Raw genomic sequence first — 63,854 nt, forward strand, 5'->3', positions numbered from 1 at the left:
AAGATTAGTGTCTGAATGAAAATTATATTTTAATTGTTATAGCTATGACGCCAGATCAACAGTTAAGTACCACTGTAATTTTCTTACTGCTAACAGTAAAGAAGAGCTACAGAATCTATTTCTTTGATTTTCTTGTTTGTTTAAAGCTTGCCAGGCCTATAATTTCTATTCATTCATGTTCTGTACATTACTGCATTTTTTTAAAATACAACAAAATAAACAATACAGTTTGTATCTGGATTCCATATAGTACTATTGTTTGGTTTTGCTATTTTGTGCATAGTCTCCCCCATTGTTCCACAGCAGTTCAATACATAAATGGCATTAAGTCACTACATGAAACATCTGTAATACCACTGTTAAGTCTTATTTTAACATATATAATCAAATAATGGACAAGGTTAAAACGTAACAATCCAGAGCACCACAAAGCAGACTTTCAGTGACTAAATGACCAAATCCAACCATTTTATACCAGTTAAAATAAACAGGCTTCATAAAAAACCAGGATTTCACTTGAAAGTTTTCTAAGGGCCTATTTATACTAGCCAACACCGGAAAACTGCAACTCACTGTAATACACTGATGGAAAACCTTGCAGTATATATTAATTCCATATTTCAAGTGCCTACAATACACTAATCGTAATTACAAAATAATCCTCCAGCAACAATCCAGAGGGAAGAGGCAAAGAAATGCGACAAGAGGAACAGAACCAGGTAAGTCACAAAGGTGAGCTCAAGTCGCACAGCGGGCGTTCTGTCAGGAGAGCGCGTGAAGCCGTGACACCAGTTCCAGCACTTTCGACCTCTTGCCACTGGCGGTGCTGTGGGGCTTCTCTATGCCGTACAAGTGCTCCAGGAAGCTGTAGAGGGAGCTCAACTGCATGGGGTAGCCCAAGTTGAAGACCCGCAGGAATTTGAAGAGCTTGTCAACCGCACTGATCAAGCTGTCCTCCAGAAGGGGCACCGCCACCCGCTCGGCGGGGGCCAAGATGTAGAGCTGCCGACCGGGGGTGTCCAGGGGCCCCATGCTAAGAATGTACGGCTTGGCCTGGTCGCTCAGCGCCGGACCTTCTGGGGGACCCGGGTCACAGAACAGTGAGGACACCTTGGTGTCCACCTGCCAGGGAAAAGCAGACATAATGACAAAAGAGGTCAGCCTTCAGTTTGAACTTCATCCCTTTCAACCTTAAAGTTATGTCTGGTAATGGTGGGTCACTTTGTTTCAACAATTATTGTTATTTCTCTTTCCCTTCCCTATTGTTCTCCTCAATTTTACCTTATTCACAGTGCTTTACACTGAATGTCTACCCTTGTGTAAATCTCATGCAGACAATATTGTAAACTATAACCTTAAAATGGCAGCTATACACTTTTTACTCAGCAGTTTTCCATGGCAGGGAGCTCAAATGTCAACTAAAATGTGGTGAGTGTCAACAGCTTTAAGAGCTACTGTGTACAAACTAACAAGAACTCCACATGAAGAGCAGGAAGAGGAACTCACAGGGGCGAAATCCACCAGGTAGCGGATGGCATGCTTGATGCTGCACTTGGTGGGCAGGGAGGCTCTGCCGGTGTTGGTCGGAGGCAGCAAATGGATCAGCACTTTCAGCATGGTAAGAGTGCAGGCATCTGCAGGGACAGGCACCATCTAGTCAAGGCGTCAGTCTCACAGGCGAGTTACAACAAAGAGTCATTCTCCAAACAGCACCTGTCGTTCAGTTTTATTATCTAAATATGCTTGAAGTCAATGACACACTCATAAGAAACGGTGAAAGGTGTACATCAGCTGCGCAGGCAGTAAATAAATTAACGCTTCCATCGGTTGATGTTTTTGGTGAAGGGTGGAGAGTGCAATCAACCCTGCTGCTTTGTGCTCTAGCACCAAACTGAGACGCATGTGTTACAGAGTTATTAGCTCGTTTTTGAAACCGCCGCAAGGACTGGTCCCATCCTCACCTCCCTGCTGGGACCCGGCCTGCTGGAGAAGCGCAGCGATCTCTGGGTGCTTCTCCCGCTCAGCGATCTGGCGCACTTTTGTCAGCACACAGGAGGACCACTTGGTCAGGAAGGCATCCCCTTTCCCTGGAAACATCTTCTCAAACTCCAGGTCAATCTGGTCATGGGAACATTAATGATTCTAATCAGACATAAAGACAAGCTATTTCAGGTCATTTATAAAACTTCATTCGTAGAGTGTAAAAAAATGACACTCAAGGTCAATCCATACAAAGCCATGCTTATTTAGTGAGTGTGAGCATTGGATTATGCCTGCATGTCCCTTAGGGCCACCAGCCTTAAGTTGTGTAACTTCCTCTTTGGCCACTCTCCTGGCCAGGGAGGGTCAACCAGTTGTTCCTGTCTTGATGCATTACTTCTTGGAAAGCAGTTATGCAACACCTCCCACATATGCTGCTAGGGTGTGCTTTAACCCCAGATGGAAGTCCAGAGTTTGGGCTGAAGTAATCTTACTTGTCATCAGCGCTAGAGAAAAATATTGCTTAAGATAACCAATTGAACTTTCCCCTCAAGCTTCCCAACACTTCTTTAGAGGGGGAATCTAAAAGGCATTGCTGCTATGCACCTCGAATGTTGTAATTTCACTGCTCTTTATCCCTTTCTTCCACCACCAGACTATGACTACATACTGGGACAGCATTCACCAATACAAGTCTGAGGGTGTGACACTCCTAACACCTCGCCCCCCGAAATGAGCATAGCTTCTCGCATCAACTGAAACTACTAACAGCGCTGTTTCCACGACGACCATCCTCACCGTGGAGGGAACGTCCAGGAAGCGGGGGTACTCCGCCAGGACGGCACTGACGCTGGGCCGCTTGCTGCTCATCCACTTCCGGCGGGCAGCGAAGGTGCGCTCCATGCCGCTGCGGATGGTGGGCAGGTTCTTGCTCAGCGGGCGGGTCTTCTTCATCAGGGCCACCCACTTGCGGGTCTCCTCGCTGGCCTGCTCCTCGGACTTGGGCTTGGGGTCGGCCAGGCCCAGCTCCGCGCGCCGCCGCTTCAGCACGTACTTCTTCTTGTCGGCCTCCAGGGTGCGCCGGAAGTTGCGCAGCCGCGTCTCGATGTAGCCCGTCCGCGACATGGGGTCGTAAAGGTGCTCCTGCAAAGTTACAGCCACAGCAGACGGGCTCAGCGTTCACACTGACTGAAATGAAACTGTTACTGTGCACGGACTGGTCTGCAGTGAAAAACAGCATTTACATTACTGTATCTTACTGTCATTTAGCAGACGTTCTAATCCAGAGTGACTCACATACGTTATAATTTCACATATTATCCATTTATACAGCTGAGGCAATCCTGGGATAAGTACCTTGCCCAAGGGTACAATGGCAGTGCCCCAGCGGGGAATCAAACTGGCAACCTTTTGGTTACAAGCCCTGCAGCTTACCGCTATACTACACTGCCACCCATTTACCAACAACTGTGGTGGCTATTGAAGATCCACAGGTTTCTGGCCCTTATTCTGACTCATGACTTCATTACTTAAAGAGAGTTATTGTCTGGATTTGATTGTGGGTTACCTGTTCCTAGTTTAAACACATTTCCACACTCAGGCGATGCCACAGCTAATCAACAGATGTCTGTATCAACAAACTAAAAAGAGCATGAGGTCCCTCAAGGGCAGAAACACGTCAGCTAAGTTTTGGAGTCTTGACACAGAGTATATAAGATGAAGTTCACTCACAATGCCGTTGATCCCAGCTGAAGGCACACACAGCCTGAGGGCGGGGAAAAGCTCCACGATGTGCTCAGCCAACATGGTCTTCTGTGCAGAGGTGGGGTAGCTGCCAGAACAAGGAGAGAAGCGTCTGACAAACACAGCACAGCCTGTGCAACACCCCTTTCCTGCTGTTTTCCTGAAAAAAATGGCCTCCTGGACCATGTATGCTGCTGCCAGTTTTCCACTGCATTCTTTGCTGAGTCACTCGAGAATCAGCTGCGGAACCAAATTCTGGTGTAGGCCTGGTTACAAGCAGATCTGAGGGAGGGTTAGGCAGGCAGCTGGTGTCACAACTGCTTTGACGGAGTGTCAGTCTTTGTCAATGCTGCTGGTACACGGGAAATGTCGGATTATTTTGACAGATATTCTGTGATGCGTAGCTATCCATTTACTAGATATCAACAGGCTGCATGTCCAAACTGCTCTGTAACATTTGTTTGTGCATATCAAACACTTATCTGTGCTTACTCTTTTATTGTTGGTGAATAACAACTATACTTTAGCAATGTGAAACTTAACATTCACCACAGAAAATACTGGTAGCTGTAAACATGCTCAAACAACAGGGACGAAAACAAAATATAACAAACCTGAGCTGCTTTTTTTACATATGTTAGTGAGGCTGGTACTACAGAGCTTGAAAAAGGAAGGCTTGAAATCTTTTTTAATTAGAAATGATAAATCTTATAAATTACATTTTGTAATCTTTGTAAGTAACTGAAATATCATTCTTTCTATTCAGATGTGGGTGATGCCATGTGTTGCAGGTAGCGCAGTAAAAACTAAGCAAGCATAGTCAGCCCAGCCAAAATACGCTCCAGCAATAAGAAAGGACCATTAATCCCTCACTGCCATTAGACCCAGAGTGATCTCCAATTACTACATAAAAACCAGACAAACCTTAAATTCACCTCACCATTCATTCATTTTTTTTTTTTTTACAAAAGACTGGAGCGTAAAGCAGAGGCAGAGGATGCTCCAATAACGTGAGACGTTTAAACGAAAAGAGAAGCACGAGGCCCGTACAAGCCGAACTCATCCATGATGAAGGACACGGCGAACTTGATGAGCTTCCGGCGGGACAGCTCGCACAGGCAGCCATCCCTCTCGTACTCCCGGATCACCTCCGGGCAGAGGCGCTCCAGCCAGAGGCGCAGCTGCTCCACGTAGTTCTGCGGCCCGAACTCCACCGGCGGGCCAGCCTCCCCCGTCTCCCCGCACTGAGAATGGAAGTGGGACACACAGTCAAGGATCTGGTTCCCAACAACTTTTCTCACTATTTCTTCATGAACTAACCAGATTCTGTGAATGACTATCTGCCTTTGAACTTCATCTCAATATGATGTAGGCCGAATTTAGTTTCCTTCTTCTAAACACCATCAAATCAAATGACTGAGGAACATAACGTGCTCCATTAAGATTTAAGCCTAGGGCAGTCAGGTATTATCAGAATTAAAACCTACATGGGGAGTGGTCCCATATGACAAGCATCGAGAACTAAAGATAATCAACTTCCACTCACTAATAAGATTTCATCAGAATTTCACAAATGTACACACACCAACACAATGGTTGTAATAATGTGAACAGAGCACTGAAGTACTATGAGCTGCAGCAGCAAAAGAATCCACCCAACCAACAAAACAACCAATAAACACAGGAAGATTACTTCATTTGCTCAGCCTCCATGTGGTGTAAAGGGAAATTGTGGACATGAGTCTGATCTCCAACACGAGCCTGTTTAATCTTGTTACTATGATTTCAAAGTAAATTACTTTGAATAACACCATTTGAAAATGTTGTATTTATCAGTTTGCTTGCTTAAGAAATTATAAATAAAAGATATTTCCCTTTGGATAAAAGCAACAGAGACAAAAACGCACCCACTGGACTTTATTCAATACAAACATTAAATCAAACACTGTGAAACAAACCGTACAGAACCACACAATAAGAAATACGGCAAGTGTGTATCTAATTGCAGAGCGTTCAGACAGGTGCCACGATTATCTCTACATTTGATAACATTCTACAGAGTCCAGGATTCTGCAGATCACTGTGAAACCCTGTCTGCTCTCTTCTCTTCTCTCTCCTGTCCAGAAACAGTCAGATATAGTTCTTTACACATCCCCACATTCTGCACAGGCAGGCACATGAATGGCTTTCTGGGTAAAATGCTGGGATTTTAGTAGTCGTGTATTCTATACCTGTTGAAGACAAAAAAAGCATAAGTTATTATATTGTACATATTCTTTTAAGATATTAAATTAACATCAAAGCTGGAAAGCAAATAAAACTGGCTAATGTGGCCTCAGCTTTGATATCATGGAGATGGAAGAACTCTCATCAACTAGGCCTATGTCTTTGGGTGATCTATTGCTGCCTCTAAGTGGACAAAATGTAAAGTGTCAAACAACAATTTCTTTAGAATCAGATGGCAATCAATTCTAAATTCTAATTTACTGCCAATCCCTACTTCAAAATCAAAAAATGGCACTCAATTATAGAAGCACCTCACACAGCCATGTTAAATATAGTCTTTCATACTGAGATCATGAACAACTGATGAAAGCGATTTTTGCTTCATAATAACAAACCAAGCGTATGCCTATTTCCATCACTCAAGTGAGACTTCCCAACTTCATTTTTTCTCTCTAGAACATTTTTTTTTTTTTGCCTTGATGGGTATTACTCACTGATTATTTTCTTCTGATCTTCCCGTGACCTTCTTTCAAAAGCACTTTCAGCTTTGCTGCATGTTCCATTAACAGGCTCTTCAGTGTGCAATTCTGTATCACTCTTTTCAGGGACTGTCTCTCCGGTGTTGAGGGTTTCGGTGGTATGAACTGCCCTTCATTCATCGTGAGTGCTGGCTGCTTCATACAGTATGAGCTTGAAAGGGCGAGGGGGGAGGGGGGGGGGGGGGGTGCTGGCTAAGAGATCTTTCATGATGGAAGAACTGCAGTCTTTGGAGGATGGTGTAAAGTTCACCACCTCTTTTAATGTCCCCTTTCTTTGCTGTTTCTTTCTTCGCAGGTCCCTTCTTGTCAGGTGTCATGGTATGTATTGGGGTGTGTTAATATTTGCCTCCAAATTTCAGAGGATAACTAAAACAGAAACATTCAATTATGACGGGACCATAGTTTTGGGTCATTTTTACTTAAGGAACATCTATGAGTAAGTGTTAATATTGTACTATTGTATAATTATGTTATTTAATATAAAATTGTATTGCTTCTATAAGTAGTACATTAATAAAAAAATGGATATGGAATGGATATTCAATATGAATGAATAGTATACATGAATGCATATACAGTATGTATGTTGTTAAACAAGTAAGAAACAGGCAGTCCTGTAGGTATAGGTATTTTCAAATGAGTTAATCAGTTAGCAAAAAATTGACTTTGGACCTTGCATCTTGACATTATTCCATATGTTCAGATGTTTTATTTCCAGAGACACATCGAGAGTGTAACTGAACAGCCCATATTCTGTATTTTATTATTAATGTACACTGACTAAATTAATATAAAATTTGAGGAAAGTATGAGCAGCTTTGATGTAAAAGTATCACAATGACTCAAAACAACTGTGAAAACAATTACCTTCCTTGTCTTGTTTTGGCAAGGCAATGCACACTCACTGTTGCGCAACTTCTTCACTTAGCATCTTGGAAAGAAAAAAATTTCATTAAAATGGAAATATTATACATGAATATTAAATAAATAAATGTAAAAAAAAATGTCTGATGGCAGAAAATATATAGACACATCAAATTATATATGCATTTATCCGGTCTTTATTTAAAAGCAACTGGCCTAAATAACTAGCTTGGGAAAATATAGCTAGCTAACAGCTACATAAAATAAAAAATATCTGATGAATTTTGCACTCACCAGCTGCTCCCTCGCCGTATCCGACAGATCACAGAAAAGGAACACTGCTTCGGAGACGTTTCTTCACTCAGTTCTGGAAACGCTGAATGCTGAATAACGTGAAAGCGACCGGCTACTGCAAACATGGGAACCCCTACGTATGACGTCACTTCCTTCGTTGGGTGGTTTCTGCTGCCGCTACACCCTTCAAAAAACCCACAGCGTGTGCTGAGCTGATGCAGAAGACCCACCTCACCACCAAGGGGCAGCACGGGAGCCTCCTCTACCATAGCAGAGGTCTGCGCATCGGGGAGCTCCTTCTTGACGTCACCTGGGCTGAACGGAGGCAGGTGGTCCCGCGGCTCGGAGGCGTCCAGCTCGGACATCTCCTCCTCCAGGGGCACAGTGATGATCTTCAGGTCCCGGCCGTGTAACAGGTACTCATCGGCATCTGGGTGCAAGGAAAGAAACGACACCAATCACATCGCACCATATGCATTTCCATCTTGGATAAGCAGCTGTCCGTCATGTCACTGCTTTTGACAACTAGTACTTACAGTGTGCCGTCCCTCCCTCGTCTATGAGGGACACGCCCTCACTGTGCTCCGCCTTGTACACCCTGTTCATCAGCTCCCAGTCTGTCGGGAGCCCCATGTCCTGCCCGTCCTCAAAGTCCTCCACGGTGGGTCCAGCGGACACCATGTCGAAGGGGTCAGGAAATCCCCCGCAGTCGCCCTGCTCCACCAGCACAGGGGGCTCCGACACTCCCCCATTGTTGACGGGCTTCTGAGCGCCGCCGCCAGTCCGGCTCAGTGAGCTCTTACTGGCCTTCTTACCGAGCCCCAGCTCCGCGTCGGAGAAGCCCCCGCCGCCCACCCTCCAGTCACCCCCACTGGCCTCCAGACGCAGCTTCAGGCTCTGGGTCTCCTGGTCCCTCTCGGCGCTGGCGCCCTGCAGAGCCCCCAGCTGACCCCCCAGCAGTCGGACCGTCTCACACAGGACGGTCTCCACGGCGGTCCGTACCGCCTCCTCGATCGTCCCGCCCAGCTGCGCCCGCAGGAAGCTGACAGATAGGTGGACGTCCATCTCAAACTTGTCTGTTGCCAGCGTGCCCCTTGGTCTCTCTCCCGCAGTGACCGCAACCTAAAAACTCGCTCACTGACTCAGACAAGGGAGGGAGTCCTAAAACACAACCAGCAATGGAGAGCATGAAGGACCATTCGGGAACCAGCTCCTGCCTAGCAACAGACACACAAAATGCCCATATACAGTCACAAAGACACTTCACTCTCAGACACAGTGATCTGTATAATTATATGTTAGGCAGGTTATTTTCAATCAACACAACAGATACAAAAATATATTGGACTCACTGACATACAGCATGTCAACCTACAAATGCTTAAAAAGGAGAACTAGTACATTAATTTCAATTTCAAATTAAGGTATCCTAAGAGAGAAATTGGAAAATACTGTGCTGACTGCATATTTTGATTGCCAATAATATTACAGGCTTGCTGACTGTCTTACTAACATAATCGAGTAAAGTGATTTACCAGTGAGTTTGCAGAGACTTTAATTCATAAGACATCTGGCTTGCAAGGACTTCATCTGTAGTTCTCCAGCTAGTCTAATATGGTTAGCCCACATAAATCTAAAGAGAACCGTTAGACTATACCTATTAGCTCGCTATCTTACTAGATAAAATTTTCAGCACGCCAATGGTATGAAGCTCCAATATTAGGTGAAATTCGAAGCTATTCGAAGCGAGAGCAACCATCGACAACGAGTAGTTAACTAACATTACCAATCAAGCTAAAAGCCGACAATTCTATCAATACACCGAGACAAGCAGCTAGCGTTAGCCAAACTAGATCGCTAGCTATATCAGCCAACAATCGCTATTGACGACGGGAAACTAGCCACTAGCTACTTTGTTTACATATCAAAACACAATCGGTTTTGACGGTTATCCATACCCGGTAATCTCGAATGTGACAGAACAACGGTGAAACTCCAACTTAATGCAAGCATCAATACATTTAATGAAATAACCGGAGAGGTTTGAATGCATAAATTCGTCGCTTTTTTACACTTTACGTCCCATGAATAACGCGTCACCTGTTAAGTCATCAGAAAATGCGGAGGGTAGCTAGTGCATTGTGGAAATTGTATGCTGCGTGTGGCCCTCGCATCGCCGGCAGTCACGTATTCCCTTATCTTTCCCTTACCATCTCTAACGATGAGTTCCTCAGAGACACGATTTCCTGAAATTATTCATTTTCAGAGTGAAATACCATAATAATTTCAGAGGGGGTACTTATACTACATGGAACAATCTAGTGTTAAACTGCACCGCTGTTGTAAACCTCTTGATTAAAATCTTTTCATGAGGTAGCTTATAAAGAATACATGCAAATGTTGAGCAGCATCAGCGTAAACACTGCAAGGGGAAAACCCCGTGTCATTAAGGTCATAGGTCCTTAAGGATGGTTAAGTAATCAGGCGTTATTGTCAACAAATGTTGCATGGTTGACATTGTCGGGGTAATGCGGTTGTATGAGGCTGTGGAGTACTGTTCCTAAAAACCGAAATACCAAGGTGTCTAACTGCAGTTGATCATTGAGAGTATTTTTGGTCTGACCACAAAAACACAGCCCTTGGAACTTAATTTTCATGTTTGTTCACTCATCATCCAAAATACAGGCCATGAAATTGCTTAATAATGTTAAAAAATCCACGAAAGGATTCTGGTCATACTCACATGAATGCTGAGCCCTACTGACAACAGACTTTCAGTGTTGAATAAAAAAAAAAACAACTCCTCCTCAGCTATGGACAGGATGACGGATTAACAATAGTCATATTTTTAGCTGTAGGTGTAAGATTTTCTTGACTTCTGCCTGCTAGATTGTGAAGGCTATGAAGAAAAAAATGTACTAGACTGCAATTTGTCACAAAGGAAAAGCTTTTCTCACTCAAGGTGGAAAGACACAGCCTTGGTAACAAGAGTGCTATATTGTGAACGCAGGCTTTCAGAGCATGGCAGGAGCATTGTCCTTTCACAATCACAACGGTTAAGAACTCTCATTGAGAAAAGTGATTTACCAATAGAGATATATCAGTATTGTTGGAAGATTGTTTCAGCTACTGATGTTTTAAACTGACCATGGTCAGACTGCCAAACACACTTGGGTTGTCAAATAACTGCTTGAATGTTTCCTTTAGAACTAGGGGCAGTTAAATTCCAGAAGCTGGAACAACATCCCTACAGAGACCTCTGTATCTGAACTGAACAGCATAAAATCCTCCTGTTAAGTTTTGAATTAAATAGAGTGTGGGTGTGTTACAGCGTCCAATTCAAAGAATTGTACCTTCTGTTTACACAATGAATACTGAAACCAAAGTACATATAGCTTTACACATTGTCTCAATCCTACTAAAATGTGATTGACATGACAGAAAGGTAAATGCTGTTCTGTGTTTATTTGCAAACACAGCTATTTATTACAAATGTCACTAATCAAGTTTCAGTCTGTCTCAGAATATGCTCATGGATCATATAATTTGTCCCTTAGGAAGCATTTAGGCTAAAACCTGTTTTAAACATTTATTTAATTGCAACAGTGCTTGTTTGTCCCCCACAAAAGAGTTCTGATTACAGTAACATTGCTTTGCGATGTGTATACATTTGAAAATCGCATAAGTCCAACACCAGTAACACAGATTTGACGAGCTGTCCATACAATTCAATGCAAGGTGGTCTCCAAAAGATATGGACAGGAAAGGTTACAGGAGCAACATCCAAAGGAGACCAGGTCCACTGTAATTCCAACCAGTGCTTAATTTTACCTATCCACCTGCCGCCACCCCCCAATTTGTGAACCAAGAGCTGGAAAAGTTACCCCACATGCCCTTAAGCCCTTACTTTGGGAATTTGAAATGACACCCCCCAAATGTGGTCAAATAAGACCTCGACCTTGGCAAAGTCATGACTTTGGGGGAGGGATCTCTGGAACATAACACAACTAATGCTGAACTCATTTCTGATCAACCTCCTACACAGGAGGTGGAAACAATGCACCCACATGCCATTTTGCATTTTTATAAATCATACAAATACAAATACTGATCACACATAACACTTGCCAACAGTCTACAATTATCAACTATCAATTGAACACAAAGCAAACCAATGTGGGTAGAAGCTAGGAACTCGTATCTACTGCTAAATAAATTACGAAAAAAAACAAAAAACTACATGAACACTACACAATCACCACACAAAACTAAATGATCACCGTCTGCAAAACTACAGTACTCAAACACACAGTAATGAATTAGTCTGGAGGCGTACATAGTCACGTGCTACACTTTGGTAAAGCTGAGAGTAACACTGCCATTTGATGATTCTTAGAAGATGCATTCCAGAGTTTGCTGTTCCTTTGCCCCTCCCTCTCACAGGTCCTGGAAAGCTTTGGGGAGACCATGTCAATGGGTATGAACACTCACCGAAGGCTTAAGGGCTTCAGGGATAACTTTGGAACATAGCCACAGTATACGTGCAGCTCCACTATTTAGATTGCCAGGTGAGATGCCCAGCAATGTGTTAATCCAGCTGTCTTTCAGGCATTTTTGATTTGCTGTAACGCTAACTACAATTAAATGTGAATGGATTCTAGAATGCAGAGACCAAACCAAACCTCGCAGCACTTCTAAGCTTTTATTTTTTTACACATGACCCTGCACTTCACTTTTGCTTTTCCCCTTTAGCCTGGATGACTCCTTTATCCTCCATTTTCTTATTTTTTACAAAAAGACACTTTCAGCATGCTGTATGCTGCATTCACTGCTCAACCCCTTATACCCTCACCCACCCACCAACCACCAAATCATCCCTCTCATACTTAAGTAGCACAAATACCCACATAAAAACTCCTCCTACAACACAGCCCCCACCCCGCTCTCCTCCCTTCCCATTCCAAACCAGTGTCAACCAGTCTATTCAGGTCCAGGTCCATTTACTGGTTGAACTGGTTTGAAAACAGAACATCTGGATGGGCAATGAAATCAGTGACACAGGTGGGAAAAAAAGGGAAAAAAAAAGTTCACTCCTTCGTCCATTCAGTGAAAAAGGCCTCTGTTCCTTTTACATTCAGCCACAGACTAACACATGTGTTAATGGGAGTGGAGTGACAGAGAGCATATGGGTTAAGACCTCGTAAAGAAATGAAAGGAAAACATTTACAAAAGCCCTTGTATTGTGTCCACTTTGGATATTTATTTAATGTATTTATTTCTCTTTTTATTGTTTTGATTATTTTTTATTCTAAAACTTGCTCTGAGGAAGAGGACAGTATTTTGCAAAAGCATTTCCAACTATGGAAAAAAATGGTTTCGGCTCTTGTACAAGTGTTTGTTTCTGCTTGTGTGGTGAGTTACCCTTGTTTGTGTGTAGTGAAAGCTGTTGCGTGTGTGTGTGTGTGTGTGTGTGTGTGTGTGTGTGTGTGTGTGCGTGCATGTGGGTGGTTCAATAGTTTCAGTCTTCAGTTGCTGTTGTATGGGATGGAAAATACAATGGCTTTAGCTCCATGCGAGGGGGGTGAAGGGACTGAAGGGGGCAACCTACCCTGCCCACACCCCATCCCCCCCCCCCGGCTGACAGCAGCAGTGCAGGTCAAAGTCATAGGTCAAAATTAAAAATGGGCGGTGGGTTTCTCTTTCCTGAAGAGGAAAGTCCATCAATCCATTAGCCAGGTGATTAAGTGCGTGGCATCGTCTCCTGTTCTGGCGGTGGTACAAGTACATCACTGCAGTACCAAGCCCACCTGAAAACAACAGCACACAGCCTTCAGTTAGACTGATTCCAGGTTGCACTCACTTACATGCAGATAGTTCAGTCTCCCTCCGCAAGGGGCACAGAGTATAGTATACCACAGGAACTACTGCACTTTTAATACACAGCACAGTCTAGTAGAGTGATTCATAATTAAGGGTTAAAAAAAAAATACTGGTTCACTTACAGCATCCGCCCACATTTTAAGTAAATGCTGGTTTGAATGCCTCCACTGTGAGAACACCCAGGAGCACTGACCTCAGTGAAATTTTTTTAGGTGGAAACCCAACACATCTTTTTTCATTACTAAGCCGATTATTTCTACTGTACACAGAAAACAAACATTTGATAAATGAAAGTACTAGACCCGTTACTCTAAAAGAAATTACTGTGCACACATTTAATCAGAAACATGTCTAATGTTATATTTGGCATTGCCATAATCAGCAGATGCTGCACAGCCTCTGACACAATAATACTGCTGCTGATGGCCATCATTTACCTTCTCAGATCCCATGCTGGGGCACTTCCAATTGTACAGATAATACTGCAGATTCCCATCCCCAATGCCAAACTTGAGCTTCTCCAAGAAAGTCTTGTTCTCCATCAGGTCAAGAGCATTGAAGACATCAAACCCTTTCTAAACATTGAGATAAAAGAGACAGGGAGAGGGGGTAGGCAGGTGAGAGGTACATTCTCAAAGCTACAAGGGAGACTGACAATTTTCCTCAAGTGAAGATCTGTGAGAAAGCCATGCATTCTCAGATACCTTGCAGATGCCATGCAACCATCTTTTCCTCACTCAGTGGTAATTTACATGACATTGGTGTAAGCCAATTAGAAACACATTTCAAAATAAACACATACTAAGCATATAATGATACGGTAAGTATTACAGATCAACTGTCAATCTAATACAAATTCATAAATAAAATGTCATTCATACTAAATTAACAGCAAACAGCAAAGTTATTTCTAATACGCTGGAAATTAAGCTGTAACATCATGAACATGCTACTAATAAACTAATATTGTGTTCGGTTACATATGTTCAAAGATATTTCTTACTATACATTTTTTCCAGCATCTGACATTTTTCAAATGGTATGTTGGCAATGTTGGGTTTATGGCTGGTATTTTTCAAGAGCGGTGTTAAATGTTGCCCCAGTTACCACTGTGACGCTCTAAAATTCCATATGGGTCACTCTAAAGGGTACACGGCTAGTGGCCCGCCTATGGCGTTATGTTGACAGACGTTCATTTATGAACCCATTATAGGAGGTAAGGTGAGGAGCATCACATTCAATTCTAAATTTAAGGTGAAGGTGCACTTTAACATCCAGTGCCATGTGTCACATTTTTAAATAGCTCAACCTGCACCAACTTCCAGTGGGGTAAACAGAGGAACTAAAGGTGTTCTGCTGCGAGTCTCACCGATTTGGCCAGGATGAGGGCGTCCCCCATGAGGTCCAGCAGGGGGGTGGTGGTGTGCACATTGTAGAAGGAGTAGGCCGCCTTCAGGCTGCGGTGCACCGGGTGGTTCATGATGGTGGAGGGCAGGGTGTAGAAGCTGAGGAAGTCCGTCACCACACCCTCAGAGTTCTGCGGGGGAGACAGTCTCCCTGATCAGCATTCACCTTTATCAGCAGTCATTTGCAACTACCGCCACTCATTTGACTAGTGCTTTGCACATCTATGGGAGGTGAAACCCTGGGGTGCAAAAGCTCTTAGACAGAAAGTGTTCCTATTTATCTATTCTTTCTTTTCTAACTTGGCTACTATCTTTGCTGGATTCACTTCTGTCATAGCTTATACCTTGCCTGTCCAACTGCTGAAACTTGGTCACGCTGCGCTTCAAATGTTGTTAACTCTTTATGTGGCTTTTTGCTTGTGTTGTACTCTGCCTCGCTTGTAAGTACCTCGAGATAAAAGAGGCTGTCAAATGAATAAATGTAAATGTTCTCTTTTGTGCTGGAAGTCACTCTGGATAAGCTGCTAAATGACTGTAATGTAATGTAATGTAAAGTACATTAGTATTATGGTAAATTCTAATGTTGTAAGGATCTCCTTCATTTCTGTGCAGAGAAGAACTCCGCCCCTGGTGGGGGGTGGAATAATCACGCTGTGTGGCAGACGCTACCAAAGCATATCAGACGATCTCTACAAAGTGCCAGCGGGCTGACCTCCACCAGGTAGGTGTCGATGATGTTCTCCTGGGGCACGAGCCAGTGCTCCACCTCGTCCAGGCTCATGACAGGCACCAGGTTGAACTGCCGCAGGTACTCCTGGAAGAGCCTGTGCACCGCAGGCACGTCTTTCCGGGTCATTGGCCTCAGGCCTGCCGTCTTTGGGGTCTGGGGGCACAAGTGGGGGCAAATATCATTGAGATCATGATAGTTAGGATCAGGACATATCTGTTCCCAGTTTGACTGAGCACTGTGGTACAATGGCAACGGGTTCATATAATGCTCTCACTCATTGATTTGAATGAATACTGCTTTCAAAGAAGCACAGAAAGGATTTGAATGTCTAAGCCAAATTAATTTTCTTCAAGCTGGGTTTTCTTCAGTGATTAGTACCATACAAGGGGGTCACTGCATTCAAATTCCAACCATTTTTTCATTGTTTGTGCAACACTGTAAACAATCAAAGACCATACCATAAGCTGTGAGTGATCCACATAATTTTTTAAAATCACATTGTCTGATTCATACTGGAGAACTGTCTAGTTTAGAAAGGAAGGATGCATTCTCTCCCATTGCTTTTGATCACTATATGCACTTGAGAATTCTATCATTATTTCTAGTAGAGTGCACTACACAATGGAGAGAAGGAGAAGAGGAGAGAAGGAAGGCCAGCAGGGGGCACAAGCGACACCTGGTTCACTGACCTCAGGCAGGCGGTACAGTTTCATGGTGCGTTGCATAGTCATGTTCCGGCTCAGGTGCGAGAACTTCACCTCGATCAGTTTGCGTGGGTTCAAAGAGCGGTGCCAGTACCTGCCCACACAAACACATGTACAGATATACCTTACATGCCTCTGTAGTCCCAACACATGTACACATACAGCTTAAACACATTTAGAGTCCCAATACATACACATGCACACACACTTTAGATGCCTGCAGAGCCACATCACATGAACACAGATACATTACATGCCTTTAGAGTTCCAACACGTGTACAGAGATACCTTGAACAAGTTTAGAGTCCCAACATGTATACAAGTACATTACACCTTATATTACATTACAATACTGGCATTTAGTAGACGTTCTTATCCAGAGCAACTAGCATAGGTTACAATTTTTACATGCTATCCATTTATACAGCTAGATATTTATTGAGGCAAACCTTTCCCAAGGCTACAGCAGCAGTGCACCAGTGGTGAACCAAACCCGCACCCTTTTGGTCATGCGCCTTGCTTCTTACCACTATGCTTCCCCTTACATGCATGTATAAATACACCTATAACTTCTCAGTCCCAGATGCGTGTACAGACACTTTAAATGTGTTTAGAATCCCAATTAATTCTGTTAAGATTTCACTTGACCAGACAACAGGGGCAAGACAGAGCTTGTGCTTATCTGCTTATGCGTATAATAAGCAGCACCCACCTGCAGGTTCCAACGGGCTTGGGCAGCACCACGCCCGCGGTGTAGACAGCCTGGAAGATTCCCTCCAGGTTGACCCGTCTGGTGATCTCTCGGATGAGGACCGGCGCCACTCGCTTGGAGCGCAGCTTCTTGTGGACGCACAGGAAGTTTATCTCCACCATCTTCTTCTCTCTGTGAGGGGGGAGATGCAGGGACGGCAGACCCGCAGACCCTTAACACTAAATAATAATGCTAAACGCTGAATGCTAAATAATAGTAAATAATGCTTTTTTTCACAAACAGACACAACACAATAGATGGATGAAATTATTCAATTATTCATTACAGAAAGACAACAGAGGCCTGTTCCATTTTTCTACAGACTGTAAGAGATGGAGTGCGATACTGACATGTCGTAGATGCGTATGTTAGCCGGGATGGCGCTGATGAAGCCCACCAGCTTCTGGTTGGAGTTCACCCGCACCCCACAGTGCCACTGCGGCAGCCAGCCTGGAGGACGCAGGGCCCTGGAGCAAAGGAGGGGAAGAAACACAGAGGAATACAAGAAATGGTCATTACATCTACGGCACCCCATCAATAGGCCTGACTCAAAGGGTATATTTCACCAAAAGAGTGTACATTACTTGTCATCTTGAATACTCTGGTTTGTTCAAATCTTGAGTGGGATCACTGTAACCACAATGTTAATATTCAATAAAATCAGACAGTGCAAAGCATTTGCTGCAGGGCTGGTTTATATAATTTCTAACTGTTAATGTTGATCAAGGATGTTACTAGTTTTCCCATGCTGACATGGACTTGAAACATGACATCTGTTCATACCACAAGCCTGTGCATGCATAATAGTTTTGTCCTGATAGAGAGGCTGCCATAGCCTCCAGCACTGTACAGCAATACAAATACTTCAGTATTTCTGATTCATTTTAATCTAAATTTGAGAACTTGCAGTGTCAGTGTCAGTATCAGTATCATTCCAAGAAATGAGAATCACTGACAGTCTGGCAAGGAAGAAGCACAGACGACAAGAGATGAGTATTAGCAACATGCTCACCCCTGCCATGTGCGAACCCCCCGCCCCACCCCCTGCCTGCCAAACCCCCATACCTACACCATCATTGAATGTTGTTCAAAAAAAAAAAAAAGACTAGAAAGCAAAAATTAACATATTGTAAGACAGAATACCATGAAAATACCAAGAATCATCAGCAGCTAGTTGCTAAACTTGCAAACCGAGAAGTCATTTGTCATCTTCCTTAGTCATCTGTCTGACTGACTTATTAGGTCTCGATGGATGATGCAAATGAACACCAACGGACCTGGCCACACCCCTGTTAACTTCAACAGACAGCAGCCGTACTCACCATAGGAGGAACTCTGGGGAGTAGTCAAAGCGGAACATGTTGTCATCATCCTCCACGTAGTTCTCATTCAAAAGGGTGTAAAGCTCTTTCAGCTGGCAAAGGAAGGGCGAGAAAACAGTGAATTTAGAAAGAGACTGACACCTCAGAGGAGTCTCACGTGAAAGATGGGGGTGGCTGCTCACCACGGTCGGGTCGCCCAAGTCCAGGGCGTCCCAAGAGAAGCCCTGTGGGAGGCTGTAGGGTTCCTCGCGGATGTTGGCTTTGTCGGGCTCTATGCAGCCATGTGACGTCACCATCTCCCCTGAAAAGAACCACCAAATCAGACCCGGCCAACTGCATGTCCCCATTAAAACTTAATATAGTCGGTGTTATATTTCTAGATTTAGATTATTTTCACTTTACTTATGCTTATTTTACCATCCACATCCCCAAAACCAGGAACTGACCCCATTTCCCCCTCCTACCACTGGATTTCATACCTAGCTTGGGGACAGGCTGTGTGTCCCAGAATTGATAGCTACGGCGGCTGGCCTCCTCCATGGTTTTGGCAGGACCCTGGCCAACAGAGAACAGCTCGATAGCCTTCTGGATCTCCTGCAGCTTGTCTGCTGGCAGCGAATTCACCTTGAGAAAGAGGCCACAAGGCAACTTGTCAGGACATGCACATACACATGGTAACACAAAGACAGAAACAAGCAGACAGTCAAACGCACCCCAATCGGAAAACGCTTACCACACCCAACACATTCTGGTCCCCTTTCTCACCCAATCCATCATTCGTCTGCAATCTGCATGAACATATAGAGTATAAAATCACGTGCACTAGCCTCACCTTGGGCAGCGTGTCCTGCGCCGAATCTTTGCCTCCAGCTTTGTCTTTTTTCTTCTTCTGTTTCTTCTTTTTTTTCTTGGCACCGCTGTCGTCCCCTGGGCTCTTGTCACTTGAGGCAGACGAAAGCAAACATTCTCAGTGACAAGTTTTCCCAAAGCTAGAATTCACCAATGCATGAGACCCCCCCCCCAATCCATATATACAAGCACAATTAATGGGGGAAAAAATGCAACTCTGCCATTTTGCAGTCCATCATCTGCAACTGACAACAGAAACCAATCAGTAACCACTTTCTGTTTGACTCCTGGTCTTCCAGTTTCTATGATGCTCTACCTTAACTGGGGCAACTGCAAAGCAGAAGCAGAAACCTGTCCTGTGCATGTCATCCCTGCCCTACACAAAGACCCCCCGGTGTGCTTGGCTATCAGCCAAACAGCTGAGCTAAAGTGGAGGCACATGGACAGCTGAATGTGTTCCTTCTGCCTCATATACCCAACATTGCATGCAGTGACAGAGGTGAGCTCCTCCTCAAAACAAAGAGTCCTGTGAATGTAAATTTGTACGTTTGACATACAGGGATAAGTGCTTCTTTGTTACAAAGCAAAAATCTTCACCGCTGCGAAATGAAATAACCTTTATGCACAGCGTACGTATCTGTTGCTGGCCACACAAAGAATGGCACACACCACTTCAAATAAAAAGGGGCAAGGCCACCAGTGCAAATTAAAATGTAACTAGTATGTTAACAGCAGACCTTGACTGAACTGTAGTGCAATCTGTACACAGCACAGTCCGCACATCCTCCATTCTCAGCTACAATTGTAGTGTGACTATAACATGAGGAAGGGCTGAGAATGGGTAAGAGCCAATCAAGCGCCAAAAAATGTGCCAAAACACCCAGGACACACTCCTTTTCAGGTCGCCCTTGCAATAGCACGACCTCCACCGAGCCCCTAATGGCTTACTGTGCTAATTCCCAACACAACGTAGGGGGCAAGAGTGGGGGAAAGAGAGAGCCAGCGAGATTGTGCCAAAGCACAGTAGATGCTCTGGCCTTAAGCTCTTACTCTGTGTAGAACAGACCATTCTACAACAATATGACGACCGCTGTTCAAGAAGGTGCAGAAATGAGGCCCACCCCCAACTTAGGTGAGTGGGGTTAAGGAGACAGTGTACTTACAGAGACACAGGCTAATCCCATTAGCATCCAAGGGGGGGAGCGCGGCCGCAGACTGAGCTGCATTTGTAAGGCCAGGACAGATGGTGCATCACATGACCCCAAGAGACGAGAGGATGGGGGCGGGGGGTTGGCGTACAGCGACATTGACAAGAACAATAAACAACAAAGCCAAAGCGTTCAATAGCTGTTCCACAAGCTTCCAGCAGCCACAACCCCCCGCCATCCAGAACCAAATGCATATCCTCAGGCTGTCCAACTGACTGGATCCATGTGTGTTTGTGTTTGTGTCATTGCGCAGAATGGGTGGAATGGCTTGCTCAACAGCACACCTGGGTAACACATATCTACCACAATGGGGATCCACTGAGCAATGTGCATGCACCAAAAGAGGCCAGTGAAACTGTAGAGCAGACCTCACTTCAGCTCATGTATCAGGAGGTGCATTGTAGGACATCATGGGGGAAGAGCACAGACTCCTGGTTTTATATTATATAAAAAAGCACTTCTGCCATAAATGTGCATCTAAAAATACCAAAGAACAGGAAAGATTTTTTTCTGTTTCCTTGCGGAAGAAGAAAACAGTAATACTTTGATGTGTAGGGGTTTCCCAACATTAAATTTTAAAAGACCCTTGGGAGGGTTCTAACATAAGACAAAAACCAAGGAAAGCGTTTGGTTAGACGTACCAGGAGTTTATGAATCTGCTTTAAAGGGTATGTGTGTTGTTACGGTGTGTAAGCAAATACTTTCGGTTCACTTCAGATAATTTTATTTCAAGCTCCAATGAAGCGTGGACTGTGTGGTATCATTATAAGGTAACCTACTGTTACTTGAACTTGTGAACTGCCACAAGCACCTTTAAATTTGCTTAACCTGCAGGTGATGGATTAACAGACCATGGGTTTCCAGTGTTTTGCATATTTTTGAGAATATATCTCACTGCCTAAGTAGAATCATATGTCATTTTCATTTTAACAATGCTGAATTTTGATGAAATGCAAATTATTAAAAAAAAAAAATACTAAAGACACAATAATGATGATTCCTGGCTAAGATATTCAGTAATCAGGCGATGCTAGCAGCCTTGCTGATCTGTGTTGCAAATCCTGTGATGGTTAGGAGAGTTAACCAGACGATAACAGTATAACTATAACAATACTAACACAACAGACGGTTGTAGTGCTTTTTGGAGAAATCACAAAAGTACAAGAAAAAATATTTTGAGTAACTAAATGGCAATAGTCACGATATCTTTAGTTGATGTGAAATTAAGGAAAAGACAAAGACGAAACTCACTAACTACCTGCAGTGTAAATGTGCTGAACACTTCTCCAGTTTAAGATGACTACTACCCTGATAAAACAGTTAATGTTACCCTCTAACAGGAATGCGTGCATGACCTTGACAGAACATCTTATCGTTATGGACTGAAAGATGCTGTTTGAGCAAGGGCCCTAGCTGCTAATCTAATGAAACCCCTTCCCACAACACCAAGCTAGCAACTAACTCGTAGGAAACTAATTTACAATAACTGACACGCACTACGTAGATTGATCTGTAATTTAGGGAATACAAACGTAGCAGCACTGACCAACTAGGTAGTTTAATTTAACTGTGCTCGCGTAAAAGCGAAAGCACCTCGACTCTCACTAGCCATTTAATTAGCTAACTAGGTAGCAAAATTTAATGCTAAGAGTCTAGCTGTCGGTGATACGGTACAGCAAAGATCTTAATTTATAGTTTAATTTTGAGCTAACGTCAGCAAAAATATCAGACGTGCTGCTTTTCAGATGAGCGAGGTCCATCTAGGTACCTTCTTAGCTAGTTACGTTAGCTATCGAGATTCATGTGACGAACGGTGGTGTCTCTGCTGTAGCGTTAGCAAGCTAACTTAGCCAACTAATAAAAGCCTTGTGTTGAAGCCGTGAGAATAAGAAAATGGGGAGTCTGCTATCTTGGTCGTTTTCCAAAGGACAAATTCCGCTTGTTAGCAAACAGATGTGCAAAACACCTTCTGGCAGACTGCAATATTCGAAAATATTAGCTAGCTAGCCAACATACTACTCGCTTACAGCTAACCAGCTGTCATTGATTTTTTTCATTGCCACTCTTTGGAGCATGTTTTTCGTAAATGGCTTTTGCCATATAATGCTCAACGGACAACTCCTGTCGTACAGTTAGCACGCATGCTAGCAATTTCCAATATACTGGAAATGTTGCAAAAGCACATATCACAGCCCGTTTTCTTTATCTTTCAAATTTCTTGAAATCCCGTGCGCTAATATAGAATCATTTGAGGCGAGGAAGCACCAAGACCCACCCATACCAGGAACTGATGCTACTGGGGTCCAATCAGCTTCCAGAGACGACTGTCAATAAATGACTGTCACCAATGCTGTGACAGTAGGGGCGGGCTCCCAAGGTATTAGGTTGCCCCAGCCCAACTATGCAAAAATTCTGTCTTTCAACCTCACCAAAGAGCATGACAAATTTTCTTCTAGACAAAAAAGACGTCTCCTTCTTTACCCATCATTGTAGTGATGCTCTTCATTTTCACAGTCGCTGCAGTGTCCGTGGTCCTCTTCTACCTCCTCTTCTTTCTCCGGCTTCGGTGCTGTCTCATTCTCATCCGCCATCTTTGACCAGGAAGCCAAAAACGTACGGTGCGCCTCGACACCACTGCAACTATTGGTCGCGTGTTGCATTGCCTGCTGGCACATGTAGTTATTCCATGCTGCACATGGCTTTTGGCCATCGCTGTCTGAGCTGTGTGTGAGAGGCAGCATTTACCAACACTTAGTTTTGATGTATAATTCCAGTTACACGTTAGATCATAACTGTTGGCTTGGACCAGACTATCCATTTCTAGATTAAAATGTTCCATGAAAACATGATAAAGATCTTCCGAGATCCACATAGCAGGACTTTTTCTCTACTTCCACCAGAGGTCGCCATAGTAAATCTTATCCGGACGACGTAGACACCGACGTTTTGCAGACACATTTTCGCACAACCCAGAAATTGCCACCGTAGGGTATTTTGTTCTAAAGTGAAGGTCATGTTTAATGCAGATTTGTGAAAGGGTGGCCATAAACAAAGTAAGTAAGCATTTTATTCAACAAATAAATGATTCGTGAGTGAATCTAATTTGTTTTAGCTGAGTAATTACTCTTCCCATGGTTCTGTGACCAGTTAGTGGCCAATGACTTTCTCAGATTTTGCTTATTGAAGCTTCTCTTTTGTATATAAATATCAATTTATCTTTCTCTTCTTGCATTAATGTCACAGCCATCATCTTGGAAAGATGGCTGAAAGTTGAATTTTTCCAGTGAGAGGCCTGCATCAAAACACTGAGCATTTACAGTTTTGAGGCTGTACACTGTGCTTTAAAACCATTTGCAGAAACACCAGTCCCCCAAAAAGTAAATTAATTTAGCAGTAGGACATGGCAGTACTGGCTCCAGGCTGAGTTTCAGAAGTGCATACCCTTGTGTTGGCTAAATAGTGTAATGTGGTCATACCTTCAAGTCTCCTTGAATGAAAAATAGTAAAGGATGTTCAACCATGATACGTGATAGGAAATCTATCCTAAATTGGCGTGGCATAGGAATTATACAACTACCCCATTTGTAATATGTTTATTTACAAACTCTGAGAGTATAGTGTCAGGTTCTTGCAATGGAATGTTTTCCATCCCAGTTGGAGAGTGTTTTCTGTTCCCATCACTTGTACTCCCCTGAGAACTTAATTCTGGGTTTATTCTGTTTTCTCCTTCCATGTCCAGTTTTAAGGCAATCTCCTCTAAGCATTTCCTCTAATTCTAATTCTCCTTTAGTGCTTGGCTTCTTTTCACATAATGTTTGTTCACAAATTTCTGGCCACTAGTGGAGGTAGGCTTACATCTTGGAAGAATTTTACCTTTTCTGCAGGCCTCATACTAAATTATGGCATCTTTTAATTCCTTAATTAGTAGGAATTATTACTGTAGCAACTAGTGAGAGACCTATAGGAATACCTTAAATTACAGGCAGGGAAAAACTCAAAGCCATGCACCATTGGCATATGGCCGCTATCACATTTACATTTACATTTACATTTATTCATTTAGCAGACGCTTTTATCCAAAGCGACTTACATAGGTTACAGTTCTTTACAATGTTATCCATTTATACAGCCGGATATTTACTGAGGCAACTGTGGGTTAAGTACCTTGCCCAAGGGTACAGCAGCAGTGTCCCAGCGGGGATTGAACCGGCAACCTTTCACAACCTATCACATACACATCCCTGCAGCCTTCGTCTGTCTTCCCGCATCTTTGGCATTAGCTAGCTTGCACCCTCAAACTCATCACAAGGTGCTGCCCTCATCCCCATGTTTACTGCATAATCTGTCTGCCAGATGGAACACGGGATCTCATGGCAAGTCATCCCAGCCTATCTTCCCACACACCGCACAAACACATGCACGTACACTCTCAAAGAGAAAGCATCGACAAAGCAACAAAAGGCACAGAGTCAGTGTTTTTTTTTTCACAAGTTTTTTTTTTTCTTAACAAAATGAAAACATGCTTCTCCCAGTTAACATCTTTGTTGAAAACAGCCTTCATTATGCTAAATACCAGCCAACACGGTGTGTGTATTTTGACATCAGAGAAACAAACGTTCCAGTGTTTTTCCAAGTCATTGGAAGTGAATAGAACTAAGTGCATTTTTCACCTGCTTTGACACTTGTGCTAAAGTGCGCTTAAAGCCTTGTATCAGGCCGTGAAAGATACCGGCTGTTCCCAGGATGTGTCTCTGTGCTGAGGCTGGAGTCTACGTAAGAGGGACAGGGCCTACACTATTGCAGGGCCCAGTGTCTATCACGCCTCTTCAGGCCACACCAGGCAAAGATGGCAAACAAGTGGCAGGAATCTTCATGGCAATCACAAAAGACTGGCGTCATGGCTTTGGAAACCTGTAGGCCCTAATGCATAATAACGCTAACGTAAATGATGTGTGCACAAGCTTGTCAATCAATGTAAACATTGCTATCCACTGAAAATAAGGCATAAGAGGTCCTCAGCAAACGGACTGAGAATAAACAGAATAAGCTATAAGAGAAACAACCAGACATTTCAAATGAATCAATGTCTGGTTGAAACAGGAATTAAGAAAACTGCATATAAAAAGACATGCCCAACTGAATTTATACCAATATGCCAATATGTCTTGATTTATTCTGTTGTATTCATCTTCATGTGCTGCAGATCTGTCCAAAATGGCTGATTTTATATAACAGCAATACAAACTGATATGAAAATGTATGCTCCTTCAGATTTACGAGTAAAACAATGTCAGGTTCACTTGAACTGAAATTGTTAAATAAGAAAGCATATCTGAGTTTAGGCCAATGTTTAGGAGAGCTGTTCACAAATTCCCCTCAGCTATTGGGTATTTAAGACATTGTGCCATATTTCTGGCAGCTATCTCTCAAATCTGTAGCCTTTGGGCTTCAGAACTACCGATTCTGCGTAGGACCCATATTAGCCACACCCCTGTTTTGGCTAAACTACACTGCTCTCAATCGCTAAAAAAAGCCTGTATCAAGCCAACCAAGCAGATATTTTGCACATGACATATCAGCTAATCATTTAAATTGTGCCATAAAACAAACAAACAAAAAAAAACATTCTAGCCTTTTGAATGAGTTTGTCAATTCAGGTCACTAATGATCTAGTTGTATTGAGGGCCATTATACAATGTGGACCTACAGGGGTTTGTTTGGAAAAAAAGGAATACATTTTAAAATATACTATTAAAATTTATCTACGTTATGCTGAATATTTCTAACCTAAAGCATACAAAATACACTTTAAACTAAGAAATACATCATGCAACAGATCACTTTACATCATTTTCTACAGACAATATTTCATAATATAGTAAAATACATTACTCTCATAATTCTAAGCACCATACTGTCTATGCAGTTAACCTTAGACCTGGCTTTTATACACACTTGTAGTAAATCTACAAGAAAACTGAAACCACAGACATAAGTGCATATGTGAAATGAGATAATGTGACTATAAAAAAATACACAATGCCTTTTTAAAATAAGGACATGATGGTAAAGCCAGGGGTCACATTAAACCCAGGGAAGTGAGTGAATAGAGACACCATTTACCATTCTTTAGTCCCCAGAAGAGTTTTTCAGTACAGATGATGTAAATGCAGGGCCTCTGGTAAATGCCTTTGTGAAGCCAGGGAACAGCTCTGTAGGGTGCAAGATGGCCTTTCTATGACTTGAACCATTCCCCACAATATCTGCTTCATACATGGGACATTCACTCAGAAAAGGTCCTAACAATAGCCTTTGACACGATCAGAGCACAGAATTGCCAAATTCAGAACTGCTGCAGATTTAAAGCTACAGTTACAGATCAATGTCTACTTCAATGCAGAGGATCTTGGAGAACTGTAAAATCCTATACCTTTCACTGCATTTTCTCTAAACCCTTAGTGAATACATTTAATCTTGTCAATATTTTTCTGACTCTCCATGGATCAACACAAATGTCCCCTCTAAGAACCAACTAACTTCCATACATGAATGTAGCCAGATTGTCTGTAGGAGTAAAATCCATGCATGTCACCAGTGGAAAGCCCAGCATCTGATCAATGGCAAGGGAGACAGCTAGCTGATAAAAGGGTCAATATTCTTCATCTCAGTGTTTTCACAGGTTGTCACTATGGTTTAAGATCTGACATTATAGGCAATTGATTAGTCCACCACTTTAGTAAAAGCTAAGTTTCTCTGAATTAAAACTCAAACTAAAACATGTAAAAACCTTCTAAAATTAGTTCCAGCTCCTGGTATAAGGACATGGACGTGGACCATTGACATAACACTGCAAGCTCCCAGCATCCCTGTGGAGTAATGGCTGAATGAACAAGTCTCATCTGGTGTGCAGGCCTATTGGAAAACTCCCTTCATACAAACACATACAGCAACCAGCCAGTTTTGACCTCCACTGTGGCCAACACAATGATGACCTCCTTTCCTAAGCAGGAAGTTACTGATTTGCACAGGTGCTAAGACGAGTACTGGCAGAGGCAAACATAGCCCTCCATCTCCACCCCTGTGAGGAGACTCTCCCCCAGGTGTATCAGCTGATGCGGGGTTAGAGGGACGGAGGGGTCACGCCATGCGTTTGGACACAGTCCTGATTGGGACACCTCTGCGGGACACCATGACATGGATGAAGAGAGTGGCAGGAGACAGACTGGAGCCATCAGCCTTCAGCAGGTGAACATGCCGGTAACCTGGAGGTCGGGATATTTGAGGACATTCAGACTCAATGGGGGAGGACAGTCACTCAGAATACCATTAAAAGATGGACAGCCTAGCACACGAAATTAGCTCTGAGATCATTTCTTTAATTCTGTAATTGAGTACCCAGTGCAGGTGACATATAAACTGAAATTGATTGCATAAGACTGTGGACATCTGAATTGTATAGCTGTTAACAGTGTCTGGCTCAGTGACAGTCACATATTTCACAATAAAAAGTCCGGACACAACCCCGCGCGCACGTGCATGCGCACGTGCAGGGCGCACACACAAACACACACACACACACACACACACAAACAGTCTGATTGCCGACTGGTTGCCATGGGCACCTGTTCGGAGGCTGGAGAAGGGCAGGGTGAACTGGCCTACAAAGTCATTCTTGGAGGTGTGGTCGTGGTCCTCCACCACGAAGCGCACCAGGGCCAGCTCTGGGACTTGCACCTGGAAGGTCAGGGTGCAGTCCCAGCAGGGGTTAAAACCTGGGAGGAGACAGGGGATGACCATCACACACACACACACACACACAAAGAAAATATCATTATACATCACTGTACATTGTAATTTCTGAAAACACTATTGTAAGACTGAGCGAATTCCAAAGGGCACAACATCCCTCTAAAATCCTCTCCCTAATCTAAATGCGAAGGAAAGGTTACTGAGTGAGGCGCACCATTGTTATCAACGCGGTGGGTTTTGTCACGGGTGTTGTCAATGCCAACCCCATGAATCTCCACCCACACAAGTGGGTCCACAATGGAATTGGGCTTGTCTGTGTTCAGTTTCGGTAGCTGCTGGGCCGAGATGACCTGAGCAAGACAGAGAACGGGAGAGTGCACAAGATGTCAGTCACACGGCACCCTGTGAAAGAATAAAAACACAATCTGCAGACTTCAGAAGTTCTAACTTGAACAAACCAAATAAAACTTATACTCTGTTGAAATGACCTGCAGTCCTGTAGGCTTTCTCAAAATAATCAATGCTGGATTGCAGGTTTTATTGAATCTTTTTCAATGATCTAGAGCAGCGTTTCTCAAACCTCTCCTGGAGTACCACTTGTCCTGCATGTTTTAGATCTCTCCCTGCTCCAACACAGCTGATTCAAATGATCTGTTTGTTATTAGGCAGCTTCAGGAGTTCATAACGAGTTGATCATTTGAATCAGCTGTGTTGGAGCAGGGAGAGATCTAAAACATGCAGGACAAGTGGTACTCCAGGAGAGGTTTGAGAAACGCTGATCTAGAGCTCAGACATGTACGGCGATGTGATTAGAATCATGGGACTGCTGCAGTTTGTCAGAACACTGCTCACCCGAACGGTCAGCGTAGTTGGGATGTGTCCGGGTCCACCGCCTGTGTTCTCAGGGTTGAAGTCGGAGTTGTGGTGACACAGGAAGCCAGGCTTGAGAACATAGCCGCAGCGGCCATTTTGCAGGAAGCGGCCTTGGTTAAGGTCCATTTGCTCGCCTGGCGTCTGGAAGTTGAGCGCCACTGCAAAGGACAGGGAGACGTTGGAGGGAACGGCAACACGCTGCAACAAGACACAACAGAGCAGCATGCAGTGGCTCACAGGAACATGCAGCGCCACTGAGCAACAGGAGGCAACACAGCAGCACGTAGCAACACATAACTTCTGTTGCACTCTGCAACTAAGGGCATCTCCACCAGCACAGATCAACATACTGTACTTCAGCACAGCGGAATATATTAGACACATTATTCCAGCTGGCTTCCTTCAGAATATTTGGCAGCTTTGGTTATTTATGTCAGCAGCCTTTGGCGAGCCTTCACAAACTTTCAGCTGGTGTCAAGAGAACGCATTCACATTGTGTTAAATGTTGCTCTAAATGGACCTTAAGGCAACCACACCTGAGCACTGCTGACCAGTGTCAGGACATGGAAAGTCACACAGCGTGCACCCAACGGTCACTCTCACACGCACTGCAGCCGACCCCCACCTCCGTCCCCACCGCCACCCTCCCCCTGACCCTGCCCCAGACTGACCCATCTGGCAGCCACAGTTCCACATCTCCTGGGGGTCGTAGTTGGAGGACTGGAGGCGCTGGCCGGAGGGGTAGATCCTGCTGAGGTGCTTGCTGTTGTGCCGGACAAACAGCTTCCCTGTGAGGGGAGCCAGGAGGAGAGGTCACAGGTCACAGCGGCATGTTGTCTTTCAGATGTGTCCAAAACTGCTCAGATATAATCTTATCAGAGTTTATATGAGTCCATTATTGCTCAGATATACTCTATCAGAGTTCATTTAACTCCTGACGTTCCACTGTGTGCACACACAGGTAATGTCTTCATGGAAGAAGGCCCCACCCCACCTCCCAGCCCAGCGCTCTGTCCCTTGCCTGAGTCCTTGATGTGTCTGAGGGCGTCACTCTCCGAGAAAGATGACATGTCACTGGGCGGCTTCTTGGAGGCGTGTTCAAAGCCGTGGAAGGGCACGCTGCGACAGTAATTAACTAGGGCAGACAGCTCAGGGCTCAGCTTGGATGTTTGAGGTGGCTGATAGGGCGGTGTACAACCACAAAGATACACACACACACAAACAGAAGATTACAAATGCTACACACTAATATGAACAAAAATAATTTTACACTCTACTCTACATAACACTTTTCACACGTCAGCCTGAAAAATGGTGTCTGCCAAATACACGTGCAATAATAAAAAGTTATGTCTTTGAAGAGAAGGGGTCACCTCATTCTTAGTTCTGCCTTCTTATAGTCAATAACATTGCGTGTTACACAATTGTGACCCTGGCTCCAGCTCCTGACTTTTTTGGACTGCATTTCTATCCTTCTTCCACAGTGTGGCGATGAAGTCAACATTTCTATCCACAATGTGCTCAGCTGTTTACAATTTCCCTTTTGCTTTCAATTTTTCTTTTTTTCCCCCCACAATCTGATTTATAAGTTCAGCTGTCATTCAAAATGACTTATGCTAGCAAGTTTTTAAGGGAGGGATGCATAATCCAATTTTCCCAAGTGCTCCAGAATGGTTTATTTCACACTTGGCAGGCGATGTGATAAGACACATATCACAATGTACAATCATAGGATGAGTCATCTTAAGGGGAATAACAATAAAGCAACAAACCCTTAATCAGAAAAACCTTATCTTAGCATTACATAGGAAAACCAGCTGTCAAACATTAGCATAAATCAGTGCATTCTAAACATACTGTAAGAATTGCTACTTGTGAGATATCTCTGCGTTCAGACAGGTTCCAATGAGGTGTGGTTTGCTGAAGAAAGTAAATGATGATCACAATGTATAAGTACACCTGGTATCGCAAAGCAGGGCAAATACAAAGAAATGTTACACAGAGCATGCCGATATACCACCATGATGGTCCACCCACAGCTCAAGAACAAAAGACACTGATCCAACTCTCCAACTACAAGAACAGTGGCGACTGTTATGCTAATAACATGGATGAAATGGTTGTTTCCTGTTGACAGGAATTTCTGCAGATGTGTAAATGAGCCTTCCTGAGATGCCAGGTTCCATTGTCTGTAAACCAGTTTAACTTAACTCATTTAAGGAGACTAGGCAAATCATATGGCCAACATTCCTAACAATATTTACATCCTCATCCAGAACTATACATCCAGATCACATCCCAGTACTTGCGCACCCTCACCTTTCCGGTGTCCTTCTTCCCTTTGGTCTTGTTCACATCCACTGCCTCGTCCTCTGAGCCAGAGGAGGGGAAGGAGCAACTGTCATTCTTCCCCAGATGGGGAATATCCTTCTTCCCCTTCACCAGGATCCGCCCCTTCAGATCCTGTGACAGCATGTGCACACACACTATATTACATTACGTTACATTACCTTATTGGCATTTAGCACATGCTCTAATCCACAGAAACTTGGAGAGGTTACAATTTTTACATGTTATCCATTCATAGAGCTGGATATTTACTAAGGCAATTCTAGGGTGAATACCTTGCCTAAGGGTACAGCAGCAGTGCCCCAGTGGGGAATTGAACCAGCAACCTTTCGGCTATGAGCCCTGCTCCTTACTACTATACTACCACTATGCCACTATGCTACACTGCCACCACTAGGCTACTCAATCCTTGGCAAGCTCTATGACCACGGCACACCCACACTCAGACAGACACAAACACACATACACACACATGTGCACACAGAAAGTAATTCAGCACAACCCCTCTCTCTTCTCAACATTAGCTACACGTGGTGAGCGTGTAATTCTCTGAGCAGTGCACCCTGTGTATTAATTTCAGGTTGCAGCCCTTGCTCTGCTCTTGTAGCAGGGCTCCCCACCACAGGTGCAAGTGCCGGGCGTGGCTGGGAGCCGAGAGAGAGAGAGGAGGAATTCAGAGTGAAAAAAGGAGCTGGAATGTGGGTGTCGGGCAGGGGCCCCGCTTCCTGGGCGTGATGGTCAAACAGGGGAAAATGTGAAAAATTCAGGCGCCCTCAGCTCGTACTCCACCCTCGCGCGGACATCAAAACTGAGGCAGAGGAAGCTAAGGTCAGCTTACAGCCAGATTGAACATAAACAACCGACAATAGTGCAGGGGAAACAGAGATGCATTGTCAGGAGGGAACAGAGGAGGGTGAGAGAGAATGAGAGGCACACAGAAAGAGGCCTGGAGAAACAGGAGCAGGAAAAGAGAAGGGGGCCCACCTCTGGAGAGGGCAGGTTTTTCAGCGGCTGGCTGCTGAGGGGCTTGGTGAGCAGTTTGTCCCCCAGGATGGTACGCAGGTGTCTGGCCATCACCGCCTGCTGCTCCACTGAGCAGTGATTCTCCAGGGACAGGATCAGGGGGTAAGGGGACACCTGGGGGGGTTTGTCCACGACTGTTCAATAACAACTCCGCAACAAAGACAGCTTCAACAGTCACACAGTCAATATTTTTTTCTCTATGATTTATCACTATTTACTAGCCAGAGGTTCCTCTCCACAGCTACTTAAAAATGGCTCCCATGAAAAAGCAGCTGAAGAACCCTGGGCTAATGTGTAAATCCAGAGCTTTGTTTCCTGCTGCTGGTTTCTCATTGTCTACCACACAGTGTTGGTAATGGGTGATTACTGCCTGGCAAGCTCTATGACCACAGCTACTAAGTCCTAGTCCTGGCTGCAATCCAGCAGTATTTCCATCTCTCTTTAAACACTCTCAGTACTGTAAAAGGATGTGATACTGGTTCATTTTGCATTGGTTTGGCCAGCTGACACGTTACACTTGGGTCAGACCCAGTGTGCTTGTTCCTGAGGGGGCCCATCTGGTGCCTACCTTAAAGGCATACTCGTTGATGGTCTCAATGACCTCCTTGAAGGGCACTTTCGACGTGAGGGTGTGTCCATGGTATATGACTGGCTCCCCCTTGTCTCCATCCCAGCAGTCCAGTTCCACACAGCGGCAGCCCTGGTTCAAAGCTCTGCAGATATATGCACACACACACACACACACACGGGCACACACATCCAAACATATGCACACACACAGACAATTGCACATTTGAAGCAACAGTTACTCACAGTCCCTGATTTATGCAGAGTGAATGCAACACTGCAGTTTGTGTTGTGTAGCAGTTTTTGAAATGCAGAATCTGATACAGACAGACATAGACATACACATACACACAAGTATATATGCTACACTGCAAATGAGATGGTCATAAGAGACAGAGACTGCACTGTATTATGTTTGTTACCACATATATACAGATTGCACTGTAAATTACTGTGTACAATGTATATGTTTATACAGCTGGATAAAGTTTCCCTGTAGTGTTGAATGGGACACAGTCAATGATGAATATGTTTAGACTCAGACAGCATTGATTGCGTCTGGCCAGGACACAGAAAGAGCATTTATTACATACAGTTGAGACACAGAGACAATATAGATTACATGTGGCTCACACATAGAGGCAGAATTATACATGTATAGTTACGACAGAGATAGTATTTAGTATGTATTTTTGGGATACAGAGACAGTATTGATTGCACGTTTCAGATATTCAGTATTACACAGGACAGAGGCAGTGCTGATCATATACGCTTTGGATGGGCGTGGGTACCTGATGTAGGGCTCGGTGCTGCTTGCACTGGTCACCTGGTCCTTGGTGAGGTAGGTGTTGTGTGAGGAGGAGATGAAGTAATGGGCTAGAGGCTGGGTCATGTCCTGATACACCACCGCATGCTTGGGGTTGAACACGTCATTCTCCACGGACAGCATGTACATGGTGAACCCATTCTGCGTCATGAACTGGTGTTTATGGGCTACGAGCAAGAGAACACAGCACTGCATTTGAACACAGGTACCACTGCTGGTCTCAGTAACAGTCAAATGAATATACTACATTACATTACATTATTGTCATTTAGCAGATGCTCTTATCCAGAGCAGCTTGCACTGGTTAGTCTTTTACGTTTTATCCATTTATACAGCTGAGGTAATTGTGGGTTAAGTACCTTGTCCAAGGCTACAACAGCAGTACCTCACAGTGGGGAATTGGACCAGACACCTTTCGATTACAAGTCCTGCTCCTTACTGCTATGCTACAATTCCAGCCAAATATAAGTTCCAATCAAAAAAAAAAAACACCATGATGAGGGCTCATTTTAAATAGCACAGGAATTGCTACAAAAAGTAAAGACAGGGCTACAGTACACCAGCGATCATTTTGATCTAACTCAAGGCTTACAGAGTAGCTATTGTCTGTGTGTCCATGGTGTGGTTAACAGGCACTGCTCCTTGCTGACCTACCCCAGGTGTTAAGCTCGTAGGTGAGGATGAGTTTCTGGGCGTGTTCGAGCGAGGCGTCCTCCCCCTGGTCGCCCAGGAAGTCACGCAGCTCCATGGTGGTCAGCACGCAGCCGTTGCTGGAGTAACGGCGGAACACCGCGTCCAGCTCCGGCCTCCGCAGCAGCTCCCGGCAGAACTCCTCAATCTCCACGTGATCCAGGCGCCCGTCACCCGAGCGGTCACATTTCTGCAGGCCAGAGACACACACACACAACCAAACACACACGCATTCACACACATGCATGTACACACGCGCACGGGTGGGCACACACACACACACACGTCAAAGCATATCAAATTTGCTGATAGATCAAACACATCTTTCGCAACAGTAGTCCCAGTAGTTCATGAGTTTCTTGCAGGTGCTGGGACATATTTTCATCAGTTCACTGAGTCAACTAGTAACAACCTGGGTGATTGATGTGCAAATGAGCTTGACCTGTTACGAGAATGAGAAGAGCGCAAAAACATTGGTTACAACATAGTTTTGAGAACATAATCAATTTTGCATTCAGATGAATACTTTCTGATTGTCCCATCATGTGGCATGTTATTATGAGGTTCTGTTGTTGTGATCTAGACGTAGGAGGAACAGTGGATGGACAGGGCTGTGGGAGGTCACATGATGGGGAGGGTGTCCAGCTTCAGGGCTTACAGTTGACAGATTTGATTACAATTGCAGTTCCAGTTGTTGAGCAAAAAGACAGAGAAGAAAAGTATATCTGCATGTGAATCTGTATCTCAGTTAAGAGGAGGCCTCCCGGTTGGCCGACTGCTGCGTTTATAATTGAAGACAGACTTTTCACTCCAGGCCAGGTTAGAAACAGAGCCTCCAACTCCACACAAACTCAATGTCCTATCTCCACCACTTGAAGCCACACACATATACACACAAAACACTCAGAGGAACCCATGCAGTCCAACAGCACATGAACATGTACAGTGTACACTTAGGACCACAATCACATGCACATCAATACACACAAAGAGTCATAAAATAGGCTACAATCAGAACACGCTGAAAGAAAGAATGCTGGAGTAAAATGTAGATTTATAGCAGCTGAGACATGTTCCCCACAGAAATGTCCCTGTTCGAAAACACATTACAAGCAAATATCCATCAAAGGCTCCAAGAAAAAAATCCAACCAAAACGCCAAGCTTAAGAATATCATCTCAGGTGTACAATACAATGTGTCAGGCTGTGCTTCCTGTCAGGTTTTAAGAATGTGTGTTTCAGCCAGTTGAGCCGAACAAACAATCTAATGCTCTCCCGACATAGCAGGAATGCTGGAACAACATTTTTACATTCTTCCAACTTCACAGTTAATGATGTGAAAACACGAGGAGTTGGGTGACGGTGGAATGAAACTTGTGGACGCAGATGAAGCGGGACTGATTGAGATGACAGAAAGAACGGCAGTGGCACGGTTCCCACCTTGAAGAGGGAGCGGGCGTACTGCTCGCTCAGGTCGATGTTGATCATCTGCAGCAGCCGCTTCACCTCTTCGTAGCTCATCTTCCCATCCTGGTTCTGGTCAGCCCTCCTCAGGTACCCTCGGATCCAGGTGCGGAGAGTCAAGGGTAAACGCACACAAACGCAGGCATGCGCATGCGCATGCGCACACACACACCTACACACACACACACACCTACACAAGGACACACTGATTGGAGAACTACATGTGCACACATTGCAAGGCCACGCTACAGTAAAATAATACAGCTCTGATGTAAAGACCAAAGGTCGCACATCCATCCTTCAGGTCACAATTGTCTGCCTGGATATGTATCAAACTGTCAGATTAAAACAGGCACAACTGGGACCTGGTCTTGCTACATCTGCATGCCCAGACATGTTCAAGCTCACCGCTTTGTCAATATGCCTCAAAATGAGTAAACACAGGAAGTCATTCTCGTAATTAATGCCCTATGAAACATAAACCCAGTAACTATAAATATAATTGTGCATAAACTATGGAATATTTAGTTCTAAATTCAGACTTTACAGTTTAGATTCCGTTGCTTCACAGCTTAGCTATGCCCTAGAGCTCTGCCTTTGATGGTGTTATATTCACTGCAGTCACCACCATGATCTAGCCCAGACTATAAGTGGATATTCTGCGTGCCTGGCTCCACTCTCTGTCTGTACTCAGCGTGCCTGGCCCTTGTGAGGGATATTGGTCGAGTTTCTCCTTCTGGGACATATTTGCCACCCTCTCTTTCAGGGTGCGGATTCCGCGGACCCAGCAGCTGGCCTCGTCCTCGCTCGGGCAGCACAGGTCCAGGCTCTTCCTCGCCCCCCTGAACACCACCGTGAAGCACTGGCCCTCCGGCACCGAGCCCGCCAGCCCCCGCAGCGCCTCCGACTGGCAGCCCTCGCGCACGCACTCCACCTCCGCCACAGAGACTGAGGGAAGGAGGGAGGACAGTGAAGGAAACAGCACAGAGAGACGAGAGTGAAGAGCAGAGAGACAGGGAGAGGAACAGGGGGAGGAAAGGGAACAGCAGAGAGAAAGGGAGAGAAACAGAGGGAGGAAAGGGAACAGCGGAGAGAAACAGAGACAAGATTGAAGAACAGAGAGAAAAGGAGATAATCAGAGGGTGGAGAGAAAGAGAAGAAAGAGAGTGAAGAGCAGAAAGAAAGGGAAAGAAACAGAGGGAGGGGAGGGAAAAGCAGGCAAAAAGCAAGAGAAACAGAGACATGCCACTGGTCAGGAAGGAGAAGCACAAATCAAATAACACTGTGTAGAACACTGCTTTCAACATTTTTTCCAAGGGCCTACTGGTTTCTTAACTAAGATGATTTCCTTCTGAGATCATGCCAATCAATAACCAAGAAACCAGCTAATAAGTTCAGACTGTAATTCATGTATTCAGGGAAAAAAGTTAAGAAGTTAAATGATTAAACGAGGAACAAACAAAAAATTTCCCCTGTCAAATACACATATCAAATATGCGTTACAATCAGCCTAGTCAACAAGAACACAGAGGAAAAAAGTATCATTCCTGTGTGGACACTTCCAGTAAGTCATAAAAAGCTATTTAACAGATGACGTTCACTGAGATGATATTGGTCAGGGCCTACTTTTTTTGGGGACCCAGTCAGTCTAATGATTTGTAGTGGTTAGAGCATGACTAATGAGCCATTGGGTTTGAGGGCTAGTAAAACAGCACTGCTGACTCGGCACCTTGGGTCCTTGAGAGCATGGATTGCTGAGGTAAAATTCTACTTAAAATAAGAGGGGTCCAGAAAAACATCACAATGTTAGTTGCAAGATGAGCTCTGAATTTAAATGCAGCCTTTGGACACGCACCGTAATGGAAACAACACTTTGGTGTCAATGGGTCTCTGAACCAGGGCCAGGAGACATTGGACATTTAAAAAAAGCACCATTGGCTGATTTGCAACGTGACACTGATGGGTGGGTAGGTTCTGATTTAATACCTGGTACACAGACAAGAATGCCAGGGAGGCAGGCAAGGCACTCACACGTGGGACAGAAACATTTGCCCTTCTGTCAAACTAGAGTGCCAATCCCCTCCACCTACAAACAACTACCCAATGGGAATTGAAAAAAACCCATCTGAAGCTTCAAAATCCCATTTTAGTTGGAGTTAATCTGAATTCGTCCAGGAAAGTCATGTGTGTTCTCCTTTAGATGCCTCATTAGCATACCTCCCCCGTGAAATAGCATCCATCTCCCGTAAAACGGTAAGCCTCCGCTGCTGGCCTGACTCATCTGCAATAAATATGAGTGATTAAGCCATGTGGTTTCGTAGGGCACTAATGGGGCCACTTCCAAAGACACCAACCTCTGACACAGATACTGCTCCCTCACCCAGGCAGACACATGTTAATGGCACCCAGGCCCTCTCTTCTCCGGGTGCTTAAACACCCTCATGAACCGACAGACTCCTGCCCTCAAATTCCCACAGCTGCGTGAGAAGAGACTGACATGTCAGTCCCTAGGAGGGCAGATGCACGGGGCTGATGGGACTGGAGGCTGACCTGACAGCAGCAGTCTGGCTTGGAGGAGGCTGTGCGGCATTCTGCCCCAGGGCCCATTAAACAACGGGGCTAACATGGAGCAGCAGGTGTGAGACCCTGGTGACACCTGCAGGTGACGAGGCGGCTTTGTGTGCCTCCCGGTGGGGAGCATGCCCTGCGATGGCCCCTGGGACAGCCGGGACAGCCGCTACAGTGTTAGCGGATCTTGCTGCGGCCTTGTCACAGTTGTCTGCAGGAGCAGGCCTGGGCACCATGTCATTGGAGACCGCTGCCAAGGGGGGGGGGGGGGGGGTGATGGGGGCTGGAGCGATGTGGAGGCATGGTGCCGTTTCTAATTTTGGGTTGGAAGTTACGATCCCTGTAGCTCGACGACACCCCCACCCTCCCCCCCTAATCGCCATGTTCCTTCGAACTGAGGCTGGAAGCAGGCCCATGTTCAGTTCAGCAAAGGGGGGAGACAGTGGGGACATAGCCCAAATTCCACAGGAGGGGGGTGGATGAGGAGTTACTGCTCCTTCAGCGGCAGGGTGTGTGTGTGTGCGTGCGTGTGCATGAGGGGGGGCTGTTGCACAACAAGAGTGGCAGAATAAGCCGAGATCATGTGAGCCTAGCTCCAGACAGGCTCCGTTTCCCTCACTGAGGGAGTTTACTGCATAATTAGGATGGCTTCAAGTTAATAAAGACAATTTAAGTGCAAAGGACATTGGTTTACTGCTCATGAGTAAACCCATGACCAAAGTAGAAGGACTTGCACATACTTGCAATTCCCACTTGCTAATAAGCATTCTGGCCCACTGCAATACATACTCATTTCATAGTGTGTGAAAACTGTGCAAAAAGAACAGAATTAAAATGACAAGATGCAGATATATTTTAAGGGTGATGTGCTCACATGGATCTCGTATCACATTATCTAGCAGTGTATATCTTTAAGCAGGCACTGCCATCTCTCCTCAATTTCTCTCAGTTCAGGTGTTCCCACCTTCTCCCAGGTCTTATCACACCGGTAGATTAGCGCTGTTTCCGCTTCCAACACCAGCAGTGTGACATGTCTGTGCTGCTATGATGTTAAAGTGTTATGTCACAAACACATGCTTATAGGCCACAAATACCAGCTCATGATCTGCATTAATTTCTTCCTTACCACTCTGTATGCTCACAGTTGGTGTCTTTCCCTATTTTGTAATGGGGCTGCTCTGTCCTGAACATAAGCTTTGAGGTTATTAGTACCTCTGTGATTTTAGCTGTAAGATTTTGGGTTATTCAGACTACTGCATCTAAAATGGTTATTAGGACAAGTTTCTTTGCTCAACAGATACACAAAAAGGAATAAAATCACTTTAAACAGCAGACCCACATTACAGACATGAGTCAGCACAAGTAACTATTTTCAGTCATGCCTGGGGTTTCAGAATATTTGCACATCCTATTCTGTCAGCACAAATAAGGGCAACTTTTTGGAATCAGAGCCATTCATCTCACTGTCCCTGTGGAATCTGAGGATCAGATGGAGCTTGTGAAAGAATGGGGAGCATGAATTTTGTAGAATGATGCATCATACTTCAAAAAGCTTTCACATAGAGTATGATGTGGATCCATTTGTACTCAAAATACAGATATTTTCCGGCTAATATAAAACCCAGCAAGTCAGAGACATTTGATCTCTAGCCCTCTGTGAAAGAGATAAATTTACAAACAAATTCTGTAGCACAGGCATTCTGGGTAAGGATTAGCCCACTGCCCTTTGCTTTCTCCATACATTTTCCAAATTCAAATGTTACTTTTAAGATTTAGAAAAAATTACAAAAACTTGTAATGGAATCTGGCATGTATGTGGGGGGTTATGTCACAGATCCTTGGAAAAACTCACGAGGCTACACTGATGGATCCTCTACCGGAGAAGACCATCAGGGAAATGTCTTGCTACCCCAGCAAAACTGGAGAAGTCCTGAAGATGGCAATCAGTCATGGATTTCGGGGTCATGGTGGAGCAAGGAATTGAGGAAAGACACAACGCATCACTTTTAGAATACCCCCCTCCCACCACAACCATCACCTTTGCCACCACGCTCTCTCACATCTTTCCCTCTCCATCCTTCTCTTGCCACCTCTTATCCCACCTACTTCCCTCCATTTCCCCCGGTCCCCACCCGCTCCCCCTCACTCACAGGTCTGCTGGTCCTTGGCCTTGCGGGAGCTCTTGCTGGACTCGCACCACACGGTGACCCCGTCCTCCAGCAGGCGAAGGCTGCGGCTCTTCTTCCAGCGCTGGGAGCGCACCTTCACCATGCTGGAGCCCTGCATCATCAGCCGCACGTCATCGTCATCCAGCACACCTGAGTGGGGAGACAGCGCAGACTGCATTCAACCCGCTCGACTTCACACGCCATTCGGCCAGCTCGCAGGTACAGTATCATCACTCATGCAGGTATCGTTTTTATCCCTACATAGGGAAGGTGCAGTAAGCTATTGCGCCCTTGACAAAGATACTTAACCCAGATTGCTTCATCTATTGATGACATACAGAACCAGTCAAAAGGCTGGACACAACTGATTAACATAAGGGGAAACATGCATTCAAAGACATTTTGATCTAAAAACGTATGCTTAAATGCTTGAAATTTGTTTTAGACAAATATAAATAGTGAAGTTTATAGCTACGTATGAATTTCTTTACAAAAAATGTAAAAAATATTTTTGGCAACTTTGAAGACTCTAAAATGTAGTTAATCTATAGCGAATATACTTATAAGGTAACTTTAGTTTAGTTTAACACTTTTTAGGTCACTGCATAATTCCATTTGTTTCATTTCATAGTTGATGTCTTTACTATTATTCTTAATTGTGGAAAACAGCAAAAATAAAGAAAACTCCTTCTATGTGTAGGTGTGTCCAAACTTTTGACTAGTACTGTATAAGGAATACATGCTGCTCTAAGTAAGTGTTTCTACTTAGAAAATAATAATACGTGAAATACATATGAACATGATTATTTGACTTGAGGGGATGATAATACTATAGCGCTTTTATTTAACTTACTTTGCTGTCAAGACAGATTTAAACCCCCGACAGAGACATCTCTTTACAAATGTTTCAAGCACCTATCTATTGCAAAACGTTTTAACCAAAGGTGAATAGTTTTAACTATACAATATAGTAGGAGTGGTTAGGCAGCATCTGAAAAACGCAAGACACAATACAGGTAACACAAAGGTCACAACAAACAGCACACACATACTTGTCACTACCACATGTACTTTTGGTGTGTAACATCAAAACACCCCCTCCATTGTATATACAAATGGGCCAGGACTCTATGTGGGCTGAGAACTACCTTCTGCTGCATTGAACTAATCAGACAGACATGCATGTGCATGAATTTGGATATTCTTAAGGCTTGTTGTTTACTGGTTTATGCAGACTGAAAAACCAAACCCAGGACTGCACCAGCTGGATCTGGTTCAGAAGTGCGTAAGACATAGGTTCTTAGAACTGATCTGGCCTGGTGCCAGGCTTTGTCTTCCTCTGGGCTAGTAGGGTGTGAACCAGCTTCCCACAGCTAAAAACATGAAGGGCTCTACGTCACATGCTGACATCCACACCAGCAGAAACCGCTTTCGCCCAGGTGATTCAATATTACTGCACTCTGAGCCATTTAGGCTGTTCCCAAAACAGACATCTTTTCAGTCTAAAATATATTAGGTAATAATCCAAGAACGTCATTTTAAATAATAAAACAATTCAACAAAAAGCAGGAAAACTGAAGACACATAAAAGCAAGGATTTAAAAGCTAAATAAATATTATAAATATTGTCAGTTCTATTCATTTCCCACAAGCAGTTCACATGAACAAAGTTTGTGCTTTAAATACTAGCCAGCCACCCCTCCTACTCTTCTCCCAGTTTTATTTCGACAAGGAATCTTTGCCTTCCTGCTTATTGAAAACTTGGATTCCCCTACGCACACCAGTTTCACTCCAAGTCCCTTCCTGTGGAGATAAAAGAAGTGTGAAAGAGAGAAAAAAGGCTAGGGCTTGCATGCATTCTGATTAACAGAACAAAATTTTGTCAGTCTGCTATTTGCCTTAAGTGTCTTTTTTTTCATTCTACTCCAGTGGTCAGTTTAAAAGCAAGGCCTCGATAAACTGAGGATTTAGAATGCGGACCCACGAAAAGAGTTGGAATTGGGCATAATTCCACTAAGCTTAAGCAGAATTCCCTAAATTGTACATTTACCACAGGCTATTCTAATGAAGTAGTGCAGCAGGGGGACACACATGGTGCCACTGCGATGAATAGGCCATTACAGAAGACAGACAGCGAGTCGGGATTCATGGTGCTCCTCTGCCAGGAAAACTGCTGAGCTTTTATAGTGATGGGAATTTAATGCTCTGATGTCTTTCACAGAACAATTTATTTCTCATGCCCTGTGTCTGCATTTCACAACGGCCCTGGTTAAGATTTCAAGAGAAACCACAACCTCCAATATCAGTGAAAATGACCAGCTGTTAATATCTACTTTGATTCCCTATGGTTAAAATAAAAAAAATACTCTTGCCAAGATCCTGAACACACAAATCATGAGAAACACAAAGATTAGGCCCATCTTCTCTGTGCAGGGTAGACACTGTTTGGGCCAAGACAGGAAACAGACTGTGAAATTGATCTGCTTCGGCAGGTAAATGAAAAGCAAGTTGCGTCTGAGTGAGGTCCAGCACTGTGGTAGGGTACTCCTGGCTCCAGAGTCTGGACTGGGCAATATGAGGCCCATTCGTCATTCTAGTTAATGTCATCTCTGTCATTTCCCCTTCAGTATGTTAAAGAGTTGAAAAGAACACTGCAGAGATTCATACTATCCCTCAATAAATAAATCTCTGAATAGATATTTAGGTTATATGAAGGAAAATACTCTCCTCAAAATCTAGATAGTCCCTTTGAAGCAGGATCAACAGAACTCACTCCAAAGCAATTTGCCACAGTCAGGATATCAGTGAGCTGGGTATCTGTCTTATAAGCAAGCCGACTGTGTCTAAGAGATGAAAGCCTAATCAAGAAGCACTGTAGAGCTCTCCAGATCTCCAGACTCATCTGCCCCGAGACTATTCTTATCCTGTCTTGCAGAGAGAGCAGGGATCTTCATTATCATCATTATCAGGAACCCCCATCAAGGGTGATGTACTTAGCTAATATAGTGCATATTATCCATTTATACATGCTGACGCTTGCTCGGGTAATTCAGGTATTTCACCTTGTTCAAGAGTACAACAGCAGCACACTTCACTGGCACCTTCTGGTTACAAGCCCAGTCCCTAATCACTATGTCTCTCTGCTGCCCATCTGGTATAAAAGGAGACCTTTTGTTTGTCGGCAAAACAGTTTCCTGGGTGCAACCGCAGGCAGGCAATTTCTATTGGCAGGACACTGGTCCCCACTGAGTGTGCCTGAGACAGCCAGGCAGTTTCATCTTAAGCACTGGAGTAAACAGGCCAACCTGCCAAATCTCCCACCTTTCTCCTCTTATACAAGCTCACCCCCTGTCAGACTCATTGAAAGTTTACAATATACACCCCCCCCCCCCTCCACTCTCCATACACGCACACTCCATAACCCTGCCTGGGAGCCCACTGCAGTAGATCTAGGGGAAATAAGAACCACATTGTTCCAACCAGAGGTGAAAGGAGTGCTATTTCAAACTCACTGACTGGTCATCCACTGTTCTGGAGTCAGTGAAGAGCGTGGCTGATTCTCAGAGACACAGCATTCCTCTGAGGTGCAGGGAATGAGATGCCCTGGTTGCCAAGGCAAGAAGTAGGGCATCGTTTTAATGGGCCTGCACCCTGGTAACCAGCACTGAGGAGAGGGGTACCGCTTGAGGGCTTATTCTTCAAACAGAAACGTTTTTCTCACCCTGGCTGTAACCTTGAAACATCCGTGAAATGTTCAAGTTTTTAAATTATCCATGAGACCCCTTTACACATGCTGCCCTGTTGCCCTTGGTTCCTACAGAGAATGAGAAGCATTCAGCACTTTGTCGGGACGCTGGCATGTCAACTTGGCATGCTAGTGGGCTATGTGAAGCAGTTTGCACCCAGAAGCTTGCCCATCCTCTTGAAACTGTTTATCTGTTCAACCTTTGTGAGGAGCACTGACAAATGTTATTTATCAGTTTAACAGGCCATTTCAAACTCACACAGCACATGATATGGTGATGAGCCGCTAAGACGGACACACTTCAAATGGAAGCTTTTGTGTTGTAATTCTTTCCAGGCTGGTAATGGCCAGGCTATGTTGATACACAGGTTTCTACCTTTTGAAAACTAATATGTTAATGTTAAAATAACACGGAAACTGTGTATGCCAGATTGACCATGGCATCTCAGCTGAGATGTCACCACAATGTTTGAAGTACACAATAATCATGGCCGGTGCCTTTTTTCCCCAGTTTTCACCAAAATGCTGTAATTGCTGTAAATTGCATCACATTATTGGCATTCAGCAGACACTCTTATCCAGTGCAACTTACATAGGTTACATTTTAATATGTTATCCATTTATACAGCTGGATATTTACTGAGGCAATTCTGGGTTAAGTACCTTGCTCAAGGGTACAACAACAGTGCCCCAGCAGGGAATCAAACCGGCAATCTTTCGGTTACAAGTCCTGCTCCTTACCACTATGCTACACTGCCGTTTTTGCTGCTTATATACAACTTTTACACCTATTCAACTTATGTTGTATAATATATTTGAAACACCATTTCAAGGCTGAGGATAATTCTCTTAACACAGAGCCAAACTTTCCACCTCCATTCTCACTGACCTAAAGAAGCCCAGTTGTCATCAAGTTCCAAGAGAGGGCTGAGCCTGGGTTGACTGCACTGTAAAAGCATTGTTCTCAGTCATCAAGTTAGTGTTTTAAACATATTATTCATCATATCACATCATAGATTTTGACTTGAAGGTCCATTTAAATACCCATTTTTCTCAACACTCCTCTAATCCCCTGCAAGTACGTACATTGTTGTGTCAGGAAAGTGTGTGTAGATTAATTCCTTGTATCTGGACTATACCAATTAAACATTAAGCAAAGACTAATTCCATTTGGTAAGTCCTTTTATCATTATTGCATCCCATTTAAGCATGTTGCACTTGTAAAGTAATGTCCAGTTTCCACAGTGGCAAGAAAGCCCAGGAAACTTCCATCAGAGATTCTGGACCATGCATACATTGACCACTGCAAAACACCAACAGTGTCATCTTTGGGTCAACTTAATTTTAATCTTAATAAAGAACGCTCTGCCAGGTGCTCACTTGGCACATAATTTGACATGTACATTCTCACAGCTAAGGGTCTGATGAATCAGGGCTGATATGCAGTTAGGCAGTCATGGAACTGCTGTTTGTGAGAATTTGTGTGCGGTGTTTTTCAGTACAACAATGCCCTGGTGTACCCACCCCTCCCAAAGGCATATTAAACCTTATTCCTAAAGTATGTAAGCTCATCAAACAGAAAAAACTGCCCCAGACGTCAGTGATCCAGTGATAATTACTGCTGAGCATGAATAACTGGCAGTGTTCCTGGAGTGGCACAGTGGTCACTGGATTATAACACCTAAGGATGTATTCACGTGCATCTTAAACTCAAATGATGAATCGCCCAATTCTGTGGCACAGTGAACATTAAACAGAGGGTCGACACAGGCAAAAATACAGACAGCAACTTCATTTCAAACGGTGATCTTTCTGCTTACGTTCTAGGCTCTGCATATATTAGAGGTCCTCCTCCATAATTGTATCTATAAGATTGATAGCCCCTTTAACAGACTCCTTGAGGGGGAGTTGCCAGCCTGTTCATTGGCTTTGATTTACAGCAGGCACCGCACAGACCCTGAGTCTTTATGTTATATAAGTGCGTTAATCAAATCATCTGTGTCCATTATCAAAAAGGATGAGCAAGGAAATGGCATTGTAACGCTAAAATGAAAAATGAAGAGATTTTGGGTAGCAGTAGTGAAGCACCACAGGAGCAGGTCCTTGTGTTTAATCCCAGTTATTATAAGATTCAACAGCATCAAATATCCAGAACTTATATTTCAGAGTTATATAAAATACAAATGAAGTAGCGCAAATGAAGGCATATGCAAAATTATTTCATTTGAAAGTTAACATACAATTTATTTTTTTTCTTTGCAAAACAGGTTACAATCAAGCAAAAACCACAGGTTTGCATTATTTGTCCATGTAAAGTTTGTTTTTGATAATGCAGAATTATTAATGCATTATGTGTATATTTCTTACCAATTCATTATGAAAGCCCTGATTAAAATTACTCAAAAATGCTTATCTTTGTCAGTCTTTTCCTGCATTTACAGTTGTTTATAACATATCTGCATGCAACTGAAAAAAGCACTACACAAACATTCTTTCAGTCAGGTATTATATTATATATATATATATATATGACCAGTGCATTTGCTGTTTAATGGCTATGACATGAGTTTCCCTTCATGGGGATTAACCATGCCACCATCTTGACTCCAGAACATGAAATCACTGTAGTAGATTAGCAAAAATGATGAGATCTGCAAGAAATATGATCTTGGTAAACAGTACAGTGCTCAGATGCATTCAAGGAGGACATGACATGATATCCAGACATGCATGGTCAGCCCTAGGGCTTAACAGGTGCTTTGAAATTCCTGTGTCCCTCCTCAGTACATCTCTATTTTGGTCATAGAAGTGTGACTGGGGGGGGGAGGTGGCAGTCTCTGAATCAGGCAGTGGATCAGGGTGTTGTTGAGACAGTTCACAAACACATGACTTTCAGTCATGAACACACACACACACACAATACCCACTCTTGCACAGCCTTCCTCTCTCTGTTCCTCTCCATTTTAAGTGCTCTTGCATGGGAGTATTGTCTGCATGCTGCCAAGACTGTGCATTCCCAACAAAGTAGAACAATAAATTACCAAATTTGATTTTTTACAGTTGAGCTCTTCTAGAACAATGCTGGTGCAATATGTGCAAAACTACTATACTGTGTATTAAGAACATAAAGTATATTTATTCACTTCAGTTTATTCTCTTCTACACCAAAAGTTTTTTTTTTCCCGTAAATCTTTGACTGGTACCCTTTTCAGCATATCAGTTATTCTGAAACAAACACACCAAACGTAAAAGATAAAATAAATAATCCTAAATATTCTTATCCCATACAGCTAGGCACATTATATTTGAAAGCAGTTTAGATTTGCAAGCATTCTTCTGAACAATGCCGTCATTTCACGCGTGTATCCATGTGTATTCTCAAGCATAGGGGACGTCCCATGGGACTGCACAGACGTTTAATTGTGTCATTCATGTAGTTATTATTGGTGTTGCTATTGATCTACAAGGTGCAGAAACGCCCAGCATGGTTGAATTAACATTAAACCTCACCAACTGACCTGGACCAAACGAGTCAACCACTGACCTCGCCTACTAACCCGCGAGCAAAGCTGCACAGGAGTGACAGTTAAGGTGGGGGTGCGTACTGCCTGCTTGTTTGAAAGAATACCACGGGGACAGGGTTTAATTTCAGAGACGGGAAAGAACTGGCCTTGATCCTATGTTAGCTACACGACGACACTGCCTCGGCATCTAAGATTTCTAAATGCACTTCAAGCCGGGATAAGATTTCCAGATGACCGGTTTCGCAAAATCACCCCAATGAACAAATAAGATGAAAAAGTGGGAATGCGTCTGCGCCGCGATCGACGTGTTCTACCACAAACTCAAATCTGTCACGAGCCATCTCCTAGACGACGAAGGGCCGAGGTATACGACACACCATTAATATCTCCCTGGCGTGACTATCCAGTCCGCTGGTCGTCAACCACCTTTCACTCACTAATAAGTGCCCGCTAAATGGAAGAAAATCAGATTCAAAGCTTGGTCGCATCCTTACCCAGCCTTCGTAGTGTATCGTGCGTTTTTGAATCATGCGCCTTAGATTCTTTTTGTACAGGTTTTGTCTTCTTGCTCCATCCCAACATGATGCTTCTACAGCTAGTTCCCCAGCTTTTCACTTTCCCCTCTTTGTTAAATTATTACGTATTGCTTAGTTGTTTGACGCGTATACTGTGTCCACAGATTGACGTTTTCTCTGCTCTCAATGTACTGCGAGTTGCATTGCCGTGAAGTCCCCAAAACTATTAGCGCCACAAAACTTTTCCTTCTCAAGTAAAGGAGACTGCCCACACTCAATCGCAGTGCATAGGTCCCTCCCTGATTGCCTTTCAAAGAGCAAAGCGTAACCCGATTCCCTGTGAGCTTGCAGTGAATCTAAGTCTTGCGCTGAGGAACTACTGAGGAACCGGCGTAATAAACCCATATATACATAATATGATATACACGCACACACCATGGTTGTCAATAACCAGAAAGCACCTTTTCCACGGCTAGTCATTAAAATGCGCAGATTCGTTTTGAATTCAATACTTCCAGCATAAACCATTATTCAATTTTTTTTTTTTTTGTAAGAGTGGGGAAATCAGTCTGGATAGTACAGTGGTTTGTACTAAAGTAAAGAGATTACGTTTACTCTTTACCTCTTTAATTTAATATACGTAAAGAGAGTTGTGATGACAGAATCTGTCCTTGAATCAGATATCGGACGCACTGGTGTCAGCTAAGGAGTATATTATACAGTTTATTTGATACTATGGATATCTCAATTGACATTTCAGTCGACAGCTGTAGCACTTTTAGGCTATTTCTAAATATACTGTAGGTTCCTGTGTTTTTTTTTTTTTCTTTTTCCCAGAGCGCCTTTAAAATCAATTCACGATGGGTTGCAAGTTAAAATTTATGTAAACAACTGGAACCTAAAATATAGGAGCGGCTTACAGCTAATAAGAAACCGATGGATGTATACCTTTGATCAATTCCAGCCTAGGGAATGAATAGCCACACCCCGTATGACAATCCCATTGTCCTGTCACAATGAGAGTAGTTTTCAGACTGATTCACGTCCACGCGTTAAATGAACGAGCGTGTTTGGGCTCTTTTCGATTGCTTCTCCTTCAATGCCCTCAAGTGGTACATTCGTCTTAACACAAACCTCATAGCCCATTTATTTAAGATTTTACCAATTTAAAAGAACCACAGCTGTCACTACCGACATTGCCTCAGTTTTGTAATGACACGATTAATACATTTTCTCCATCACAGTTCTAGTTTTCTGATGGTAATCACTGCTTGGTTCTTGTTTGTTTACCAAACCATAATCGGCAGTACACAACAGCAAAATATCAATCAATGCAGTGCGTCATACACTTAGGACTACATTAACACTGTACATAAGCTACAGCTTCCACGACACCATTCATATGCAAGTTTCACATTACCCATTAATGCAGCGGTATGACACGACAACCATATCAGATATAGTTTCCACAAAGGTACAAATCATCTTTGCATCTTGCCTACGCTGTGGTGGTGCAGTAAAATATATAAAGAACTTTGCCGGGTTGTCATTTCAAAACTGCAAAGAAATGCTCAAAAGTTCAAATCGGTATTTAAATCAAAACTGTTCTTTTGTAAAGAGAATGTAACACTCTTACAAGGAGTTACAAGTTTCATCTTACTGGAAGATGATATCGGTTGCTACATGTGGCATGTCGTGCAAATGTCGGCGTTACATCAGAGGAATCATTCAGTTCAAAATGCATGACTCAGTTGATATTCCAGAGTATTTCTCGGTAGCCTAAGAAGAATCAATGACGAATGATATAGTGAAGCAATGTCAATGAAGTTGCATTTGTGGATTGTACAATATCAGGTTATTTGTTACGGAATTATTAAAATAATAATGCATATTCTTAGAGTGATGTTTTTCACGTGTTTCAGTGATTTGTCTATAATACCACAGTGCCCTCATGTGTACAACTCTGGAATTGCATACACACCACTCCTTTCCTTACAAGTTAGTGCCCATACAGAAAAGTGCTATTGTTTCTTTAGAAAAACGTAGGGTACTGGGAGTCATTCCATACCTTGAAAAACGTAAACTATATGGAAGAGCCAGTTGTCGATGGAAACTATGCTCAGCAGTCTACCATATTCCACTAACTGAGGCAATCACAAAAACAATTTCGCCTTATCTTGCGGAAGTTGCTACAGCTTCCTAAATGTAGCGTAGATCTGCAAACTAAAAAACCGTGACGTTGCAATGTATGCGAATGCAAATACAGCGGTGCCGTCTGCAAACATAAAATGTGTAGCCTACAAATGAACGCGTATAACCAGCAATGTTTTACACGAACTACAAAAAACACGCACATTGCTACAGTAGCTAACACTGGCAAGTCTTTACCGAAACATTTGGGTCATATTCTGCACTGTTTTCATTTTGGCCGATGTGAACATACCTTTATTCGTGAATGAATTAAATTCACCAAATTGTCTAGAATTCAGTCTTTTACGCTTCTCTACAGTCGCAAAGCAGTGTGCTGGCAGTGAACTTGACACTTCATGAGGGCGACACTGCAGAATCAAGTGGAGTGGGTTCTGGGTTCATGTGCTCTGTGTTTGCAAGGAGAATTCTAGAAGGCGAGAATGTACAGCCTCTGGTTTTGCATTTGTGCCTTCGTCAACGCTTCACACGTATGTATTAACTTTTAACGTACAGCAGTTAGTGAAGACGACTGAAGAGGTTCCGAAAACGCCTCTGGAAGTCCCACGGAGTCGTAAGTGAATGTGGAGCATTAAATTTTCATGCGAACGCCTGAACCCAGCACGTAAAGAAAGGGAAGTTATTCAGAAGCAACAGAGACACTGCAAAAGAACGTGACGATTGATAAACTATGGCCTATATTCTCTCGTATAAACCTCCTTGATACTACCTCGGTAACAGTTCTGAGGAATACACTAGTGTCGCTCAGCTACCTGTGGTGCTGGTCTATATTAATGTTAATATTAGTAAGTAAGATACTAATCGTAACTCCAGGTTGCACTAAATTATCGATTGGCTGTTTTCCCCACTTATCTGCTTCCACTGTTTGTCCTAGTAGGTATGTGCAGATGGATCAAATAAACATATGCTCTCACCATTGCCTAAAAGGTTTCTCAGTCTCATCCTGTGCCTCCTTCCAACCTTTATATTTCAGCTTGGTCCTCACATCTCTCCCTGCTTTTTCACTGTGGTAACAGTAGACAGTTTACAAAAAACATCTGCTTTTTGTTGACCTATTACTTTATTGAATAATTACTTTTAATTGTCTTTTAGCAATTCTTTGAAGCTCGTCAAATCCATCACAGTGTGCTTTCTTAAAAATGTTCACCTTGCTAGAAAAACACAGGTGTTGTGGACTTGCAAGGGCATTTTATGATTATTTTATCTAACTGGATCCTCCACATAGATTTAAGGGTTTTAAAACGTTTCAGGTGGCGCTAATTACGGTGCTTCAGTAGCCTGTTGCTGCAAATGGGAAAAGGTGCAGTGAGTTAGTTAAGATGAATATTATGACATGGGCTCATGGCTTTTACTAGGGAACCAAAACAACATTTTTCTTATCCTGCACTGATCTCAACAACAGCAATATGGCATAATGATATTTTACCTTCTGAATGACACAGCCTGCTGCACAAGTATAGTCAGATCCACTGTATCTATATATGTAGCTCTTTTCAGTTTCAGGACCTCAAAACTGAGTTATGTTTTTGTCACAAAGTTACTTTAAAGGTGAGCCAAACTATGTATTTATTGGTTTAGATCTGAAATCTTTAGATCTCTAATCTAAGATAATTCTGTTTTCAGCTTCTGTTTAAAATGATTTGCGTAAGCCTAACCTGGCAGGTAACTTTATAAGTAAATAAACTTTGTTGAAGTGATTCTGAGGGTTCTCTGGGGCATCTAACCAAGCAGTCCTAATAAAAATAATGATTATAAAGGCAACGCATCATAAAAACAATGTATACCATCCACAGAAGCAGAATAAAAATAGATGGAAAAGAGCCTGCCTTCATTTGTTGTGTGGCTGGAGGCCTTTGGGAAAGGGGCTTAATCAGTTTTGATAATGGCAGAAGCAGGAGGCCAATTACGAGTGAGAGAGCTCAGCTGGAGTGGGGAAGGTTCTGGTGCTCAGGGAGGCGACCTGAAGAGAGACTCGTTCTGCAGGACCCTAAGCGCCCCTCCCTCCAGAGCTGGCAACCTTCCCGTAGGCAGGCTCGCATACAGCCCACATTGGTCCTGCAGGGGGATGACAGCTCCCACCAGCCGTGAGACCAAAACAGCTCTCTCTCATCCTGCTTAAATCAAATGGAACAAATGAGACTACCTTCGCCTGCAAATCAGGGAGGGGTGTCTGATACTGTGCCATTCTGACTAAAGGGGTAAGCATAATGCCACACACAACTAATCATTATAGCCGTTTAAGCTTATTGTAGCAATTTTCAACGTTTGCATTTAGCCCCAGTGCAAAAGTATCACCTGAGGCTTCATAGAAAAAATTAGGCCTTGGTGAAGTGTGTGGTGGTGAAGTGGTGAAGTGTGACACCATAAGCACTTCTGTTGGATTACTGGTTTCATTAACAGCATAATAATAAATGTCCTCCTTTGTGATACACCTTGTGTGTATCATTTCTAAACTGTGGCCATCACTACAATGAATATTATGACTAAGGATTCATGCTCTGTTTGGTGAGCAGACTGATTTATTTACCGGAATGCCTAGAGTTGCCTTGGGGAGATCACTACTATTGCAGCCATGATTGTAATGAAGACATTAAGAAAATGGTACAGGGTACAATTAAATTAACATGTGCTGGCAGCTCTGGGCTGCAATGTTTGTATATCCTGCTCTGATACAGTGACTCTGCTGGACCATTTACTATACAAGGTCTCTTCTGTGAGACACTGGAAAAGCCAGACAAATGTACACTTGTCAAAGATCATAGACAAGAAAACAACTTATCATGCTCTTACTCAGACTCATGCTGTAATTAGAGAAAAAAAAGGTTTAGTTTAATAGTGTATTATCAGTAGGGACGGTAAGTTGCTTCCCTCTGTAGGCTGGGGAAAGTCTGATCTGCTGCATTTCCACATTGCACTGTGTATGTGTGAGGGTGTATGTGGATATGCAGTGTCCCCAGACCAAGCTCTGAGCTCCTGAGCCGTCTTTCAGCCCTGAACAATGCTGCACTCATCTCTCAGACAATTCAGACAGAGTCAGGGTTTGGTGTAGAATGACTGGTGCTGGAAAGTGAGCAGTGGAGGAAAGAGACTTGTGCCCAGAGATGTATCAGGCTCGCAAAGAATACTTGCAAGCCTCTTAGCCTTTTGTGTTTCTGTAACTAAATGTTAAAAGTGAAATAAACTAAAGTATTGTGATCAATCAGGAAAGTCTGTTTCTGGATTGACCCACAAGCTGAGGGCCACAGTTACTGGTGTGCTAGTGGCTGTGTCCAGTTTGCAGGCCACAAGGCAACATACAGCAGGGAAAGTGAGGGGGCTCTATAGCTGGGTGATGAATAGAGAGATGCAGGATCAAGTCACAGTGGCTTAACAGCAGCTCTAAGACAATATGTGCAGTGTGATGGAGTTGTTAAAAGCTGAGCAGGTATTGTGTGAACGAGGCAGACACGTTTGCAGCTGACTACAATATGTTGTGCAGTGGGGAGTGAATAAAGCATCAATATATAACACAAAATCTGGTCCATTACAAAAAAAAAAATCCCTGCCTCAATTTTTGTCACATCCCACTCTTTTTTAAAATGTGTTGTTCCTTCAAAATGAGACAAATGAATCAGTGCTCAAATCCTCAGAAAGGTACATTCATTTGAAGTGCCTCAGCTTCTGTAAAGTATGCTAGCTTGCCTCATTGTCCCACAGTCCTCTCCGGCTTGCTTCCAACAGCAGCACTTCTCCTGCCCAGGCATGTGAATAGCCCAACCCCCCACCCACACCTCCCCAAACATAAGCCAGGGTGTGGCCCAGACTTTTCAATCACAGAGATCAACAGGTAGGCAGGGTATAGGTGTACCTCCCAGCTACTTCATGGCACCCTCTAAATCACAGCAAAAACAGACATTGTTTCTCCTCCTGCTCCTTTTTCCCTCGTTGTGTCAAGTGTGAGAAACCTTTGAAGTGTCACTTGGTAAAAATGTTAAAAGCCTAGGGCTGTTGGCTGCATTTCATATCCCTCCAGGTAGTGCTGTAATCTCGTTTGGTCCTGGATGGCAAGATGAGCACCAGCAGATAGAGCAGCCGCTCAAAGGATGAGAAGTAAGCACAAGTGAAAACAAGAAGGACTGCTGATTAGTGACTATCCGTTTTTTGGTGGAGATTCCCCATTAGTGATTAATTTGTTCTATCTTCATGTGGAGAGTGGGACCCAGGCAGAGCCCTTGGGCTTTGTGTTTTATGTGTACACGTGTCCACCTATTTACACTGATCGTAGGACCAGTGTTATGCAACAACTCAACAATTGTTGGTGGTTGATTGGTGTTTTCTGCTCACCAAAACAAGGCTGAAAAAGAGAGAGGGACACTTGTCTCAACCAGTGCTGCTTAAATTAATGCCTTCTGAATGTAAACCTTGACTTTTAAACACACAATAATCCCAAAGAACCCATGGGCACTCTTTGACAAACTGAGAGAAGAGTTTTTATGGCATTTCTCCTGTTTATACAGCCCCTTTTCGCAATCGCCACTTGGAAATAAGCCTTTTCAGTGATAGAGTCATGCAGGCCCACTGAAGACAGATGAATGAAATCCTTCAAAACACTTGCACACAAGCCAATGGCGACTTTTTGCACTACAGGTCCCTTAAAGCACTACTTCAAACCTGGGGCACTGGGTTCAGACTGCACTCTAGAGCATCTTTCTAAATGAGCTACTTGGGAGCCCTAAACAAACAATTTAAAACATGTGGTTCATTTTGAAATAGGTAATGAAGCACATTCCAATTTGTATTACTATGAAGGATTCAACTATGTAATATGTCATGTTTAATAAAACTTGTTTCTCTTGACTAGGCACTCATTATTCTCTAAAAGAAGAAAAAAAGTTGTAGAGAAGAAAATGATTGTGGCTCCATTTGCTCTTCTCTGAAGCGATCACAAAATCCTGCCCTCTACATCCCCGTAATCCCACAGATACAGGGGAGATTTTCAAAACAGCCTCATATCCAATATAGGAAAACAAAGTCACACAGGGATCAATACCACAAGAGAGGACACACTGGTACTTAAAAACAGTTTAATCATATTCTACTGTGTTCTGTTTGAAATGCCAGGTGGCAAAGAGTAATTTGTTGAAAGCAAACTGCTGCAGTAGAACACAAACAAAATCATCTCCGGTACCACATAAGTGTATTTAGCAACACTGCTGCTGTGTGATGGCACTGAATTCCATGTGTTTAAGTGCCAGAAAGAGCATGTTAGACCACTAAGATATATTGTTTGGAAATGGGATCTGCCAAGCTTTTAACAGTGTGGTTTACTTTTTAATTATTGACATAATTAACAGTTCATGGTAATTTTCATGTAAATAAAAGTGGAGAGAATGACACTGACTGAGGAACTGACTGACTGGCCAACTGAGGAATTAGGGACATCAATTTATAACGCCTACAGTATAAAAGCCACTCCACAATTGCCACCGAAACTTTCCAGTCAGACAAGCAATATATGCAGTAAGCAAGTTTAATAAGTCTCAAACTGATTTAAGTATGCCTTCTCAGATCTGCATAACTTCACAGACCTCAAGTGGTCATTTCTGATTTACTTTTAGCTATCAGTCAGTTGCAGTACTGATTAGAAGTCTGCGAAGATGTTTAAATATGTTAACATTCAAATTACGTTTGACCCCACTCATACTACTGTGCAACAACACAACCTCCAGCAATCTACTGAGCAACACCTACCCTAATCTATAAATAAGATTGGCAAGGCAGAGAAACAAAGGTTACAACCCAAGCCTCATTTTCAGCCAAACATGGCCGCCTAGTAAATTGCTCTCGGCTCAAATTTGCTATGGACACAGAAGGGAAGGTTTGCAGAAATTCATTCACCGTGAATTATCTTTGCAAATTAAGAACTTTAAGGGACATAGAATACAGCCGGCGATCTCAGTGTCAACGTTCACCATTGTGTAATTCTTTCCACCATTAGCTTAGTATTTGAAACTGTCACTCTGCATAGCCGCCTATCTTTTTACACTGCAATGTCACAAAATGATTTTCTTATTCACGAATCGAAGCAGGCGACCTAAGACGACATATTTCCATGCTGACAACAGTGACGAAAATTACTGTCCAAAACAATACTACTGAATTAGCCAGCTAGCTAACCGTAACGCCTTGTTTTCTACTACTGAACAACTAGTGTCACACTAACAATAGATGAAATAATCCTAGATGAGAACCAATTTGTGCAGTCAATCAGCTAAGTAGCCCGCTCCTTGTTGAACTGTTTATGTAATGCGCGAATAATGGTAGGGGCCAGTTGTTGGCGTCACTATTTTCCAGCGCTAAAACAACAAACACTCGGTTGCTAACCTGTCGCCGCTGGATTGGCCACCACACGTACATTACTGTGCAAAAATGGAAATTTATCTCAGAGAAAAGTAAATTATACAGTCCCTTTGGATAACTTGGGGCGTTAACTGACGTAATTAGGTAAACAGATAGCCAGCAACGATAAATTCTGTCCCAGCTAGCCAGCCGTGGACAGTCACACTTACACACCAATGACTAGTGTCTAACAAGATATCCATCTTCCAGTCAATCGCAAAGGGACACAACGTTAGCTATGTTAAATGCATATTATACTTTACATGCCAATTCGCGATAATCCACATGTGTATACCATCAAGATTGCCATCTTGCGGATCTGCAGATGGATGTACCCTGATAACTAGTTCTATGAGCGTATGTAAGAATGTAAGAATACTCTCTAGGTCCGCTCGGTTACCTTGCCTGGTCAGCACTTAGTTTCGTCTGTGATTTCACCGACCGTTGATAACTCGACTATGGGCATATCCAACCAGATATTAATAATTAGCCACGATTCTCTGGATTCACGTTACACCGCAACAAAGCAGCCATCCAGATCAGTTTCCTGTCAATTCCTCACAGCGTTACTATAACAATGCTACTCCGCTACCTATTATTGTTCACATAAATGGCGCTAGCGAGCAACCTGGAAACCCAAACACATTTCTGCACAAATAGCTTTTGGTAACAGTTCTATATGCAATAGTTCTTCCACGCGGTCTTTCCAAGCTACAGCCAACAAGCTAGTTAGCTATTTAGCTCGCTAAGCCCTTACAATGAGGATAGCTACTAAATCGTAACGCTCGAGTAAAACCGTTACTATCAGTGGGTAAACTGGCAACAAACATGTCGGTCACTGGCAGGCTAACGTTAATTACATAAATTCAAACAGAAACAATACATCGAGCTCCACTGTAAGATTCCCAAGCAGGCCAACTTTTACACTTGCTGGTAGCTAAGATTAGCTACCCTTCCTATTTTTCTTGACTTTTTTTTGCGTTCCTTACAAGCTCGTCAGCTTGCTAAAATTCATCTCCTTGCGCTTCCTTTCAGCAAAGCGGGAAGTAGCCAGACAACTAATATCGCTCCGCCTCAGTGCAACCAAAAGATTAGACGTTATGTGAAATTAATAAAACATTTCAGATGGCGTAAAATCATTTTAATTCCCAACGAAATAAAACGGCCAACGTGAAATAATGCTTCGGTGAATGTTTATTCGCATAAGCTACCGAATCGAAAAGAACTAGTTTATGCACGAGGGGCCATGCATTTTCTCTTCCGATGGAGGCATGTTTGAATATAAAGGGAGAAGTGAAACCATTAATCTCTCAAATATTGTATTATAATTTCATGTAATGCGTTATGAAATAAATTATCTATGTATAATTCTTGATTAAAATCAACTCCCTCCGTTTAAATGTGTGTTTTATTTCAATTGCGAGACACACACCCCCTTTTTTTAAAACGTGGTATTGTCTAGGAGATGAACCCGGACGGCTCTCCTAACAGGTTGGCAGGATCCTTGATTGACAGTAAATGTCACCAATTGAGATGCAACTAAAGCTTAGCAACAGTGCACGCGTCTTTATGACCAATGACAGTACGAAGGGACCGGGTCTTGCCAAACTTCCGATTGTGAAATGTGATTGGTTTAGATTTTAGCTACGAAGTTCAGAATTGTGGACCGAGTAGTTTTTTAAAACAATACTTCAGTACATACTATGAGCTACTGACACTACAACTCCCACATACCTGTGAGTCCAGAGGAAAATCCACATGCGCAGTTGCAGTGGCGGACTTCATATATAAACAAGAACGCCTTCTTCTGTTGTAGTAAACGGGACACTGTTGAGAAGGTGGAAGCGAAGTTAGAAAGGCGAGATTACTTAGGGCAGCACTGAAAGAGTTAATGGTAACGGGCTTGTAACATTGGCCCTGGCGAACCATTTCTGAAGTAGCTAACAAGTGTAAACATTGAAGAAAAGTTTACTATTTTACTTTTTTTAAAATATACGCGGACAAGTCAATGCTGTTATATTTCAAGAAACGGTAATAATATACTTAGCAAATCCTGAAGGTATTTTCAAATAAGTTTTCGGAAGTTGTTTAAACCACATCGGTGACTGCGGCTGGGAGGTGGATGGGTGAACTACTAGCTCCAATTTAGCTAGCTACAAATATCAGGATGTCAGAACCTGGCGACCAGAAGACCTATCACCCTAAAACTTCACTTGCACCTTCAGGTGGGAGCGCTGCAATTTTGGAGCATCCTTCGCCCAATGAGAACGGCGGACTGGAGGATGTCGATAGGGGGCGATACAGAGATGGAAAACAACCAGATGGCAGCAGTAACACTATGACGGAGAATCTTTGGCAAATGCAAGGGGGGCAGCAGGAGGTGTGTCCAGGATTCGTGGCTGGAAATTCACACCCCAAGTGCCCAACAGCAGCGCAGCCTTGCCAGGAGTCCGGGACAGATGTAGCTGGAGAGGGAGGACATGCCGCTCGCGGTAACAGCGGAGATGGACCCTGCGAGGAAACCCTGAGTCAGGTGCAGGGCGAAAGTGGCAGGCATATCAAGAGACAGGTTTCTGGTTGCGCCAGGGGTGGCCCGCAGTCGGGACCCGATGTGCGACTGGGCAAGAAGAAACACCGCCGACGACCCTCCTCCAAGAAGAAGCGTCGCTGGAAGCCCTACTTCAAACTGACCTGGGAGGAGAAGAAAGAGTTCGACGAGCGTGAGACTGCGCGGGCGTCCCGGGTGCGAGCCGAGATGTTCGCCAAAGGACTGCCTGTCGCTCCTTACAACACCACGCAGTTTCTGATGGAGGAACACGACCGGGAGGAACCCGATCTGAACACCGAGCTGGTTGGCCGACGCGTCATGGGAGCAAGCCGCACGGAAGATACTGCCAGTGAGGAGGACTATTTTGATTTCGAGGAGGAAGACGAGGATGGCAGTGGCGGTGGCAGCGACGGGATAGGGAGGCCAGGGAACGCGGGCGGGGAGTTCCTCCAGAGGGATTTCTCCGAGACCTACGAGAAGTATCACGTCGAAAGCCTCCAGAACATGACCAAGCAAGAGCTAGTGCGGGAGTACCTGGAGTTGGAAAAGTGCATGTCCCGTCTGGAGGAGGAGAACAACCGATTGCGACGTTCCGAGAACAGGCCGGACGTCGCCTGTGTGAGCCCGGTCATTCAGTCGGACGCTTCGCGGCTGAGAGAGCTGGAGAGTGAACTGGAGAGACTGAAAGCGCAGAACAGCGAGCTCCGTCTGCAGAATCAGTTGTGCAGGGAGCGAGGACAGACCCTTTCAATGGAGAGTAATAGCGGACAAACGCTACCAGAGTAAATGAACTACAGAATTAAATTTTGGGGCAGGACATGTAAGTAGCCATTTTTAAATAAAAAAAAAAGATTGTGAACTGTTTTATCGGATTGGTTTGATAACTCCAGACATGGCAATACTTCCTTTTCTTTTTTACGTTACCTAAAAGCCGTTTTGAGACTTCACCTTTTCAATAAAGAATGTATATTTAAGATCCGTTTCTTTATAAAATGAAAATTGCATAGGAAATGCTTAATTTTTCATGGTTTTCCATGTTAAAATTATACATTGTACAAGAAATCTCAACAGCCATTCGACCACCACTTTTGGTCCAAATTTAATTATTATGGGATAAAGCTCTGCAAAACCACTCCAGAAGAAACCAGTTGTCCTCACCCTTAAATTTGTAAATACATGAATATACACACCCATTTGTTTTGTGTTTTTATTTCATGTGATTAAAGTTGTGGTTGTTGTCAGTCATTTCCAATCACCATTTAACTTGCTTCTGAATAGGTTACAAGTTTGATAACTGCCACAACAGTGTCAGACTGCAATCCCAGACCTTTGTCTTTTTCTTCCTTTAAATAGCATTGCATGCAACAAATCTGCAGACATACAAAACGAGGAAAGCTAACTCATGGCTATAGATGGTCTGGATATCTGATGTCATTAACTCAAGCTATTTTAAGAAAGTGAGAGTTCTTATGTTTTCATATTAGGGAAATTGGAAAAAAAAAGGCACACATTGGAAGCTGAACCCTGCACGGATTCTGGGTTGGATGCAGTGAAAGCGTTGAAATACTGCACCAAAATACAGTTGTAAAAAATTGAGTGACTGCCTTTTCTAGTTGCTTCCTAGTCCCCCTGGAAATGCCCCCCCCCCCCATCATCTATCAGTTATGGTGACAAACATCAACATCAGCTGTACCAGTTTCCAGTAGATGGTGCACTATGTGGCCATTCTCTTGAGTGGCTGCCTGTTCAGACAGGGTTACTGTCATGTATGCTAGAGCAGAACTGTAGTGCTGATATTATATTACTTTGACCTAGGGGTATTGGTTTCCTAACAAGATAAGATTCAGTTAACATAGTTATGTTTTTTATAAAACCTTTATCATGCCCTAATGGTGGTTTTCTGACCACTTCGTTTCCACTGCAGTGCTAGTGCCTCACGTTTTAGTAGGGCATAAAATGGACAATATTGTTCAAAGTGAGCTGAGGCCACAGACTCATCTTTCTCCCTTTTACCATCAGTTCAAGCCTTTCACAACAGGTCTGTCTGGATGAGCTTGCCTTTTGTTGCCAGTTTTTGTCAAAGGGCCTGATTCAAACAGTAATCACTTTATCCTTTGAGTAAGACATTTAATGAAGTGGTATATTTTCTATACTTAAATCATACCTGAACATTTTTCTTTCATTTACAAAGCTCAGTTTTCTAAGATTAAGAAAGTAACATTTGAGCAAATTGCTATTCAAAATGAATTTGTTTACAGTACCAGTGGAGGTTTAGGAATTCTGTGGAGTATGTTGTCAGAGAATTGGTTTCAAACATTGATATGGATTTGGAACTTAATTAAGCTTGCTAAGTCTACTGCTGTAATGTAACTACTGTAACAAAAGAATTGGACAACCTCAAGAGACAAGAGTGGCCACTGCAATTCACAAATACTGATGGACAACTGCAAACAATTTGGAATATGTCTAATTTGCTCAGCAATGAAAACCATTTACAAGAAAGTCAGAATTGATCAGAGTATTGCAATCCTATACTGCAAGTAATTAGGGAAATATACGTTTTAATTAGCTGTACTCAGAATCTGTACATTGAAACTACAGTTACAAATTACAAAAAAGCATAATTTTAAACACTTTTGATGCAGGGCCACAGTCACACTATGACATGAACACCATTAATATATTCATGGCTGGCTTTCCTGAAAAGATAGTTGTAAAATAACATGCCATTCTGTGTTTGTTAGAGATGCCCTCTACTTTACACTTGACAGCCATGGGCTGTGTGTGCTTAATAGTGAGAGTTGTGAATGTGGAAGATGAAATATTATACTTGGTATACACTGTATATTGTGTGCTTATGTATACAGTGCCCTCAGGGGACTGCTCGGATTAAACAGGAAAAAAAACCATCAAAATAAAAATGAATGTGTGGATGGGATAACTTTATCTCCTTAAAATGTTATACCATAATCCTTAATAGTAATACACAGAGGAAGGTCATATTTACAATTATATTATTTTCAAAAAAACAAAAAAAAAAAACAGGAGGATCACATTTATTCATGTTCTTTTATATAGAAAAATCAACACCAACATTTTCCTTTTCAGATGTTTTGATGGAAACATCTTAAAAGATAGAGGCATGTTTCTCTGAGATATGAAAGTAGGTTCACAGAAGACCTTCACCAACAGCACGCAATATCATTGTTAAGGCCATACAGCTTTTCTAAGACTGCAAGCAAATGGCCACTGATCTGCACAAGTTGGAAGGCAGATATGACACAGTTCACAAAAAGATGAGTGAACCGCTTCCCCTGTGAAGTCCATTATTAAAAAAAAAATAAATCTAGTGGGTCAGTTGCAACCCTGAAAGGAGGCAAACATAAGTGTATGTCATAATGTGAGACCTGGCTGTTCAGGAGGTGAATGTAAATCCAAAGAACAGTTTGAGATATTTAAACACATTAGCATCTTCAGGATAAATGTACCATCAGTGTCAAAATGTACCATTCAAAAGTCACTTGCATGAGGATAGCATTCATGGCCAGACTGTAATGAAGAAGCCTCTTTGTAAGGCAAACCACTAAAAGAGGAATGTCGAATTTGGAAAACAACATTTAAATGACATTTGGAACATGCCTCATTATCAGATGTAATGAGCTTCTTGTACATGCTCTTCAGCGTTCTGACATAAGGTAAAGCTTATACTGATTTAAAAAAAAAAAAAAAAAACAGGCATTCTCATAGTATGGGTCTGTTATGTTTTGCACCAATAGGTTCTGAAGCTCCTGTAAAGATACAACAGTACTATTGAGATTAAAGAGTATCCAGAGTAAAGTATCCAATACATACATTCCCCTAAACTCCTTCTTAAAGGGGTATGAGTACATTATGACTGCACTCTATACGCCTATCTGTAGAAAAGGTCTCCTTGACATTCAGTTCCCTCTTTCTTCAAATAAAACAGGAAAAATGACACAACATTTCCACTTTGATGGGGGTTTCCAGTACTTAAAAACGTACTGGTTCATAAACGGATGAACACAGACAGCTGTAGTGATAGCTTGCTGTAGCATCTCAAAGGTGGTTTTTATCTTCAGTTTCATTTCCTCAGTGTGCGGACTTGCTTCTGAATGTATTTCTCAAAAATGCTGTATAAAAAC

General features: G+C 43.3%; 4 protein-coding genes across 4 annotated transcripts; 1 reads left to right on the forward strand and 3 right to left on the reverse strand.

Annotated features, from left to right (window-relative positions):
- Window positions 1-539: 539 nt before the first annotated feature.
- On the reverse strand, window positions 540-9,720 carry LOC118794878. Its single transcript, XM_036553168.1, has 9 exons — window positions 9,605-9,720; window positions 8,183-8,807; window positions 7,877-8,076; window positions 4,774-4,967; window positions 3,712-3,811; window positions 2,779-3,123; window positions 1,962-2,118; window positions 1,507-1,634; window positions 540-1,122 (listed from the first exon to the last, which is right to left on the reverse strand). The coding sequence occupies exons 2-9, from the start codon at window positions 8,709-8,711 to the stop codon at window positions 763-765; spliced, it is 2,013 nt and encodes a 670-aa protein (XP_036409061.1). The 5' UTR covers window positions 8,712-8,807; window positions 9,605-9,720; the 3' UTR covers window positions 540-762.
- Window positions 9,721-11,230: 1,510 nt separating this feature from the next.
- On the reverse strand, window positions 11,231-23,093 carry LOC118794084 (glycylpeptide N-tetradecanoyltransferase 1-like). Its single transcript, XM_036552230.1, has 12 exons — window positions 22,978-23,093; window positions 19,272-19,380; window positions 18,919-19,063; window positions 18,622-18,740; window positions 18,440-18,531; window positions 17,468-17,584; window positions 17,079-17,249; window positions 16,352-16,460; window positions 15,645-15,815; window positions 14,896-15,063; window positions 13,964-14,101; window positions 11,231-13,453 (listed from the first exon to the last, which is right to left on the reverse strand). Exons 1-12 carry the CDS (start codon window positions 23,085-23,087, stop codon window positions 13,433-13,435), a joined length of 1,470 nt encoding a protein of 489 aa, XP_036408123.1. The 5' UTR covers window positions 23,088-23,093; the 3' UTR covers window positions 11,231-13,432.
- A 1,934-nt stretch (window positions 23,094-25,027) lies between these two features.
- LOC118794083 (1-phosphatidylinositol 4,5-bisphosphate phosphodiesterase delta-3-A-like) lies at window positions 25,028-48,823 on the reverse strand. Its single transcript, XM_036552229.1, has 15 exons — window positions 48,537-48,823; window positions 40,756-40,923; window positions 36,757-36,985; window positions 36,014-36,143; window positions 34,539-34,764; window positions 33,850-34,051; window positions 33,059-33,203; window positions 32,452-32,604; window positions 31,438-31,581; window positions 30,140-30,296; window positions 29,790-29,906; window positions 29,098-29,276; window positions 28,460-28,595; window positions 28,119-28,268; window positions 25,028-27,758 (listed from the first exon to the last, which is right to left on the reverse strand). Exons 1-15 carry the CDS (start codon window positions 48,622-48,624, stop codon window positions 27,634-27,636), a joined length of 2,349 nt encoding a protein of 782 aa, XP_036408122.1. The 5' UTR covers window positions 48,625-48,823; the 3' UTR covers window positions 25,028-27,633.
- A 10,149-nt stretch (window positions 48,824-58,972) lies between these two features.
- Window positions 58,973-61,331, forward strand: LOC118794846 (protein HEXIM1-like). The gene has a single exon (XM_036553130.1). The coding sequence runs from the start codon at window positions 59,311-59,313 to the stop codon at window positions 60,475-60,477; it is 1,167 nt and encodes a 388-aa protein (XP_036409023.1). The 5' UTR covers window positions 58,973-59,310; the 3' UTR covers window positions 60,478-61,331.
- Window positions 61,332-63,854: the final 2,523 nt, after the last annotated feature.

The sequence above is a fragment of the Megalops cyprinoides genome, chromosome 19 (genome assembly GCF_013368585.1).
Source record: "Megalops cyprinoides isolate fMegCyp1 chromosome 19, fMegCyp1.pri, whole genome shotgun sequence".
Taxonomy (NCBI): Eukaryota; Metazoa; Chordata; class Actinopteri; order Elopiformes; family Megalopidae; genus Megalops; species Megalops cyprinoides.

Coding starts and splice junctions, on each gene's coding strand:
- LOC118794878 (XM_036553168.1), bottom strand. CDS start 8,711: ATGGACGTCCACCTATCTGTCAGCTTCCTGCGGGCGCAGCTGGGCGGG. Junction 4,968..7,876: donor TGCTGCCCCTTGGTGGTGAG/GTGGGTCTTCTG, acceptor TTCCATTCTCAG/TGCGGGGAGACGGGGGAGGC. Junction 1,635..1,961: donor GGCCGGGTCCCAGCAGGGAG/GTGAGGATGGGA, acceptor CTGTCCCTGCAG/ATGCCTGCACTCTTACCATG.
- LOC118794084 (XM_036552230.1), bottom strand. CDS start 23,087: ATGGCGGATGAGAATGAGACAGCACCGAAGCCGGAGAAAGAAGAGGAG. Junction 15,816..16,351: donor AACTGTACCGCCTGCCTGAG/GTCAGTGAACCA, acceptor TTGTGCCCCCAG/ACCCCAAAGACGGCAGGCCT. Junction 14,102..14,895: donor CCCTCATCCTGGCCAAATCG/GTGAGACTCGCA, acceptor CTCAATGTTTAG/AAAGGGTTTGATGTCTTCAA.
- LOC118794083 (XM_036552229.1), bottom strand. CDS start 48,624: ATGTTGGGATGGAGCAAGAAGACAAAACCTGTACAAAAAGAATCTAAG. Junction 40,924..48,536: donor CGATACACTACGAAGGCTGG/GTAAGGATGCGA, acceptor CTCCCCACTCAG/GTGTGCTGGATGACGATGAC. Junction 33,204..33,849: donor AGCACCGAGCCCTACATCAG/GTACCCACGCCC, acceptor ATATATCTGCAG/AGCTTTGAACCAGGGCTGCC.
- LOC118794846 (XM_036553130.1), top strand. CDS start 59,311: ATGTCAGAACCTGGCGACCAGAAGACCTATCACCCTAAAACTTCACTT.